The following is a 68,539-nucleotide window of genomic DNA, read 5'->3' on the forward strand; positions in this document are numbered from 1 at the left end:
GGCTAGAAAGCCACATCATATAATATTACAAATATAGTACAAACAATATGATTTCTCTAATATTACCCATATTTTATTGTAAATCGTCTTACTATTAGGTCATACGGTTAGGTGCGACTAGTGCGATTAATTGCAATTAATAAGTAAAAAGGGGTAAAAACAAAGAAACGGATAATGTATGAACAGCTAGACATGCATTGGGATGTCGAGACAGAATTAGGTAAATAATTCATGCTTCAGAAATTAAGTCCAATTCTCTTTTTAAATATTGTTTCATTGTTCAACCCTCTCATAAGCACATTTGACGTCCTACATACATGCACTAGACATTTTGAAAAAAAAAAAAGTAAAGTAAAGAACAAAAATGAAAATAGAAAAGAGAAAATTTCATATTGGATTTTGTTTATCAGAATCGTGTACGTAAATCCAGTAGCCAAGCCTAGTTATAGTTGAATTTGCTACTAGCTAGATACTTTTAATGTATCCAATGTTTGGTCAAGATCTAAAAGGTTTGAATAATAATATATTAGTGTCTTTATTATTGTTCATTTAGTCATAACAAGTATAAAACTTGTTATATCATATGAGATTAATTGGTATGAAAAGAAAGTAGTTGGAATAAGAGTTTGTGGTTCTACAATTACTCATTTATTATTATCTTTTTATTGAAAGAAATTACCCACTTTTTATTGGATAAATGAGTTTCATAATGAACCTAAATATAAAAATTCTGTATTTACAGACAATAAATTAATTAATTAAATATTCATGCCACCTATTTTTTAATAAAATTATTTATGAGTTTCATAACGAACTGTTATTTCTATTATTTGAATTTTTTTTTTGTTGGAATTTCTATTATTTGACTATAGAACAAAATTCCGGGCCGCAGGAAAAAAAAAAAAATAAAGCAAAATTATGTTAACGACAGAGTGGGCTTATATGTGGCTGGAATTGAGTTTGTCCTTCAATGGCTGGAATCGTCGGCTTAATAATTGAGTTTGGGCTGTATCATATTATTTTGCATAATGGGCTGAAATTCAGTTAGCCCATACGTGGCCAAGCCTTCCAAGATTACATTGTATTAATATCAGATTGCCTCACTGGCCTCTCGAACATAAAAATAGTTACGATCTCATTATCTCAATATTATCATATATGCCTATATGTTCATCAAGATGACATAACAATGTGTTCGCTAATCCAGAGTGTGATATATATAGGAGTATTCTAAAGTTAACCAGTTAGCAAGTTAATACGAAGCTAACCATATATGCTTTTGGGCCCACCACATCACTAATCTCATAATCCGAACTATCAATTATTTAGGCCCTACTTCAAAGATCATCATTGCAAAAAATCAACTAAATCAAAAAATGTAGTCATTTAATTAAGATCAAATAAATTGACGATCAGTATTTTCGATAAAAGTATAAAAATAGTTGTTATTATAATTAAATGGTTAGATGACTTTCGATTTTAAAGATTTTTTTACAAGAATGATCTTTGAAGTAGGGCCTAAAAAATAAACGGTTCGGATTTTGAAATTACATTGTGCAGTGGGCCCAACAGGGTGGTTAGTTTTGTATTAACTTACTAACTAGTTAGTTTTAGAGTATTCTTGATATATATATATATATATATACACACACACAAGGATAACGTCCACTCAAATGTACATTTTTTTAACGTATGCATAATGCTTGAGGAGTCGACCTTATTCAGGCACAAGAATGTTAAATATATAACACTTTATAAGTGTGTGTAAGCAGACATTTGAGGGGTCGTTCTTCAATGTATATTCCTTTAAGGGCCCTCAAATGTTCTCTTAATTTTTCGTGTACATTCTTTAAGGGTATGCACGTTTGAGGCCGCATATATGAAGGGTAGTTTTATATATTCAATATTAGTTTATAAAATTTTAAGAATTTCTACTCATTGTTAATTAGTTTTAGATTAAATATTTTAATTTTTTTCGTAGTATTAGAGTAAATAATATATTTTATTAACAAAAAAAAAAAAAGAGTACGTAAATAATATAGTCACATCTCACATGTGGCCATTTGACAAAGCCAAAGGCCAAAAATGATGTCTCATACTCTCATCATAATCCCAAGCAAAAATTGTCCAGCAGAAAATTAGCTATTGTAATGATATTCGAATCGTCTTTTTTTTTTTTTTTTTTGTAGAAAAGATTCTTAAGTGAAGTCCTTAAAAATTTAAATTCACATCATGAGACCATATTATACAGAGCGAACCTAAAGAATGAGTAATTTCATATTAAATGATATATTGCGGTATACGCTTGAAAATTCATGTATTGCATAGTAATTATTTTAATTTTTAAATTACTTATTTAATGTCAGATCGAGGAGTGTAGTTGACAATGACATCATGATTGACAAAGGTTTTCTTTCAATTGTAAATATAGAAAATTACATAATGATTATTTATACATATATATATATATATATGTAATTTATCGCTTTTCATCTTGTATTGTCTACAAATTACATCCAAATGGTCCAGGAAAACTTGTTGATCGACCAGAGAATCTATTCCAATCTATTCAATTGAAAAATGAAAGCGCATGCTGCAGGTCGATGTCATCTTTATGAATTTACATTGCTAAGCTGGAGGATGCTTTTGGGTTGCCCAAGAAGCAGATAAGAACACACAGAAAAAAGATGGACTAATTAAGCATATGACACTATCGATGGATCAGTCATTGCATGATTCAGCATTCATCACAATCATATATATATATATAACTCCCCTACATATTAGCTTCTCCAATCAAGCACATACAGCGGGTCAGAATTGAAAGACCCACTTCATATTGGAGTACGTGTTAGACTTGGACTTGTAGAATAGACCCTAAAATGTTGAAGGGTAGTTGTGCATCGCTTCAGACTCAGAGGCAGTGTGTCTGATTGAGTTTGCATCTACATGTAGCTTTTGATGCCATTGAATTTTTACGTATGTAATTATTTACTCAGCCAATTAAAACCATCCTCACATGCATCATGCATGTGCTACACATTGTTTTCAAGTACTTTTATCGATTAGGGGAAAATGATATTTGCACTTTAATTAAAAGTGTCGTATTCCCACAATTCTCTTCATTAACTAGCAAGCTCACACAATACTAGCTCCTTTTAAACTACAAACAATAATTCCTAGCTATTATTGATAGATTTAAAGAATTAAATGTGTTAGCCTCATATACATTCACGATATACAAGTATAATATAAGAATCAATGTTACATAAAAAAATATAAAAAATCTATGACCTAAATTACAAAGAGACTCATTCACTCTATGGCTTAAGTACGTTACAAGAAATTCCTTAACCAACAAGGAAGATAAAATAACTTTTATTTTCCATCAATTATAATATAAGGGAGAGTACGTAGTCCATCTAATTATTCAATTAGGGAAAATACAAGCTCTGCAAGCAAAATTTTGGGTTGTTGATTGGATTAATTCTCACCATGTTAAACTCACTAATTATGGATTATATTACAGACTTTACAGTTCACAATTTATAATGAAGATGAGATCAACTTATATATATAAGTCGGGCAAAATATGCATGGTGGATAATGTATATATATATATATATATAGTCTCTAAATATGGTCATTCACCATGACTCAATGACAACACATGTTGAATTTGCCAAATTGTATAAACGTTGAATATATATAATAATTAAACAGACCCAACTTATTAAGTGACTCCTGCCCTGCCTTTGATCAACTAAATTCATTGCTTCAACTCTTGCATATGTCACACACTTTTCTGTCAGTATCAATTTGCTCCATTATTTCTCTCTCTCTCTCTCTCTCTCTCTCTCTCTCTCTCTCTATCACACACACACACACACACACACACACACACACACGCATCCATAGCATCGAAAGCGATGGGCATGGAAGAGGAAGCTGAAGAGCAACGTAGAAGAGCCACCATGAAGAGGACCCTTCTTATCCTAAACTGCGTACTCCTATCCATTGGCACCTGTGGTGGCCCATTAATAATGCGCCTCTACTTCATCCACGGCGGCAACCGTGTATGGCTCTCAAGTTGGCTCGAAACCGGCGGCTGGCCCATCATCCTCATCCCCATACTCATCTCCTACTTCCGCCGCCGCCGCCGCCGCGCCACCAACCAAGGCCCATCAACAGGCCCATCAGGTCCACCAACCAATAAACTCTTCTCCATGAGGCTCCCGCTCTTCATAGCCGCGGCTGTCATCGGCGTCATCACCGGTGTCGACGACTACCTCTACGCCTACGGCGTCGCCCGCCTTCCGGTGTCGACCTCTGCTCTCATCATCGCATCGCAGCTGTCCTTCACAGCCTTGTTCGCTTTTCTGCTGGTGAAGCAGAAGTTCACCTCCTACTCCGTAAACGCCGTCGTTTTGTTGACCATTGGGTCGGCCGTTCTGGGTTTGAACACCGGGTCCGATCGTCCGGAGGGTGAGTCGAATAAGGAGTATATTGCTGGGTTTTTGATGACTGTGGCGGCTGCGGCGTTGTATGGGTTTGTGTTGCCGTTGGTTGAGTTGACGTACAACAAGGCCAAGCAAACCATCACGTATGCTTTGGTTTTGGAGATTCAGTTGGTTATGTCTTTCTTTGCTACTCTTTTCTGCACCGTGGGGATGCTTATTAACAATGACTTCAAGGTTTGACCTACCTACCTAATCTCTCTCTCTCTCATCCAAACCTTGTTTCCTTTCCTTAATTCTGGGTACAAAGTGATGGGATTCTTAATTCCAAATTATTCACCAAAATTGTCCCCCATTTAGTCCCCATTATGTGAGTACAAATATGGTCTCTCTCATCAAAAAGAGTCTAATTAATGGATTTAAACCTGTGTAGGTTATTCCAAGAGAAGCAAGAAACTTCGAGCTGGGGGAAGCCAACTACTATGTGGTGCTTGTAATGAGTGCAATAGTTTGGCAGGCTTTCTTCTTGGGAGCCATAGGAATCATCTTCTGTGCCTCATCTTTGCTCTCTGCTATTATAATTGCCGTACTGCTCCCAATAACAGAGATCCTAGCTGTTATTTTCTACCATGAAAAATTTCAAGCAGAAAAAGGGGTTGCCCTTGCACTCTCTCTATGGGGCTTTGTCTCATATTTCTATGGTGAGATAAAACACAGCAAGGACAAAAAGGAAAAAGACAACACCGCAGAAACAACAACAACAGAATTTCCTGATCAACTCCCCAATCCTTGATTAAAGAACAAGCTGTATTGTGGTGTCTTCTTCTCTGTTGGAGTTTGTGTGAAAATGGGAAAGGTTGCATATGCCATTTGATCAGCATAATTTTTATATTTCGGACGACGCACAACACCCATTTTATCATTTTCCACGCTTTATATACATTTTTTTTTTCCCAAGAGTATTCATATATCTTGGTTGGTTGGATAAAAATTATATATTATTAAGTATTAACTAACGTTATGTATATAAAACTTAGAAGCATCATTAACCTATCCATGTAAGTTATGTATTATCAAGCAAAGTTTACAATTATTTAAAATAAATAGTACACCCGAGTTCGGAGGAGTTGGTTAGGATGTGTAGCTGTAAACTCAGGCACCCAAGTTCAAATCTCCAATTTGACATTTTGAGCCAGGTAACAAGGGAAGTAAAATCTCTTATGAATCCCCTAGGCCTAGCGTGCATTGTCTGCCTTTAACTGACCCAAAATACTCTGTTATAAAAAATAAATACTACACATGACAGCCGTAAATAGTTGTACCATACACGTAATAGTAGTCATACTTAAAATTTTCTTTATGCCTTAGTTCTCGGACAATTTAAGAGATAAGTGAGTGTTATGAGAGACAATGCATCTGGCCTTCAAATTTAATACAAGAGTTTAAATTTTGCAGAACGTCTAACAGTTATCCACACTTTGAATTAAGCAATTAACCACACTAGAAAAATCATGTATATATATACCCAAATAGAAATTTCCAAATGCGCAAATAAGAACTACACTAAGTGCTCAGCTCTAGATCCAACATTCCTGTATATATACAGGGCAACTCACCAGAGCTAGTGGAACTCCACAAATTAACTTATACTTTGTGGACTATATTGTTAGGCCTCGTTTGGGATTATGGTGGAAGATACAAAAGCTGCTGTGGATGACAATTTTCAATCACCTACAACAGTTTTGGTGTTTGGTAAAAAAATAAAAAATTATTTTTCCCCACAATTCTCAACTCTCCACAACAAAAACAGAAAACAGGTTTCTAAGTGCTTTTGAAAGCTGCAGTGACTCACAGCAACAATGAATATTTTATTTTACCCATAATACCCTCATTGATTTCTATAATTTTTATTTGTTTATTTTAAATTAAAAAATATGTCCATTGTTAGTTATATTTTATATTGTGATAATTAATTATGATATTTTATTTATAGGATTAAAATTATAATATACCTAAAAAAATAATAGACATACTTATTTAATAATATTGTTCTTAGAAAAATTAATGCTAATAAAAATTTATAGTCAAAACTTAAAAAAACAAGTAAAAAAAAAATTATTTTTACCAAATAAATAAGTGAAATGCACTTTCAACATCATATCCATTTTAGTAATTATACACAGTCACAACATTTTTATATTAACATTTACCAAATACTTTGATACTATTTTTTACACTCACAGCACTTTTGAAAACATAGTTTACTTACCAAGCACTCAACTGCTTTATTTTACAGCTGACTTTATTTCATAGCTGTCTCATCATAATCCCAAGCAAAAATTATCCAGCAGAAAATTAGCTATTGTAATGATATTCGAATCATCTTTTTTTTTTTTTGTAGAAAAGATTCTTAAGTGAAGTCCTTAAAAAATTGAATTCACATCATAAGACCATATTATATAGAGCGAACCTAAAGAATGAGTAATTTCATATTAAATGATATACAGTATTGCGGTATGCGCTTGAAAATTCATGTATTGCATAGTAATTATTTTAATTTTTAAATTACTTATTTAATGTCAGATCGAGGAGTGTAGTTGACAATGACATCATGATTGACAAAGGTTTTCTTTCAATTGTAAATATAGAAAATTACATAATGATTATATATATATTTATATATGTAATTTGTCGCTTTTCATCTTGCATATATTGTCTACAAATTACATCCAAAATGGTCCAGGAAAACTTGTTGACCAGACAATCTATTCCAATCTATTCAATTGAAAAATGAAAGCGCATGCTGCAGGTCGATGTCATCTTTATGAATTTACATTGCTAAGCTGGAGGATGCTTTTGGGTTGCCCAAGAAGCAGATAAGAACACACAGAAAAAAGATGGACTAATTAAGCATATGACACTATCGATCGATCAGTCAGTGCATGATTCAGCATTCATCACAATCATATATATATATATATATATATAAAACGTAATTTTAAACCCTCTAATCATTTAAAAAATTTGCCTAAATCCCCACCCATTTAGAAACTTTTTCAAAACCTCCTATAACTTATAATCCTAAATTACCCTTCTGACATACGCTGATATCACTAACGCATGCTGACATCACTAACACATGCTGACATCACGATGATGTCACTGTAATTGAATTTAACTGTAACTGAATTTTGCTGAAACTGAAATTTTCTGAAACTAAATTTTTTTGTTAAAATTCAATATTTCACTAAAACTAAAATCAAACACTGAAACTGAAAATCAAATATTTGATGAAATTGAAAATAAAATATTCCTTCAAAATGAAATATTCAAATTGTAACTGAATTGAAAAAATAACACCGCAAAAAATAATTTAATTACATCGTCACACTGCTTAAACATTCTATTACACTTAAAACGAAACAATTTCACATAAACACTAAAAAAAAAAATAGGTACATAATTACAGATATTACAACTGAGATTGAACCAAAATCTTCAGAACTTCAAATCTTCACATTCTAACTGAAACTGAACAATAAAACAATTTCAATTGAAATGAAATGAAACAAATCACTATAATTATATACAAAACATAGTTATAAGTGAAACTGAATTTTCACGAAATGAAATTGAATTTTTACAAACTGAATATGAATTTGCACGAACTGAAACTAAATATGAACAATAAAACAATAAAACAGTAAAAAAATTATAACCGAAACTGTTTCACGAATTGAAACTGTTTCACGAACTGAATCTGTTTCACGAACTGAAACTGTTTAATTTCAATACAATTCCTATCATTTCACGTTTTTAATGATTCTACATGACTTAACAATGAACCTATACAATGCAAATTAATTTAGCTGTGTGGTGAAGGCATGCAATGCAAATTAATTAAAGACGTACAAATGAAAAACAATGAAAAGAAAGTGCTAGGCTAGCTTGATCGACCAATTTCAAGCTTTCTTGACTTTGAATATAAATGAAACTGATTAGCAATTAAACGCACCAATTAAACTTCTGAATAAGCAAACTCATCAAATGAAGTCAATTAAACCCAAAAGAAAAGAAAAATGAAGCCAATCTGATCGATTTGGGGTTTTCCGATTCATTAACAATTGCACCAAACCAAATACATAGAACTGAACAGCACAACGAAGAGAAGAAGATGGGTACATGACTCGACGGAAATGGCTGCCGGAAAACAGAGAACACCGGCGAGAATGTCGCCGGCTTCTCTCCTTCGAAACGGCGAGCCTAGGGGTCATCAATATCTTCTGATGGCACCAGTGGACTCGGGACGACGAGAGGAAGCCATCCATGGTGGTCCGACACCTTGTCGTCGTCGGAATCGGTGGATCGCCGGCGAGGGAGCTCGGGTCTGCCTAGATCCGATCCGGTGTTGACGTTTGGTTTCGGGGAGAGTGGAGGGCAGGGAGAGGAAGAGGGAGGAGAGGTGAGCGTGATGGGACTGGTATCGTCGGCAACCGTCGCTAGACGGCGGCGCACGCGCTGGCTACAACCGCGGGAGAGAGAGAGAGAGAGAGAGAGAGAGAGAGAGAGAGAGAGAGAGAGAGAGAGAGAGAGAGAGAGAGAGCACGCAGAGGGAGAGAAATTTCAGAAATATGGGCTTGATATTTTTTTCAAGGGTTATAATTGGAAAAAAAAAAGGGTCAAACTTAGCTGGGTGTAGTTGACTAGGGGATTTTGGGAGAGATTAAATCTTTAATAGGGGGTTTTGAATTAATTTAATTAAAGGTGGAGGTTTTGAAATAACTAAATTCTAATTAGAGGGTTTTAAATAGTTTACATATATATATATATATATATACAGGCTCCTTCTATTGAGGTATACCTCAACTTATTTATGTTGAGGTATGACCTTGTTGGGGCCCACACGAGTCGTTTTGTGACGATCCGAACCGTTCGCAAGGATCATCTTCATTGATAGATCATCCTTGCAAAATATTAGTCAAATCCGAAATCATTTGTCTATCTAACTTTGATAAAACAAATGAACGGTTTCATCGAAAATATTTGGTTTGTCCATTTATATATATATATAAAACTCCCCTACATATTAACTTCTCCAATAGCACATACAGCGGGTCAGAATTAAAAGACCCACTTCATATTGGAGTACGTGTTAGACTCGGACTTGTAGAATAGACCATAAAATGTTGAAGGGTAGTTGTGCATCGCTTCAGACTCAGAGGCAGTGTGTCTGATTGAGTTTGCATCTACATGTAGCTTTTGATGCCATTGAATTTTTACGTATGTAATTATTTACTCAGCCAATTAAAACCATCCTCACATGCATCATGCATGTGCTACACATTGTTTTCAAGTACTTTTATCGATTAGGGGAAAATGATATTTGCACTTTAATTAAAAGTGTCTTATTCCCACAATTCTCTTCATTAACTAGCTAGCTCACACAATACTAGCTCCTTTTAAAGAGTTAATTACACTTACACCCCTGAGGTTTATCGTTTTTTCACATACACCCCCTGGGGTTTCAATAATTACACATACACCCCTTGAGGTTTCAAAACTATTGCATATAACCCCCTATATGAGATGAAAAATTATAAAAAATTATGCAAAAAAGCATGCTAAGGGGTGAAATGGCCTAATAAGATTACTTAAGGTGTAAGGTCTAACTTCAATATAAATATTTTATTTTTTGTTTATTTATTTATTTTTCTTGTAGGGGGTTATATGCAATAGTTTTGAAACCTCAAGAGGTGTATGTGTAATTTTTGAAACCCCAGGGGGTTATGTGAAAAGACGATAAACCTCAAGGGGTGTAAGTGTAATTAACTCCCTTTTAAACTACAAACAATAATTCCTAGCTATTATTGATAGATTTCAAGAATTAAATGTGGAAGCCTCATATACATTCACGATATACAGGTATACTATAAGAATTAATGTTACATAAAAAATAAAAAAAAATCTAAGATCTAAGTTACAAGGACTCATTCACTCTATGGCTTAAGTACATTACAAGAAACTCCTTAACCAACAAGGAAGATGAAATAGACTGATTTGAGTAAGAAAAATCCTCATTAACTTTTATTTTCCATCAATTATAATGTAAGGTAGAGTACGTCGTCCATCTAATTATTCAATTATGGTGCGTTTGGATGAAGTAGTTTGAAATTACTAAGGAATTTACAAATGACGGAATTTAAAACGATGTGATTTAAAATTCTAAAATATGTAAATTCTCTTGTTTGGATAACATGTAAACATAATGAAGTTTAAATACGAAATTTATGGTAGTTTTAATTTTTGATGCATCAATTCAAAAGAGTGATGGTGATGGTGACAACAATAAAAATGATATTTATGATGAGTTGACCACATTGGTAGGGGTGATGGCCCACAAGCGGTGGAAGAAATGGTGGTAGCTAAAATTGGGATGTTGGCGGCGGTGGTGGTGGTGGTGTTGGAAATGGCAGTGATGGTGGTGGTGGCGGTGACGATGATGGTGATGGTGGTGGTGGTGATTGGGAAAATACTAGCTCTGCAAGCAAAATTTTGGGTTGTTGATTGGAGTAATTCTTACCATGTTAAACTTACTAATTATGGATTATATTACAGTTCGCAATTTCTAATGAAGATGAGATCAAGTTATATATATAAGTCGGTCAAAGTATGCATGGCGGATAATATATATATATATATATATACAGGCTCCTTCTGTTGAGGTATACCTCAACTTATTTATGTTGAGGTATACCCTGTTAGGGCCCACACGAGTCGTTTTGTGTCAATCCGAACCATTCATTATTTACATCTTCATTGATAGATCATCCTTGCAAAAAATTAGCCAAATCGGAAATCATTTGCCTATCTAACTTTGATCAAATAAATGGACGAACCAAATATTTTTGATGAAACCGTTCATTTGTTTTATCAAAGTTAGATAGACAAATGATTTCGGATTTGACTAATATTTTGCAAGGATGATCTATCAATGAAGATGATTCTTGCGAACGGTTCGGATCGTCACAAAACGACTCGTGTGGGCCCCAACAAGGTCATACCTCAACATAAATAAGTTGAGGTATACCTCAATAGAAGGAGCCTGTATATATATATATATAGTCTCTAAATATGGTCATTCACCATGACTCAATGACAAGTTGACAACACATGTTGAATTTGCCAAATTGTATAAACGTTGAATATATAATAATTAATCAGACCCAACTTATTAATTGACTCCTGCCCTGACTCGTGCATATGTCACACACTTTTCTGTCAGTATCAATTTGCTCCATTATTTCTCTCTCTCTCTCACACACACACACACACACACCATGTTTGCTAGCTAGCTATAGCCCCATTCACACACACACACACACATCCATAGCATCGAAAGCGATGAGCATGGAAGAGGAAGCTGAAGAGCAACGTAGAAGAGCCACCATGAAGAGGACCCTTCTTATCCTAAACTGCGTACTCCTATCCATAGGCACCTGTGGTGGCCCATTAATAATGCGCCTCTACTTCATCCACGGCGGCAACCGTGTATGGCTCTCAAGTTGGCTCGAAACCGGCGGCTGGCCCATCATCCTCATCCCCATACTCATCTCCTACTTCTGCCGCCGCCGCCGCGCCACCAACCAAGGCCCATCAACAGGCCCATCAGGCCCACCAACCAATAAACTCTTCTCCATGAGGCTCCCGCTCTTCATAGCCGCGGCTGTCATCGGCGTCATCACCGGCGTCGACGACTACCTCTACGCCTACGGCGTCGCCCGCCTTCCGGTGTCGACCTCCGCTCTCATCCTCGCATCGCATCTGTCCTTCACGGCCTTGTTCGCTTTTCTGCTGGTGAAGCAGAAGTTCACCTCCTACTCCGTAAACGCCGTTGTTTTGTTGACCATTGGGTCGGCCGTTCTGGGCTTGAACACCGGGTCCGATCGTCCGGAGGGTGAGTCGAATAAGGAGTATATTGCTGGGTTTTTGATGACTGTGGCGGCTGCGGCGTTGTATGGGTTTGTGTTGCCGTTGGTTGAGTTGACGTACAACAAGGCCAAGCAAACCATCACGTATGCTTTGGTTTTGGAGATTCAGTTGGTTATGTCTTTCTTTGCTACTCTTTTCTGCACCGTGGGGATGCTTATTAACAATGACTTCAAGGTTTGACCTACCTACCTAATCTCTCTCTCTCTCTCTCTCTCTCTCTCTCTCTCTCTCATCCAAACCTTGTTTCCTTTCCTTAATTCTGGGTACAAAGTGATGGGATTCTTAATTCCAAATTATTCACCAAAATTGTCCCCCATTTAGTCCCCATTATGTGAGTACAAATATGGTTTCTTTCATAAAAGGCGTAGGTACAAATTAAGGAGACATCTCATTTTACTTATTCAATATTGAACAGTGCTCTTATTGGATATGTGACAATTGTATTTGATCAATGCAATTCCTACCACTTCTACCATATTGGACTAGAATTGAAGTCTCTGTATGGTACTGGGATGTACGTTTACAGCTCACACATGCACAAAGTGTTATAAATTCAAGAGTTGTAAACATTGAATCTAATATAAAGGCTATATTGCTGTAAATATCCTAGCATCCGTATTAGAGTTACTCTTTTTTTCTTTTTCCAGCTTAATAAAACCCCTCATTGACAAGTAAAGTAAACATTCACGTGATGAATGTATATACTAAATACTTTGGAATTTGCAGAAAATTCACACACAAAAACTTAGTATATATAGTTCATGTGTTTATACAGTGGCGGTGTTTCCAATCCACTCAATTATAACACGTGTTCAATTATTAATATCTAAAACCTTAAATTTTAAATAATATTCTTAAAAATTTTACATTTGTTATAATTTGAATAGATTGGTAACACTACATTAGCATGTCAAATAATATTACAGTCACACACAATATATAATTTATCCAAGAAGCATTTGAATTTGACCTTACAATAACTTTCAAAGTAGATGTTGATCGATCGAGTTGGAATTCAAATTTCAGTAAACCAAAAGCTTTCTTTTATCATATAGCTTATGTGTTTCTCTCTCATCACATACTATGTTATGTGATTAGGGATAGATACAAAGTATATATACAACTGTGGCATAAAAATATTTTTCTAATTACAATTTTTCATTTGTTCATATTTGGTATGTCTTCTTTAAAATGTGATATCATCTGTCACATTATTTGATGCATATGCTAGGTATTATGGACATCTTTCTCTTCAAAAAGAGTCTAATTAATGGATTTAAACCTGTGTAGGTTATTCCAAGAGAAGCAAGAAACTTCGAGCTGGGGGAAGCCAACTACTATGTGGTGCTTGTAATGAGTGCAATAGTTTGGCAGGCTTTCTTCTTGGGAGCCATAGGAATCATCTTCTGTGCCTCATCTTTGCTCTCTGGTATTATAATTGCCGTACTGATCCCAATAACAGAGATCCTAGCTGTTATTTTCTACCATGAAAAATTTCAAGCAGAAAAAGGGGTTGCCCTGGCACTCTCTCTATGGGGCTTTGTCTCATATTTCTATGGTGAGATAAAACACAGCAAGGACAAAAAGGAAAAAGACAACACCGCAGAAACAACAACAACAGAATTTCCTGATCAACTCCCCAATCCTTGATTAAAGAACAAGCTGTATTGTGGTGTCCTCTTCTCTGTTGGAGTTTGTGTGAAAATGGGAAAGGTTGCATATGCCATTTGATCGGCATAATTTTTATATTTCGGACCGCGCGCAACACCCATTTTATCATTGTCCACGCTTTTATATACATTTTTTTTTTCCAAGAGTATTAATTCATATATCTTGGTTGGTTGGATCAAAATTATATATTATTAAGTATTAACTAACGTTATGTATATAAAACTTAGAAGCATCATTAACCTCTAGCTTCAACTTCAATTATGTTATGTACGTATCATGAATATGTATGCAGATCTTAGCCATCTCAATAATTTTTTAAGAGGATTAATTGGGTACCAACTAAATTAATATTTCAACGGAACCAGCGAGGAGAGAGGAGAGAGGAGAGGAGAGAGAGAGAGAGAGAGAGAGAGAGAGAGCTTAATCAAATTATCAAATTCACCTATCCATGTATGTTATGTATTATCAAGCAAAGTTTACAATTATTTAAAATAAATAGTACACCGAGTTCGGAGAAGTTGGTTCGGATGTGTAGCTGTAAACTCAGGCTCCCAAGTTCAAGTCTCCAGTTTGACCCTTTGAGCCAGGCAGCAAGGGAAATAAAATCTCTTGTGAATCCTCTAGGCCCAGCGTGTATTATCTGCCTTTGACTGGCCCAGGATACCCTCGGTTATCAAAAATAAATACTACACATAACGCCGTAGTATAGACAGGGTCGGCCATGACTTTTGAAAGGCCCAGGGGCGAAATCTAAATTGAGCCCCTAATAAAATCTTTTGCAAAACAATTCACAATTGACAAGAAATCAATTAGATAGAAAATTTTCGATCACATCAAGAAATCAATTAGAAAATTTTTGGTTGAACGCAAGGAATAAAATTTCGGGTTTCGAGGAAATTTCGATGGAAATTTCGATGGAAATTTCGACGGAAATTTCAAAGATTTTTAAATTTCGACAAAAATTCGACGGAAACGACGGAAATTTTGAATGAAACTTCACCATATGTTTATTTAACATATTATCTACTACATTGATAAAAAAATATTGAAAAAAACCAAATTATATGGTAGGTTTCATGTGATATGTGATGAATATAATGCGCGCTGGAGGCAAATACTGTTAAAAAAATGCTTCACTAATTAATAATTACTTCAATAACACCTCAATTTTATTTTTACTATAATATTGCCACATGAATTACAAAAGTAATCAATACCACATAGAGTTTCTAGGAGGTTCAAAATTTCCGCTGTCTTCAGTATCATCATGTCCAGAGTAGGTGTAATGTGAAGAATAATCATCCCAAGATACTTCATATCATATCATATCACCACTTTCAACTTCCATATCAATATTTATATATCATACAAATTACACAAATCATACAAATCAAATTCAACCTAAAATTATACAATCAATTCCAAAATTATACGATTAAAGATTCAAAATTAACCCAAAATCATACACTTATACAAATCAAAATCAACCCAAAATTATACAATTAATTCCAAATCTATATAAATCAACCCAAGATCAATATAATTTACATGTAAACCCAAAATATGATATTGATCAATTGATGTTAGATAATATTTAAAAGTGGGTAAATGATATACTCAACCTCATACATACAGATATACTCATATACATCAATACATGATACATTAATTTAGACATTTACACTGTTAGTTAAGTCTATTAGACAGTTTAGAGTTTAGAACTTTAGATTAGTCTATTAGACTATTACTCATAGTCACGGCCTTAAGACATGGAGTCATGGACTGATGGACCTAATTCAAAATAGAACCTAACTATAGAAATTAGAAACTTGATTGAAAATGAAATCTAACTACAGTCTACAGCCACAGCCCACAGGAACCTGTTTTCGACCAAATAAAAAAAAACAAAAACAAAAACTATAAAACTCTAATTAAAAAAACAATTAATACAAGTATACAAGTTATACACTTATACTTATACAAGTACAACACAGTTACACAGTCAACACTATTTCCATCGAGAACCACCCACCAAGTCTAATCACCTCTTCACCACCATTATCACTCCTGCGAATCCTATCCATCGTAGCATCCCCTTTTTGCTCACTTACATCACCATAAAGATCCCTAAGTTTTGCAAGATTGCTAGATGCAGATGTTCTATCCTTGCTCCCATCTCTTTGTGGGCTCAAATGATGTGTGGTGCCAGCTTGCAAGCTCCGACTTCTACTCCTGCTCCTACATGCGGCTCCGACTCCTACTCCTATGGGAATGTCTACCGCCATCACGGCTACTCTCATAATAGTCCCTTCGGCTTTCCCTCTCTGCATATTTTGACCTCCGATCATAATCAGAACTTCGTTCTCTATCCTTCTCTCGCTCCCTAACTCTATAGTCTATCCCTCTCTCGATGACTTCGTGGTACGTCTTCAACCGGTAAAGCTCTTTGAAGGAGGTGTGCGCCAACGGAGGTGTGCACTGCAGATCGGGTTTCAGATCGATGGAGGTGTGCGCCGACGACTATGCAGGTGAGATTGTGAGGCTGGGTATTTGAGGGAGTGAGGGAGTGAGGGAAATTTGGTGCGCTGGGGGCTGGGGTTTGCTGGGTTACTGGGTATCCGAAATTTCGAATATTTCGCCGAAATTTACCGAAATTTCGAATATTTCGCCGAAATTTACCGAAATTCGGTCGAATTGGTGTTAAAATTTCGGACCCCCGAAAAAACGAAATTTCGCCGAAAACTTCGAAATTTAAACCCTTGGTTGAACGTCAAAAAAATAATTTATAGGAATATAAGAGAAAAATTAAAAGGGAAAAACACACACTTAAACATTAATTACCTTTTTGCCTTAATGGGACCTCTCTAATTTCTTTCAGATTGAAAGAGCATGTGGAGAGCACCAAAAAAAAAAAAAAACCAGTTTTCCACAAGACTATATGGAGAGGTAGAGATCCGTCTTTGCCAATTCAAAGCAAACAGACTCTTTAAATCCAACTTTCTAAAAATAAGGCATGTACTTTTGTTGAAAAAAAAAAAAAAAGAGGTGTAAACCCAAGGGCAAAAAGGACTCACTGTCATACAGATGAGGATGTTGGCTTGCTTCTCTTGTAATTCACGTACATGAGAATCCAAAGAAAAAATGAAGCAAGTTCAAATTAAGAAAATAAAAAGAAATAAAAATGTGGCTTTCAACTAATAATCAAGGAAAAATAGTTTGCAGAACCCAAACTTTATATCTTAAAAGGACCTAGTTTTTTTTTTTTAGTACAAAGGGGACCTAAGCCCAAAGAAAGAAACTTGATAACTACAACTCTGACACAATAAGTAGAAGTGCCTAGTTGTAGCGAAGACATTATAAATAGACCCAATAGCTATTTTTTTAATATATATATATAATATAAAAATTTGTAGACCCACCTTCTAGGCGGTCGCACTTAGTGCCTCCTTAGGGCTCGCACTAAGTATAGATAGTTGTACCATACACATAATAGTAGTCATACTTAAAAATTTCTTTATGCCTTAGTTCTCGGACAATTTAAGAGATAAGTGAGTGCTATGAGAGACAATGCATCTGGCCTTCAAATTTAATACAAGAGTTTATCCACACTTTGAAATTTTGAATTAAGCAATTAACCACACTAGAAAAATCATATATATATATATATATAACCAAATAGAAATTTCCAAATGCGCAAGTAAGAACTACACTAAGTGCTCAGCTCTAGATCCAACGTTCCTGTATATATACAGGGCAACTCACCAGAGCTAGTGGAACTCCACAAATTAACTTACACTTTGTGGACTATATTGTTAGAACCACACCACAAAGTTTGCCGATATCATTGTCGTCACACACACTGGCGGATCAATTGACCATATAAACTCAGAAATACTGGGCTTGAGAAATATTTTTGACCTTATGAAGCTTGGCTCTTGGTGGCAGGTGCAGGGGCAAGAATGCAAGCAAGGTGTTTGTGTAAATGTCTAAAAGAGAAAAGAAAACCAGAAGAAGGGAAAGAAAGGGTGAGTCACGTGAGATGTATCGTGAGCTTCTTAATCTTGAAACCATTACGATTGATTTCTGGATCCACCACCGATCACACAGTCATATCACACTACAAACTCTTTAGGTGAAAATTTAAGCATCGTGTATTAGAAAATTTTCTTTTATAAATGCTATAAGAATTAATATGCTCACCAAAGAAAACAAATAAAAAAACTAAGAGTCAGATCAAACAAGAAAAAGAGGGGGGGGGGGTGGGGGAAGACATTTTAATTATCTTTTTTTATCAAGTTGCATATTAATTATCTACAGTACAATAAAAATATAGTAAATTCCATTTAAATTAATAAAATATTTCAAAATTAATTACATAATAATCACTAAGGTTTTTTTTCCATAAAATTCCATGAGTTTTGAAATTTTATCCCACTTTAGTCAATAAGCTAATCCACTTGTTGATGTCGATCATGTATTTTAGTGTGTCGAAAAATATCAATTTGCTCATTATGTTTTTCTTATTATGTATGGGCATAAAATTATGACGTTGCCCTTAATTTGGTTTAGGGTTAAAAATAGTGTTTAGAGTTTAGAAATGAGGTTTAGGATTTAGAAATGAGATTTAGGGTTTAGAATTGAAGTTTTTAAGCTTATGGCTAAGGGTTTAATTAGCTCCCGAGTTTTGGGCGGAATGAGATTTAGAGTTTAGAAATGAGGTTTAAGGTTTAGAATTGGAGTTCTTGAGCTTATAACTTAGGGTTTAGGCCTAGGGATTTGGGCGGGAGGCCAAAACTCAGGAGTTAAACCCTAAGCCGTTTCGCTACGTAGTAGTCAAACACAAATCCGGTACAAATAAAAATGTGTATGATAATAATGTATGTTTATTGATCTATCACATTTTATCTTTCTCATTTTTGGTCAATCGTGACTAAAATAAAATTTTGAAAAAGTGCATTAAGAAATATATAATTTTAAATTTTTTTATTAATTTAATGGTAATGACCTATATAAAAATACAAGAAAACGGAGCAGGGATGTTTCAAAGATTGGGACCATTATTATTACTATAATCAACAACCAGCTGTATTTTCCAAGTTCAAAATCCAACCGATTATAATTGTTGCAGGAGAAGATTTCACTGTTTTTAATAATTAAAATTTTCATGTATGCATGGCAAAAAGCCTCGTACAATCCACCAAGAGCAATACAACATATTTTTTGGTAAATATATATATGTTTTATTATTTGGATTTGGATCTGTTTTTTTGGATTGATTGGATTTGGATCCTTAGTATTAACCCTTATACAAACTACAGAATGAGTATTAATTATACGAAACATAATAAATTATCACTTATATATTATAAACTTTATAATATAAAGTGACCTTTAGAACAAAAGAGGAGATTTGTCTAACACACACTTGTTTGCACCAAATTGGTAGGAAACTGAACGTCCTCAACAATTCTCTAATATGCGAAAATAATGCTGGATGTAAAATGCAAGATGTAAAATAACGTTTAAACTTACTAGAGAAATTGATATACATGGAATGTAAGACAACGTTGTAGACAAAAATCCATGAATTCCCTACACAAAGTGACTATTGATAATGGGTGCCTTGTACAGTGTGCTAAGAGTGAAACGCACAACTTATGATGAGTCATATCTTTATATGTGAAAATTCAAGGGACAAAAGAAAATCTAATAGTTATAGGCTTATAGCCTATAGGCTCAAAAAAAAAAAAAAAATACTCATATCCGACACACCTTTTACAAGACAATATGTGAGTTGGACCGGTGCCATACCTGGCACATGTACAAGTTGACATGGTTCACCCATCTTCATTCAATAGCTTCTTTTGCCCAAGTGCTCATATTCTATTCAAAACTAGTGCCAGAAACGTTTTGTCGACGTGAAATATTCAGAACATGACATTTAATTTGAATTATAACTCAGCATCTTGATACCCAAAATTTTTCTCTCTAATTCTCATAAGCCTTATACAACAGTCTAGATTAAGAGTCCTTGCTCAAATAAATCTCGTCCTTGCCAAACTCAACAAACACAACAAACAGTACCAAGTCCATAGATGCCCATAAATGACCATGTCTAACCCATGCACGAGTCATGCCTAAGCTATGCCAAATTCAAAACAAACCGTGTCATGCCAAGCCCAAAACGGGCCACGCCATGCTCAAGCCAAACAAATCCCCGGTCAAAAGAAAACATGACAAGCCTTAGACAAGCTCATGCCACCGGCCCACCACGCCTAAGACATGCAAGAACCAAATCCACCGAGAGCAAAACCCTAAGCATGATAGCGTGTGTTTATTAATCTATTGTAATTTATCTATTTCTAATTTGATAAATAGTGACTAAAATAAAATTATAGAAAAGTGCATAAATAAATCTGTAATATTGAAAAGTTTTATTAATTTATTTGTAATTGAACCATGAAAAAAATGGAGAAAGTAAATCTATAAAGTCACAAACACTAAACATAGCTTCAATGCTACAATAATATAAAATGTGGCAACCGATGTACAGAGACCCTGCGTAATTTCAAGTCCACCGTTGATAATGTGTACATAGAGACATTCATATGACACAGAAAAAGAGGGGATTTCTGGGCCATATTTCAGGTGCACAGGAAAGCTCCTTGCCTCAGAAACACATTGTCAAGTCGTCTTTGTCAACAATAAAAAAGCAATTTCATGCCACTGCAAAAAATGATGACATGGGGTCCCTGGCCTCTGCTTCGAAATGGTCTCACAGGAAGCTGCTTCACGTATTAATAATAATGAATTACTACCAAATCATGTACATTAATTCTTCACTAAACATGCAAAAATGTGCAATACCAATTACAGTTCCAAGAATTGGACCAAAAAAAATTAACAGTTCAAGAACACAGTCCTACAATTGTCTTTTGACCTACAAAAACAAGAAATTTTGAAGGGCTATTCTTTCCCTAAATATGCACAAACCTGTCAATGACAGTTCAAGAATTGGCCCGAAAAAAATGACAGTTCAAGAATTGGCCCGAAAAAAATGACAGTTCAGGAAAACGTTCTACATACATCTTTTAACCTACAAAACAAGAAGTTTTAAAGGGCCATACGAACACTTGCCTGAAAGAAATTGCTCTAAAAACAACCCTTAAATAATGACACCATAAATCAGGGTCCCATTGACCGGAATAAGAAAGACAATGAAGATACCGCCTAGCCTGATAGCCTAGCCTCGTTGGCATAGAGGAGACTGGTTTCAAAGTTTCAAACCTCACTTTTATGCTATTCATACCACCAAATATTTAAACCAAAATATCTTAAAGCTATTCATACCACCCTAATACCTTAAAGCTTCCACAGGCAAAGTGGACATGCTCAACAGCTCATTATTTAGCTTCATAATTACATCACATGTAACCAGCAAAAAAATTATATCTACAAAGAAATTATCAATTAATGACAATACGCTGTGAAGATTTAAAAAGAATTATACAGTCCGTAATTGGACAACCATTACTTTTACAATTGAAAAATAGGCACTTCTATACAACCAATATAGAACTAAACTAAAAAAGGACTACATTAAAAGCAAAAGATAGCAATACACAGACATTGAATTTCTGCCAATTACTTGAAGGATGGGGGAATATATACTGACAGGTTGTGAGAAAATTGGTACCTTTAATTAACAGGACTCCAGAGAAAGGAGATGCAGCAATCTCTGTATCCTTGATGATCAGCCTATGTATCTCGATCAAAATAGCCTTGAGCCAACATTCAGCTCATGGATTTGTTCAGCATCAAAAGGATCAATATGAATATTGAGAGTTCAAGCATAAACCTAGGACTCGTAACGCGTTCAAGTGTTTGCTGCAACCTGTAAGTTCAACCAGTAGATAGCTGCTGATAAAGCCTGTTGTCCATTTAAAGATACTCATCACTATCAGAAGAGTGACTAAAAGATCTACTGATATTTTTCGATATTTTAGCTGATTGATGTATGCTTATTTGACTTCAATTTCTAATAACAGGGAGGCAGCCTGAAATATTTGACTTAAATTTCTAATAACGCCGACCAATCCACATAGAGAAAATAAAATAAAATAAATTTCAGGACAAGATAATGTTGGTCAGCATGGATAAAATGAATGGAACACCGGAACAAAAATCTATAGGGATTGGTGGTTTTCTAAAGTACTTATTGATCTTAAAATACTACTCCTTGATACCTTCAAACAACTATTTATGATTACTTCAAACATCTGACAGCTAGAGCACCCCCATGATCTAAATATAAAAGGAATGAGAGAGAGAGAGAGAGAGAGAGAGAGAGAGAGAGAGAGAGACCATGGTAGTATCATCATTTAATAGCGAAATTTCAAATTAATCTAGGCACTAGGCCATGTATTAGAATATAGGGTAAGGTACACCTTTCCCCAGTAGTTTACTAAATCTTTCATTTTTTTCCTCATAGGATGCTGTATGTTTCTCTAAAGTGAACAATATAACCTCATAAATTTGACTGTGTCAATCCGAACCCTCCGTTCCATATGCATTAAATGTAATTGGCGGAATTCAACACTAACTCATTCTTTCTTGTCTAGGTTTCTTGCATGCAATGCATTCCTTTGCATCTCTGGCCTCACAACTTTCCTTGGAGGTGGAAGAATGATCAAAGCACCAGGCTGAACAGAAAACCTCAACTGGTGAACTCTTTCCTTTCTCATCTTGCTCACTGCCGCCACTCCTGAGGATGACCACCAACTCAGACTTGCTAAAGATTGTTTTGGGTTCTTCCATGTCAAAGGGAGGAGGTATTTGGGGTCTCCATTGGATCAACATCACTTTGAACATGAAAAAAACACTGCTTCTGGTCATGGTCGTGTGCCGAGCATGTTATCATGCTTTCCACCAATTACATTTAACAGACATGGATGGAGAGTTCAGATAGACACAAATCCAAAACTATGAGGTTAACATTGTTCTAATTAGAAAAGCATGAACATTGAAATATTTAAGAAACTACAGGGGTCAAATGTGTACTTTACACTAAAGTTTAATAAAGTGGCTTGTGCAAAATCACATTACACCGAGCATACAGATATTTACGTTTCTTAAAAAGAAGCATCAGATAACATGCATTTAAAAAGAAAAAAATGCCTACCAATCACTTTCGTTGGAGGTGCTGTTTCCATGATTTATCTCCTCCTTTGCAAATTCATCTAATATAGCACGTTGGCGTTCGTTTATTTCGCTTTAAAAAAATAATAAACAAAACATGAATGAGATAATTGCATTCTCCTAGCTCACAAGTGCAGAAGCAATTGAAAAACCCCACTGGGCCAGAAATGCAGTTCGTTAAAATACAGTAATATAGAACATGACATCAGTTTTAGGAGGCACCCCATCATGCAACAATAGGACTTCCTCGTCATATCTATAAAGATGGTAAATACAATTGAGTAAAAATTAGTCTAGAAACCACACAACATTAGCAAACACCAAGCAAAAGAATTTACAGAAAAGTAAATATATGCTTGAATAGTGTTGTTTTGGATCCTACCCTATGGGCCAATATCAGGTTACAAGTTCAAAATGTGAGTATGCTCATTGGTTGTCTCTGCAGTCGGCCAGGTGAAGCCACAAATCATTCGCAAAGAAAATAGAGGCATTAATCTACATTTTAAATAAAGCCATGTAGCTCATTTGGGTTCAACATAGTTATCCTTGAGCACAGGAGCTAAAAAGAAAGCAGGTCAGTCTTCACTTGATAACTTGGCCAATGCCAACACGCATTTTTCCAAAATCTCAGTTCTGTTTCTTTAAGCAATTTGATAGGAAAATAGAAGATACGTACAATTAAATCAAATGTTTGATCTATCATCTATATGATCTAAAGGACCCAAGTAATAATCATCCAACAAATGTAATCTGTGAGTAAACACCATCGGCAAATTTTTGCAAGCAATACAAGCGTACAGACAACCAAACAAATAGTTATAAACCTATGCAATCAAGAATAATAAAGACAGCTTACGTGGGAAATTTGACTCGGAAGCGCACATATTGATCTCCATGATTAAATAGAAAACCATGCTTTGGCAGTCCTGCAGCAACATACAGGCTAAGCAAATTTCAAGAAAAAACAGTACTAACTTCTAAGCAGTGAAAAAGAACAATTTAGTTACCTTTGCCTCTTAGTACCATCCGTTGTCCAGGCTGAACCCCCTTTGGTATCTGAGAAGTCCAGAATTGCAAGGAAGAGTCAGTGCGATGTAGAAATCAAGAAGAAAGTGGAAGGGAAAGAAAATAAGAGTAGAAGAAGAACATAAAGAGAAGAGTGGAGAAAATTTATCTCTGTAATCTCAGTTTAATAGAAAAAAATATCAAGTTATGTTTTTTTGGGACAAATATATCAAGTTAATTAGATGATAAAGGTTTAGAATAAAGACAAAACTCTTACTTTTACTTCTATCTTCCCAGATAAAGTTGGTACCTCAACCTTACCACCAAGAATAGCCTGAAAAATTCAAACATTCAGCATCAAAAGTAATATTTAAGGCTTGAAGAAATAAATAGTTACACAGGGAGAAAGGACAAGGAAATTCCCCTCAATTCCTACAAGAAAGAATGACTACTTGCATTAGATGCATTATCCGTGTTTAAAAGGAAAAGTAGAAATCATTAAGTATTTTAGATCAGACATGGAAGTTGATAGAGGCAAAGTGGCCCCTGAAAGTAACAAGTGCATTTTTCTTTTTTGGATGCAATTTTAGAGTTCAAGAATATACAACTTTGTTCTGTTGGAGTGGACTTCTTGTCCATTGTTATTTTATCTGACTGCTTGTCACTGTTACCTACTGTTCCTGTGAAAAGCAATAAAATTTCTGTCTTTTCCAAAAAGGAAAACAAATTCACTCTCACACTCTTTCAATTGTGTATGATCGGTCCTAATGTGTGAGTTATCTAATTACCCTTGTACAAGGGGCAAAAAATTTAATATCATAACATATGACAATGACCCCAAATGCATTAGAAAATCATTTTCCAGAAGTGGTTCATAAGGAAAACAAGTTGGGAATAATCTCCTTAAATCTGCAGAAAATTTAGCCGATTGTAGATGATGCAATATGTAAAGTTAAAGAACTTAAAGAGAATTCAATAACCCTATCACTTTTGAAAACTCATGCATAATCATTATTCAATAGTGCAATGCTTATATTGTGCTAGTGTGAACACAATCCAGGAACTCAACTACTGCCTAACATATATTTCAATGCTTTAAAACTCACTTCTAATGTATATACTTAGCATGAAGCTTCCTCTTTTAAATCAACATGCCAAACATATATGACTCAAGCTAGCAAAGTCAAATACTATTAAGCTTTTTTTATTTTTTTATTTTAGAATAATAGATAGTATTAAGCTTTTAGAAAAAAAAAAATAACAATAAGGATGCTAAAAGTAATTTTAAAAAGGAACAAAGACAAACAAGAGTAAAACAAGGTGATGGTATGATATGGTACTAAGGTAGTGTTACTTTCAATTCTAGCACTTGAGAGTGGGTATGGAATTCCTTTCCCATATTTGGTAGGAGCACTTGAGCATGACATGCTTTTTCCATGGATATCCAAAACCCACAGAATGGAGATTTTGCATTCCCAAGGAAGAGGTGAATTTCCCTCTTTTATCTCTAGAATAAATTATAAATTATAATGATGGCAATACCTTGGATTAATGTCACAAAATAAAATTCCGTTGGTGTCCTGATAACACTATTTTCTTTCCCAACGTTTCCAAACACTGGAATGAGAATGTCACATTCCATGAGTTTCTAAGAACCTTGTTCCAAGGAATGGATATGGGATTCCTAGAATCCCACTCTGGGAAACAAACAATACCTAAATGCAAAGCACCAGAAGTTGTGGAAAGTATATCTAATCATATGAAAACAAGGTAATTTTTAGAGATATCCATGCAAGGAATCAGACTCACTTGTGTAAAGCTGATATTAGAGTCCACATAAACGTTTGCACCATCTCTAGCAAAGATAGGATCTTCAGCAACCTACATCACCAACGAGCAAAAGAATTTGAGAAGGCATAGTCCAGATTCCCAACAATACTAGCATCTACAAAAAAATAAAACCAATGCTAGCTTTTTTCTCCATTTTACTTTATGAGTGACATTGATCTTTTATTAATAGACACTAATTGTTTCTCAGTGAAAAAAAATTAGACACTAATTGTGATGGCATCTCACACTATGCAAATGAAGTTAAAGTGATCACTATAAAAATAAGAGAGAGAGAGAGAGCAGAATTGTACCTTTAATTTAATGTATAGCCAGCCTGGTTGACTTCCACGTGCCCCAGTATTCCCAGCCTCTGGTACACGGATTGTATCTCCAGAATCTACACCTAATCCATTTGAGAGAGAGAGAGAGAGAGAGAGAGAGAGAGAGAGAGAGAGAGAGAGATTAGATAAATAATTAAACTTCAAATCAGCAATCAAAAGTAGCATATAATGACTTCTGGGAATTAAAGCCACATCATATACAAAGAGAAGCTTCATGTAATAACATGAATTTACCCTCTTCTAATTATGTGCACTCAGTTTCATGTGGAGCTCAGCTCAATTAGTAATGTCTGTCTAAAAGTTATATCACTTCTAAATTTCTAAATATATTGTTATGCAGATATTGGCTGTATCTGTCGTCGAGGATATTGGATTAAAAGGAAGATTAAGCCAAATATTATGAAACGTAAAGCCACACGGGCACGGGAAATGAAACTTCGGTCATATAAACTCTCAACATGATCCTCATGATTTTCTGAACGCATATTTGCTGAACTTGTTAACACTGTCCCTCAGTTAAAAAAAATAAAATAAGTACATGACAAAATTTGTAGAGCCTATTGATAGTTTTGTAACACACATGTGACAGTATGCAAGATCAGACAACCCATTTTTGAACCTCCTTTCATCAAATAAAGCAATATATTACCAACCTGCTGGTATCGTAACTTTAACCTCTCTAACACCTTCAACTACCCCTAATCCACTGCATGACATACAATGTTCCTGCAACAGAAATTAAACGCCAACAATAAAAACTGCATCAAACAATTAATTCAATGGGTTTATTCATTGGAAATCACATCAAACCTTGATTATTTGGCCCAACCCTTTACAAGTACTGCATGTTGATGTGAATGGAGGAACGGTAACCTGATAGAAGATTTAAACAATATCAGACATGGACTATGAAAATTTAATAAATTTGTCACATTTCTAGAACAACAGAAAAGGAATTATCCTCACAAACTGACTCTTTTCAGAAGAAATATTCCCAAATCATGATCAGAGTAGATCTTCAAAACTTACTCTCCCAACACCTCTGCAAGTAGGACAAACTTTTGTCTTGGCCTTTGGTGGATAGCCACGCCCATCTGCATCATGAGATATCAAAGATAAGAGAAATTATTTATTACAGGAAATTGATTGTCAAATGGAAATCATGAAAAGAAACAATGACAACTTATGGATCCAATATTTGACAAAAATGTGTATGATCTTTTCAATAAAACCTTGTATCAAATATTGTTTCTCATTATGATTAAAGAAAGGAGTTATTCATTACCTGAACCCAATTTTTCTGTCATAATGATTCTATTCTACAGTCATTTCTTCCTTGCATGTATGTTCTATAAGTGATACAGTGAAGACAAGAAATTCCCAACATTTATACAGCTCGTATTTATCCAAGTCATGCCACGATATCGACCTCCAAATATATGGAATAAGATAATCTTTTAGAGACTAATGGGAAATATCAAAGTCACACAAAAGGTGCAAACATTTCCAAAAAGTGACTCCTTTCGCAATAGCGCTTGCCAGCAACAGAGTATATTTAAAACACTAATATTGATTCTTAATCTCTATACAACCAAATATTATTTTACAAAGAAAAAAGAAAAGGAAAAAAAAATCCCTGCACAAATCTTATAAAGATTTAATAATTTAATAATAAATAGACTTATCAGTTATGATGAAAGGTTCTCAAAAGACAATGATGTTAAGATTTGAGATCTTTGTTATGATGAGAGGTTCTCTAATGACAATAGTCACAATATGATCTAAAAATATTTAATCAACTCACCGCAAGAATCGCAGGGAACATATGCATTGACAGACAGATGTTTTGTGCATCCCTTAGCAGCTTCAGAAAAAGATAGTGACAGCTCCACCTACAAAACACATAAAAAAACATTAAGCATTTGAGCTTGGAAATACAGAAAGAAAACCACATGACAAGTGCAACCATGGGCGAATCAAGTTTACCTGAATATCAGATGCAACTTGATCAAAATCATGTTCAAAGATCTGCAGTATCAAATGAGTGTCAGAATAATGAAGATTAGAGATTTCAACAAGGCAAAGTAACAGGTTGCATTAAGATCAAAATAGAACAGGCCACTGAGATACCTCTGAGAATATTTTATGGAATGAATTGGAGAAATGAGTTCCAGTTTGAAAACCATATCTAAACCCCTCTGGATCAGCAGCACCATGAGTTTGATATCTAAACCCCTCTGCATCACCAGCAGTATATCCTGGGTTTCCTGACCCACTTGAGCCCTTCTTCATTGGACATAAAAATATAAAGAACTGAGTAAGATCTAAAAACATTAAATAGGGTTCAGGATTTTGATTGTAGTAACAATTAAACAATTAAACTTTCAATGACAAAGGCTCAGTACCAAATGCTCAGCATGATACCAAATTTTTTTTCTTTCTTCCAAGTACAAGCATAATAAAAGTGCCAAAAAGGGAGCACAATCACAAATGAATATTTGATGCCCACCAAAGAAAAAGTATAACTGCTAAACAACAATATGAGGTGTGTGTGGATGTGTGTGTGTGTGTGTGAGAGAGAGAGAGAGATAGAGACAGAGACAGAGAGTTATTACCCTGTCATATTGTGCCTTCTTTTCAGGATCTTGCAAAGTCTAGAATGAACAATGAAAATCATAACATTAAATTAGGAAAGCCGAAAAACTATTCCAAATTTTGGTAGTTATGCGATAAGAACATAACGAGAAACAACTCTAAAAAATTCATATAGAAGTTTGGTAAGTTGCCACCCTCCAAGAAGTCAAACCTCATAGGCATCTCTTATCTCTTGAAATTTTCTCTTATACGAAGGATTGTCCTTATTGGCATCTGGATGATACTTCTTGGCAAGCTGCATAAAATATTGAACGTCATCAACTTGAACAGAGAATTTTTTGCTAAAAGTGACGGCACAAAACAAGTGTGTTGACTCGAACAAATAGTTTGGCACAGCTTCAAAAGTGTATAATAGTGAAACAAGTTTATGGTCAGACGATAATTGATAATCCTAAACTGAAACTCAACCGTACTCAGCCCTTATCCCAGATTTCAAACCAAATGGGGTAAAGGCATTCATACTGGCATCAAAAGTTAAGATATTGTTTATTGTGGAAAATGCTCCAACAAGTTATCTATCCAGAAAATCAAAACACATTGAGCAAGATTTTCACTATATATGCCATCTACCTCCCTTCCCACTAATTATAATCCGATACACCAAGATTGCCACTGGCCTAATTAAAACAGAGAGGGAAAAAAAAAAAAAAAAAAAAAAAAACTGTAGAGTGGGAAGGAAAGACATCAACAAAAAAAACATCAACAGCACTTTTCAATCAAAAAAGTTCATCCACCAATCCACATTCAACCAGAACACCTCAAAGACCTTCCAGAAACTACATGCAACTCAAAATTTGTATACTGACCGTGCGAAAAGCCTTTTTAATCTCATCTCGGCTTGCATTCCGAGAAACGCCGAGAGTTTCGTAGTAGTCTCGCTCAGGTGCGCAGCAAATCCCTGCAAAAATCATCAACTTCAAGCCATGAACCCAAAAAAGTAGTTTGTCACCGTTAGAGGGAGAGTTTAAAACCTGAGGCATGGAAATAGCGATTTCCCAATGAGGAAGCGAAACCAGCTACGGAACCATAACAGCGCAAACCTAAGTTTGAAAAAGCATAGGATTAAGAACGCCTCCGAATTAGCTTAACCACAAACCAATTAGGCATGAGAAGTAAAGACTCGAAGAGTTTACCTTGTGTGAGAAACAAGGCATTGCGCAATGAAGAAAGCCTCCGAGGCCAATCAGCTTGATCAATGGCCGATTCTACCGCCAAAGACGACACCAAATGCCTCCGGCACTGCGTGTAAATACATATAAGTGCTAAGAATAAAGCAAAAATGGCGGAGAAAAAAGAACGAATTTGTGAGCTTCGTTTTGCTCACCAGGCCTAGCAACCTCAACCTCCGCATTTTGGATTTAGCTCTGTCAGTGATGCTGATGCTCCAGATTTTCAATTTGGGATTTTGCTTACAACTGTGAGCGAAAGCTCTGGACTGTGGTCTGCGAATGCGAGAGAAGGAAGAAATGAATAATCGGACCCGACAGGGTGTTTTGTTTTGAAGGCCCAACTCTGAAACGTTGCGTGCCTGGGGGTTAAGAAACTCTAACGGCGTCGTTCTGAACAACATAAATAATTAAAAATTTAAAAACAAAAATGATATAGTTACCATATTTTTTTGTTCGGTTCTGTGAAGGTTGATATAAATTTCTTTTAAAAATGTCTGTAAGTCTGTAAATAGAACAAATTTTGGCTAATTTTTTCAAATTTCCCGAGCCATCTGCAGACTCTGCACCGGCGCCTAAGCTTCTCCCATGGCCAGCCGTTTGGTCACTGCCGGTCTGAGACGGTGGGTCTCACATTCCACAACCTTCTTCCTCACTCTCAGTTCCTCTTCCTCTGTGTTCTGTTTGCTCTGATTGAAGTATAAAGTTTTCAATTTGATGCAGGTGGAGGCACATGTCGTCAAGCTGCTCTTCGTCTTGGCCGGTTGATAAGCTCAGGGAAGAGCTCAAGAGCAAGATTTTGGGGATCAAAAAACAGGGTCGGAGCGCAACCACCGTGATTGAAGATTGGGTCAGCCAAGGCCACAAGGTCTCCGTTCCTGGACTCCGCCACATTGCCATCCAACTCTTGAAATCTAAGCGCTACAACCACGCTCTACAGGTTCCAAACAACTTCCAACCTTGATTTTTGTTCATCATTATGCTATTGTTCTACTTATTCTTACTTGTAGATTGGTCAAGTTGCAAACTTTGTTGTTGCCAATTATGCATTGTTTTCTAATTTATTGTGGTTGATTGTTGATTTTTTTTGTGGGCAGTGTTTGTTTTCAATTTATATTAGGCTAATTACAGTTAGGCCCAAAAACCTCCATTATGGTTTAATGTAGAGTATATATAATACAACCCATTTGATGGTAAAGGGAAAATAGGATATTTAGAGCTTTTTTTCAGTGAAATTTCTCCCTTTTTTACTTACATGAGGAAGGGCTCTGTGTACCTTTGTGGCATAATGAATGGGTTTTGTTTGAATTTAGATTCTTTTCTTGTTGATATCAGATACTAACATGGATGGAAACTCAAAGCAATTTGTGGATATCGCCGGCTGATCGTGCCATGCGGTTGGAATCAATCCTCAAAGTGAATGGTATTCTGGAAGCTGAAGAGTATTTTGAGCGTCTAACTGACGCTGCTTCACGAAAAGCTGCTTGTCTCCCGCTTCTTCGTGGTTATGTTGTGGGAAGGGACATGGAGAAAGCTGAGGCTCTCATGCTGAAGCTTGGTGGGTTGGGGCTGATTGTGAGCCCTCATCTCTATAACGAGATGATGAAGTTGTATATGGCCACATCTCAATTTGGGAAAGTACCCCTTGTTATACTGCAAATGAGGAATAACAAGATACCGTTAACTGTTCTGTCCTACAACCTTTGGATGGATGCAAATGCCAAGCTATCTGGGATTGCTTCAGTGGAGATGGTCTACAAAGAAATGGTGAATGATGAGAATGTCCAGGTTGGATGGAGCACTTTGTCTACTTTAGCCAATATCTATATGAAAGCAGGCCTTGTCAACAAATCCAATTTGGCCCTACAAAGTGCTGAAAGGAAGCTGTCTAATTGCAATCGCCTTGGTTATTTCTTCCTCATTACACAATATACGTCTTTAAAGAGTAAAGAGGATGTTCTACGACTTTGGGTAGCTAGTAAAGCAGTAGGTGGGAGAATTACGTGTACCAATTACATGCATATACTGTTGTGCTTGGTGAAGCTAGGTGCTCTTGTAGAAGCTGAGAGGATTTTTATGGAGTGGGAGTCCAACTGCTTTAGGTATGATGTTCGAGTCTCCAATGTCCTTCTAGGTGCATACATGCGGAATGGAATGGTGGACAAAGCTGAGTCATTACATCTGCACACATTGGAGAGAGGCGGTTACCCTAATTATAAGACATGGGAGATCCTTATGGAAGGAAGGCTAAAAAGCCAAAACATGGACCTAGCCATTGAAGCAATGAAAAAGGGGTTCCCTATGTTGCAAGATTGTCATTGGAGGCCATCGGATGATACTGTAATGGCCTTTTCTGACTATTTCGAAAAGCATGGGAATATTGAGGATGCAAATTGGTATATCGGAGTTATCCATAGTTTGGGTTGTGCAAGTTTGCCATTATACAAATCATTGCTTAAAATGCACCTTTCTTCTCAGAGATCAGCCTCTGACATCCTTAAGATGATGGAGAAGGACAAAATTGAGATGGATGAAGAAACTTCTGCCCTTGTTCAAGCCTTCAATGTGTGACTGTAATTATATTTGGTGCTGGATGGTAAGTTATATCAGCTTCCTGTGAAGGTTCGCGGGAAACAGTTTATACTCTGATTGTTTTTCCGTGGATCAAAGACTTAAATGAAGGAGTAATTGATTGTCGAAAAAAAAAAAAACACAATATTTGGATTTTGAAAGCATAGCTTATGTGCTACATTTATAGGTCCCTTGATTCAGGGAAGTTGCTTCTTCGTTACTTTAAGGTGGAGAGACTGATTGATCCAAAGGTCTCTCTAGTTTTCTTATTTAAACAGAAACAAAGAGATGAGCCTTTGTATAGATTATTATGGAAAATTGCTGCTTCTTGGGTCCTTTTCCATTGCTGAGAGTCAGAGACTGACAGCCAACAAATAAATATTTGGTCATGATTTATGAAGGTACGAATGACCTGTGCAATTTGATTAAAATGCTACTACTGCAAAAATGTTTTCACTTGCATTTTGCCAATTTATTTATATATGAAATCATGAATTGAGCTGAAGCCCATGTTATTCCTCGTACATAAATGGTTCACATTTTAACCACTTTTGAAAATAGAATGATGATATGATATGCAGGAACCAGTCAGGGATGGTGGCAAAGACTTCAACTTGATTGTGCTGTCAAAATTTTGTGAAAGCCTCTGTTGTGCTCCAGCAATCTATCTTGAGGTGGCAGGCATTCTTTAAGAATGGGAACCTCAAGAACTCTTCCAAACCAAGCGTTGAGCAGAGGCATTGTCTCGGTATCAATCAGGTTTACGCCTGCAATCTCCTCAACTAATCTAGCCCAGCATCCAACCCACCCAACAGCTATGTCCACAAAGCCTATGCTTTCACCTCCAAAGAATTGCTTTCCCCCAAGTCCACTTTCCAGGATCTTAAGATTCTCTCGAGCTTCTTTTGCAGCCTTCTCTTTCTCCTCCCCTTTCTTGGCAAATGCACTCATAATTGCTGGCACACACTGAAATGGGGAACAATAAATGGGATATGGTTTATAAAGAGGATAACCAAATTTTGTATATATTGTTATTGTGGAAATAGCATAGTAACCCTGTAACCTGTAGCACTATCAAACCAGAAAGATTTTGCAGTATCTTCTGCATTTGTGAGCTTTTTCCTCATGCTGGTAATTACAGAAGTAATGTTGCATTGGAATGCTGAATTAACCCAATTGGTTTTTGTGAATTGTATGAATAGAACTTTAGGACTTGTTGATCCAAGATCATATATACAAAGCAGAGTGTTGATAGTATTACAATATAGTTATTCTATTACCTTTTCGTCGCTGAATTTGGCCCAGAAGCGTGCCTGTGCCCTTTCATAGGGGTCTTCTGGCAGGATTAGATTTCGCTTCCATGTCTCATCAATGTATTCAAGTATAACAAGTGACTCAGCCAAGGGCTTTTCATCATGCACAAGAACTGGTACCTTTTTGTGCACAGGGTTGTACTGCAAGAGCAGGGGACTTTTGTTTGGGAGGTCCTCTTCAACATACTGGTACTGAATCTCTTTCAGTTTCAGAGCCCATTCAACTCTGAGAGCAAAAGGACTTGCCCAGTACCCGAGCAACTTCACAGTTTCTCCAGACATGGTTAATTTTTGCCACTCATCTGATTCATATTCCCTTCCGAACATGGCAATTTATACACACATCTTAACCAAGTCAGTTGCGTCATCGCTGATGTGAAGACCAAAGACTATACTTCAAAGGTGAGACTGCTTTCCTATCACAAGCGTATATAGGCAGCTGTTATGAAACACCAAGTCTATCTTAACTGTTTGATACTAACTGATATAATATAATATAGGAGTTTCTTATTATAAATATATGAATTTCATTGGTGGATGCCCCAACTAAATCCGACTTTTTCCTATCTAAACAAATAAAATATCGTCACATCAATTAAAGTTTAAATATGGAACCTTTTTTTTGTTTTTGTTTTTTTTTAACAACTAAGCCACCAGCAATGTAGAAGACTAGAAGTTTCCGCTAAATGGAGATAAGAAGGGTCAGAGATTGAGACCAGTACATTAGTGGCAGCTTGACTTTCAATTTTGGATGACAAATATTCTTACAGCCACATAGCCAATGTTTGACTAGAGGGATGAACGTAATAGGAGAAATTTTTGTATAACAAAATTAAAAAGTATCTAATACCTCCATATGGGTACAAAAAGAAACTCTATAGTTAAGATGCATCCCCTATATGCTGGGACATTAAACAATTACTCTCTAGGATACTAACTACTTAACTTTTTTTTTTTTTTTTTGGCCATGAACTACTTAACTTTTTTTATTACATATTAATACAAGATAAGTATAGCAGAAAATCCATCTTCCTCCAATTTTATTTTCAACCAATGCATTGGTTATATGAAACATCTTTAACACAAAGTTTATTGCTTTTACCAAGTTAGCATCTTCCTCTACTCAAAATTGTAGGAAATTTCAATCACAATGCAAGCAAAGTGGTTCGCTAGCCAACTAAATGGATAACACTACGATTAGAATATCTTACCCACAAACTCAACGGGAAAAACACAACATTTCTTTGCAATTGTTACATTTTCATCTGGAACTGATACAACTGCATTTGAAGTTATGTGTTGAGTTTTGTCAAACCACCATAAACTTGTCTCATTGAGGACCTGAAAATTATAGAACCAAATAAATTCAGATACCATTCCTAATTATCTATCAGCCATGTAGTGAGTAATTTAGTTAACAAGCTTTCTGACCATTCTTTTTTTTCTTTTTCCATAAAAAATTCAACTCAACCCAATACAGAAAACTCCCACGTAAGAAATTTCTTTTCTTTGGGATGGGAACTGGGAACAGACCTGGCCTTTGAAGGGAATGGAAGCAAGAATTCTGTCAAATGCACTCAACCGATCCGTTGTCACAATAACTAGATAATCCCCACTGTCATAAACATCTCTAACCTGTAAAACAGAGAATTACCGAACTTTTTCCCACTAAATTAAAAACCCACAAGTTGGTTGCTTTTAGCTAAAGCCCAAGTTGTTTATTAAGCTCAATTGACTAGAGATATTGACAAAGCATGACAACCAAAAATTGCAGAGGGCAACCAGAAACAAAATAAAGCAAAAAAGATAATGCTTTGCTTTCCTTTGGGTTTTACCTTGCCTTTGGTTATGGATTTGAGGCCAGGAACTCTGAGGTGCAGGTTGGTTTCGGAGAGACAGTTGTACAACGAGCTCCCAATGGCACCAAGTGTTGGAATTATGATATTTTAAGTAATGAATATTTAAATTAATTATGAAAATATTTATTTTCTTAAATATCATAATTATATCTGAATGGAAAATATAAGTGGAAATGAATTAAATATTGGGCTTTATATAGTAATAGGCCCAACATTGATTTGTTTTATAGAGTCATCCTCCAGTAAGTCACTGGTATACGTTCAATTAAAACTGACAGACATAAGATTTCAAAAAGAAACACCGATTGAATTAAAACAGTCATGGTCATAAACAGATGTGCATGTTGCCCATTCAATGGAATGTGTCTCTTGGCAATTTAATTCAATCAAAACCTTTCCAAAAGGCACTTTGCATCTATAAATATAGTAGTCTTGAAATCTTTTAAAGAAATAAGAAAAATTACTAAGAAAAACTTGCATTCATTCAAGCATAGTCTTCCGTTACCAAAGAAAAAGTTATTTGCATATTTGGGTTCACAGAACCTTGTAAAATGAAGTGCTACTACTGCAAGGAGGAAGTCGTTGTATCTTGGGAGACGAGCGCCGATTGACCATAGCACGGTAGGGCGGGCGTAAATCGTCTTAAGGTCATAATGTTGAGCACTAAACTCAACTTCAAAGGTTTTTCTAAACTTCCTTTACTGTCTAATTCTCTATATTTTTTTAAATCTCTTTGTTTGAATATAGCAATTTATACCTATAGTTTCCAACACCAAGTACCTCTTCTTTGCGAGCACCATTGAACACAGCATCCAAGGACGGTGTTTGCTGGTGTTTCTGTTGATTTGGGCCTACCATCGCAGAGACAAAGATGGTTGGAAAGTTTATGGATTTGGGTTTTGAGGTTTCAAGGGAAGAGATGGGAGAGAATGAGGGGTTGGGGATTGGCTTGGGGATGAGGGTTTTGGGAGGGTTTAAGCTTGGCATAGACTTAGCCAGTTCATCTCTTGGAGTCTCGCGGTGGCTGATTGTGCCGTTGGCACCATCTTATATACTGTCGTTGTTTTTAAAGTTTTGATTGCATGGAACATTTCTGTAACTAAGGAAAGAGATTATATATGGAACCCTTATTTGCTCCTTTTTTTTTTTTTTTTTTTTTTTTTAGCATTACATTGGAGCAAATGGAAGGCAGACCTAGTTTAATTTGAAATTAGAATGAGCGTAAATCAGAATAAGTAGAAATCAAAACTAGAAGCAATTAGAATGAGCATAATCGACATAAGAAGGAATCAGAATGAGAATGAATTGAAATGAGTAGGAATCAGAATCAAAATCAGACATTCTTATTTATGTGTTTGTCATGAATTGGAATGAAAATAAAGTTTATTCCCAAAAAAAGTGTTTACTAACTAGCAATAATCGGAAATCAAAACCAGTTTAATTCTAAAATGCCCTTGTGCAAAGCAAATTATGTTTTCTATCAACTACTTGACTAATCACAATTTTTCAAAAGAAAATTATATCTATAGTCTACTAAATACTTACTAAACCCTACACTTAATTTTTGTTTACCAATTAATTAATTTTTTATTTAGATTTTTAAGATTTATTTAGTTTTTTATTTATGTTTATATAGATTGATTAGTTTTTTCAAGTTTTTAATTTTATTATCCCTTCAATTAAAATTAATTTTGTTTATATGTAGTGGACATTTTTGGATTTTCAGAAAAATTAGAAGGGTAATTTTGACATGAAATTTTTGTTTTGATTCCCCCTTCCAACCTGGACCCTCCTAAGGAATCTCATTCCTAATTTCATGTGGGCCCTACATCAATGTGATTCTCAATATGTTAGTAAAAACGGGAATAAGGAATGAAAATAATTCTCATACATTAGTAAACACAAAAATGGAGATGAGAATGATTCTCATATATTAGTAAACACAAGAATGTGAATGCACATTCCTCCCATTCCCATTATTGGTTAGCAAGCATGCCCTTACTTCACTCACCGTCACAATTTGAATTAAATCTAAGAGCCTTATTTGCTCACTTTAGGGTATCTCCAAGAGTGTTAGTTAAATTCTAGCTATATTTGAGCCAAAATAACTAGAGATTATTTTAACTAACTACTTTTAAAAGTTTACTCTAACAAATGTTTTCTATTAAAAGCTAAAAACAAAGCAAAATCTATTAGTTATTTTCTCTCTCATCCTAACCACATTTAGGTAACTAAAATATAAATCCTATATTAGCTAAGGTGATAGCTAATTTGTTAGAGTAAGGTTTTAATACAAAATGAGTCAAAATAGTTAAGAAAATGGTTTAGGCAATCTCTTGGAAGTGCTCTTACTCCTAAATCTCAACATCATTTTTCTACAAGACTTCTAACTTTACCTTTAAAAATATTAAGGAAAAAAAACAAAATAATACCAAAAAAAAGAAAAGAAAAGACTTTTCAAAAAATTTAAATAGCCAAGAACTCGCCCTTAAAATGGGCTTTGAACTGAAATTCTAAATCCTAACTCTAGACTATGAATCTGGAACATGGAACCTTAAGCCCTATACCATAGACATAAAATGCCAAACTCACCTCGAACCCTAGACTAAACCTTGAGCCTCAATTCCATAATATCGTACATGCATTAGACATGGACAGAGACCTATGACCTTAGACCACCGGCACCAGCCTTGGACGAGTCCAAACACCATTCTTGACTTAAGACCCCAAATGCAAACCAAAGCTTGGCTTTGGAGTTTGGACCCAAACCCAACCTTGAGCTTCAATTCTGTGATATCGTACATCGGAAATGGACATGGGTCCTATAACCCTAGACCACTGACACCAGGCCTGTCTATAGACCCTAGTTGATGGCATGCCTGTCTACAAACCTCAACCTCAACCTTGGACCAAGCCTCAGACGAGTCCAAACACCATTCTTGACTTAATAACCCAAATGCAAACCCAAACAACGAACTCCAAAGCTTGGCTTTGGAGTTTGGACCATGAACCTCGAACTTCAAGTCATAAATCACAAACCATAGACTACATGATATGAACCTAGGCCCTAAATTGCAAACCAAAAATTCTGGCACCAAAATTGAACCCAAAACAGACTTGTACATAGACTACATTTTAATTTGGTTCGAAACTTATACAATTAACGGTATATGAATTTGTGATTCAAATCTAATAATCTTGTTATGATTTTGAATCCATAATCCGATAATAATTTAATGTCTCAATATGAATAATGCTATACTTACCACATTCTTATACCCCATTTGTATATCATATGACGTGTCATTACTTTATTGGACAAAGTTTTTCTTTTCTTTTTTGGGTTTTTATTTTTATTTTTTAGTATTCAATGTATGAATGCCATGTAAGTTGCCACATAAGGTGGTATGAAATTATGGTATAAAAATGTGGTATATGTAGCACTACTCGTCTCAATATAGTATTTAATTTTCTTTTTAATATATTTAATGTGTATGAGAGTAATATTTGAAATTCTATATATGTATATTTAAAATACACTTACAGTGTGTTTGGATGAAGTAATTCTGATTTTCATAGAAATTCATAAATGATGGAATTTGAAACTCCATTAATTAAATTTCCATCAATTACATTTTCTATTGTTTGGATAATAGATGTTACTATTTAGAAAATGACAGAAATTACTAATTTCATTGTTTGGATAATAGATGTTATTTAAAAATTTAAATTGTGCAGTGGTAAAAAAAAAAAATTTAAATAGTTGCAAGAGCTGGATGCTTCACGGCTAAGATTATGGAAATTAAGGCTCTTATTTCCTCCAGGAGGATGTACTCAACTTTCAAAATTCTAATGCTTAATCATGGCTGCTAGCCTTTTATAAAAAAAAATAAAAAATGAAAAGTGCAAAGCATAAGCAATACTCATCAGCTTTAACACCAGTATAAGCAATGATAGCCTAAAATCACCATTAAAAACCTCAAAGCATCTCCAGATCATCCACAAGGAAGAGAAAATTAGATAACAAGTGACACAAGTCAATTAGACTTAAAATTACTACATAATCAATCTTCAAATTTACCAAAACATATAAATTAACACTAGTATAAGCAATGACAGCCTCCCAAATAAAATCATGCATAGTACTCAAATAAAAAACATACTAGTAAACTAAAATTGGGAAAATGTTAGCAAAAGGACTATAAATATACCCCTATTTTCAGTTGAGGATCCCGATTTCACTTTGATTCAATTAAGGACTATAATTTTTCAAATGGCTCAATCAAGTACATTTCGTCATGTCTGTCACATTTACCGTTAAAAACTGGTCACGTGACCAATTTATAGGGGCAAAAAAGTCTTTTCTCATAAAAAAATGAAACTAAATAAATTTAAACAAATTTAAAAACAAAAAAAAAATTCCCTCTATCTCCCCCATCTCCCACCTTCGCCACCCCCTGCACCATACCCAGCCCAGCCCCTCCCCTCCCCTCCCCTCCCCTCCCCTCCCCTCTCTTTTCTCTCATATCTTTCTCGTTCTTTCTGCCCCCCAGCCCAGATGAGGTCGCCACTTCTCCTTCTCCCTCTCCTTGGTGTCGGTTCAACCCAAAAACACCACGAACTCGAGACCCAGTTCGGCCGGTTGGAGCTCTTGTGTTGACTCGTTGTTTTCGGTAGTTTCGTGACCCAACTCTGGCCCAGACGTCTTCTTCTCGTCGCAGTGAGTCTAACCATGGTTCCCGATCGTTCATCGGACCACCGCTGGGAGCCAATCAGAGCTATGAAGGTCGGAGGCTTCCGCCGCCGATTTTTGCCATTTCCGGTGAGTTTTGGCCGTTGATTTAGTTGTGAAAATTGATCCTCTTGGTATGGCCTTTATTTTCCCCTTGATCTAGCTTGTCAATTTTGAGAAAGTTGAAGTTGAAATTTTAGGGTCTATGCCCATTTCGGAATTTGTTTAAATTGGATCAATTTGAATAGTTTTGCATCAAATTGGAGTGTCTAAAATGAAATTGAAGTTGATTGAGACTTGATTTGTTGATTTTCAAGTTACCCACAGCCTCCGTCGCCGCTGCCACTGTCTGAATCGCCGTTTTTGGCGGTGTGTTAGTGGATGGCGATGGTATAGGGGGAGGAGGGGGCGGGGATGGGTGACGGGGAGGGGGAGCTGGCTGGGGGGCAGAGTGAGAGAAAGATATGAGAGAAAAGAGAGGGGAAGGGAAGGGAAGGGAAGGGAAGGGAAGGGAAGGGAGGGGAGGGGCTGGGCTGGGTATGGTGCAGGGGGTGGCGAAGGTGGGAGATGGGGGAGATGGGGGAGATGGAGGGAATTTTGTTTTTGTTTTTAAATTTGTTTAAATTTATTTAGTTTCATTTTTTTATGAGAAAAGACTTTTTTGCCCCTATAAATTGGTCACGTGAGGGTCACGTGACCAGTTTTTAACGGTAAATGTAACAGACATGACGGAATGTACTTGATTGAGCCATTTGAAAAATTATAGTCCTTAATTGAATCAAAGTGAAATCGGGATCCTCAACTGAAAATAGGGGTATATTTATAGTCCTTTTGCTAACATTTTCCCACTAAAATTCACCTAATCCAATCATTCCAACTAAAGTTCTGTTAAAAAAAAAAAAAAGGGCCATCATAATGAAAACCATAGTTTATACGTCTCCTTAAATAAACATTAGCACCATGCTCTTTTTCTTATCGATTGGGAGTGTCTTCAACATAAGAAATTGTTTGTCATTCTCTATCAGCCAAGAACATGCTTTGATTTGTTGCTCATTACTCAAATCTGGTATTGCACTTACTTCATCATATACTTCCTTTGGATCGAGCGTCTTGGTGGTAGAATGGATAAACTCTTCAAAAAAGGAAGCCACTTTAGCCACTGAATCAGTAAGAACATCTTTACTTACACATCTTTTTTTGGTTAGAGGAATTTCAGAAGATGATGCTCGATTTCTTTTCTTTTGACAACCCAAACTAGGTGAAATATTATCAATAATGTGCAAATCTTCTAAATCTTGAGTAGCACCATTCAAATCAAAAATATGATTGGTTTCATCAGTAGGGGTCATAGCTTCTACACCAGTTTCAGCACCTTCTCCAGTGGCTCTATCTTTGCCACACAAATCTACTATATCATCCCAATTTTCAATTACCTTCCATCGAAAATTTTTAGCATCTTCATGAGACTATCAAATAAAAAATCAAAGTTAAATAACCTTGCCATATGTATGAAAAAAAACAAAAAAACAAAACTATTCCTATAAAAAATATAATTGCATGTGTTATATATAATTACCTTCAGATATTCTTTCCAGACATTCTCATTGTCCACAGTAATCATATTTGTTGATGCATCCCAATTAAACCCACTCTGACTTAGTATGTCGCTCACTATACCATAAAACTTTTTCCATGTCTTAACACGGTTTCTTATATTATCGGCACTTATTTCAAGATTGAATTGTGCAGACAATATAGCTGAAGCCGTGTTATAAGCAATTGCCTTCCAACCACCATCTCCTTTGTGGCCTAATTGGCGTTCTTCTCTAAGTATGTCAGCTAAAGAACGCTCTATTTGTGTATTCCAACGAAAATAGCTTTTATCTTCCCCTTCATTTTCATTTCCTTGTTTGTCTTTCTTTTTTCTGGACCTTCCTTTGTTAGCTTCAGTTACTGCATAAGACAGAAACAAAAACAACAATAAGAAACTAAACCAATCAAAAATAACAAACAGTTAATAAAAAGTGATACTTTTATAAATGAAACCATACAAAAAAAGGTGGACAAATTTATTAAAAGACATGAATAAATATAATTTACACAAATCTAATATATAAAATAACCACTTATTAAGTGTCCCCTCCACATGTGATTGAATCTAACTGTATAAAAACTTGAATTAATCTCAGAAATGAAGAAAAACACCAAATGGATTAACTAGACAAAAGTAAATTAAGAATGGTCAAAGGTGTTGTTTGACAGAAATAACCACTTATTTCTAACGTACTTGTTTGATAGAATCATGGTATAGCATTGAAGACAGCTTTGAGTTTGTAGCTTGTCATAAATCTGCTAAACTTTGAGTTTGACAAAAATGTACAGCAAAACTATAATGGTCTTTGTATGAAACCACAAAAAAATTTCCAGCTCAATCAATATAAATCAGAAATAGGTATTAAAAATTTATGTTCATAAATGAAACCACAAAAGAAAAGTGCTAATTTATTAAAAGAGATAAATAAACATAGTCTAAATGACAATCCAATACATAAAATAAGGCACTTATTCAAATTATTCATGACAAAAGTTCCAACTCAATCAATATATGATGAAAAAGTTATGAATTGACGGCAGCGGATCTTGCTTGGTAATCATGAAACATCTGCATGGCCAATGTGTCACGAAAAGTAGTCCATTCATCAGTAACTTGTACACATGTAATCCTATCACCAGAATTATTTGCATTATTTTGTAATGGTGAATGATTTGATAACTCCTCATCCACAAAAGCTAAAAACTCCAAATCTTGATCTTCTAAAACAGGGTCATTATGTCGCTCGACTCGAATAAAATTGTGCAACACACAACATGCATTTATAATCCTGATCTGCGTTTTGATATTGAAAAAGGAAGGCGTACGCAATATATTCCATCGTTTTTTTAACAATCCAAATGACCTTTCAATTACATTCCTTGCAATTGAATGACGTAAATTAAACAACTCTTTGTAATTTTCAGGTCGATTATTTCCAGTCCACTCATTTAAGTGATATCGAGTTCCTCGGTAGGGTGCTAAAAAACCCGGTCCATTAGCATATCCCGCATCAACAAGATAGTACTTATCTACAATAAGACAATTTTAAAAAATATTAAATATTTATTCATACCTAAGTTTGTAGATATGTGAACTACACTAGTATTATAAATTACCACTTGGCACTTGAAACGGATTCTCCCTACGTAAAGCATCTCGCAAAACACGAGCATCAGAAACAGAACCCTCCCATCCAGGTAGTACATAAATAAATTTTAAATCTGGAGCACAAACCCCTAGAACATTGGTGGAAATATCGCCTTTTCTATTTCTATATCTTGGTCTATCCTCAGCAGACACTGTTACTGGCACATGAGTTCCATCAAGTGCCCCAAGACAATTCTAATGAAACACAAAATATAGATAAAAAAAAGACATATACAAGTCAGATTAAGAGAATTTGAAAAATATAGAAAGATAATTTTATTACTCTAGTTCTAGAATTACCTCAAACCACTTCCATTTATCTCTTTCTGAACCACCAATAACACAAGACTGAAATTTCAAATATTCTTGGCTTATTCTCATCGTTGCTTGCAGCACCCTATTAAATTGTCGACTAATTGTTTCCTTGGAACGGTAATAGTCAAAACCGATAACTCTATATTTCAAGTTGTGAGCAAGTATATTTAAAAATATGGCCACAGATTCTTCAATGGAAACATTTCTTGTCTGAGTCAATCCACCCTTTTCATGCAAAATGCCACATAATCTCGTAAATGCACTCTTGCTGACTCGTAATTGTTCAATACAATCAACCTCCTTTCCATTGTACAAACGGTTCAAGTAACAACGTCTTTCTTCATCCCAATCACGTGAAGGCTCTTTCACCAAATAATTATCATTATACCATGCTACCACCATAGTTAGGACATATGTAATAGTACCAATAATAACTTTTATTTTCTTCCTATTTTCTTCTTCATCTATAGCACGCTTTCGTTTTAAACGGGTAAAGAAATTATCTACATTATCACTAGCAGCACCTGTTAATATGTATGAATTATGTTATTATATAATCTACTTAAAATTTAATTATTACAAACAATTAAGAACATAACTTATTTTTTGGTCAGGCAGGAGCACAACTTACTCTTCAAAGCATCAATGTAATTGTGTGCGTGTGTGTGTACTCTGACATAATACTATCTAGTACCCAATCATAATATCAAAGTTTATGTAATAATTGTGTCCTTATTTTTTATCAAAAAATAAAGTGTTTCACCATGTAAGTTTACAAGTGCCAAATTGCATATTCGACATCCACAGAAAGTATATTTTCTAAACATAAAACCTGCATGAGTAATACCAATCCAATCAATTTAATTAGTGTCACAATAGTCAAACAAAAAGAGCATGACTAAGGTAGGGATAATCTTCCCATTCATTTAGCTTAATTGCTTATCATCCAATTATACAGAATAAAGGAAAAGACAAGTTCATGACACACACACAAACGAAATGCACAAATTAATATTTTGTTCAGTAGGCAAACCAAGAGAAATTCTAAAAAATCAATGGGGGAATAAAGAACTTACCAGCTTGAGAAGAAGCCATCTTAATTGAAATCAGGAAATCTCTTCAGCAGAGCACCATGGTGACTGATCTGATTGGGTTTTTGTCGTTCTGCTTCTACTTTTATAGGGACTGGGCTGCTTTGGGATGTAGAGAAGCACCTATGTACCTAGGTTTATTTTTTGGCGGGATGGAAAAGGAATTCCCGCTTGTTTTTATGAGTTATTTTGTTTTTTTAGAATTCCCAAATTTATTCCCACTTGGAAAAGAGAATTCCTGCTTGCAAGGGAATTATCAAATGACACCTATTTTGGTGGAATTTAAACTCAGGATTTCAGCTCTGTAAATTCCACAAATATTTCCCTCGTAATTTGTGAATTTCCCTCTTAATTTGGCCAAACAAGGAACTTTCAATTTTCCACATGTGAAATACCGACTTTTTTTTAAATCCCAAGTTTTTTTCCTGCATCCAAACACACTGTTAAGCTATTGTATATTAAGTATATGCGTTCAAAGTTCATAATAAAAAGAAAAGATTGGCTATGAATCCAATACTAATTATAAAATTGTAATCATGTTTAGTTTTCTAAATGGAACAAATTAAAAAACTATCTGTTTGTATGATTAATTATCTGGGCATAACGACAAGTCACATAAGGCTTAACGTCATGTTGCTTGGGCCTAAGCCCAAAAGCTAAGCCCTTTCTAGGCTTATGGGCTTTTAGGCATCAACTTACAAGGCCCAAAAACTAAGCCCTTCCTGAGTTCCTAGCCCCTAACCTCCTGGGCTCCTGCCCCCTAGGCTCCGGCCTCCTAGGCCATGACCTCCTAGGCTCCGGCCTCATAGGCTCCGGCCCCCTAGGTCCTGGCCTCCTAGGCTCCGGCCTCCCAAGCTCAAGCCTCCTGGGCCCCTGACCCATGTCAACTCACTTGGATCCTCGAGACAGGTGACACGTGGCGCTCCTACAGTGCAAGTCATTACAAGAGACACGTGTCATCACCGGATTAGTTGACACTCTTCCAAAAGTACTATAAAAGAGGTACTTTCTTGTCATAAAAAGACGATTCAATCATTATTATACTATTCACTCACTCTGCTCACAGATTCTCTGAACACTGACTTGAGCGTCGGAGGAGCTTCGGCCGGTACCACACCGGTGCCCTTCCTGCTCACTTTTGTGTACTTGCGCAGGGTGCATTGGATATCATTCTCTCTCCATTACTCACCAGTCGGACCTAGCTACCCGTTCCTACCCCACTTCGACGTGTCATCCACTCAGTGGTGGGTCAACGGGCCCACGTGGTTCGACTCGACGTTAACTGCTTTACCATTTTTTAGCATCAACACCATCCTAATCCAAATTTGATGCTAATGGTATATACATATGACTAGAATTTGATAATTGGCTCTGCCACTACACGTATCTTAAACCCATACAAGAATCGATTTCATAATATACTATAGATATGTTGACCATATGAAAGAAATTTTTTTTTTTTTTTTAAATTTAGGGGGAGAAGGAATCCGACTTATGTGTTGGGATAAAATTTTACAGCCCTTCAAATTAGACTATAAAATAACTGCGATAATAGAAAATAATTTATATAGAGGGTGGATTCATGGCATATCATTTTTTACATAAGTTCTAACACAAATTTTTAATGGGACTTACTTCATATAGGATTTCAACGATTTGAACCGTTTATTTTTAGGTGTCTATTAAATGATCATTCTTGCAAACAATTAGGTAATCGAAAATCATTTACCTACAAAGATTCAATGGTCAACAAAATAAATACTTAAAATGTTGATTATTTAATTTTATGGTAAATGATTTTCGATTTACCTAATTTGTTGCAAGGATGATTCTTTAATATAAACCTAAAAAATAAACTGTCCAGATTATTGAAATCTTATATGAAATGGGCTCTATTAAAAATTTATGTTAAAATTTATGTAAAAAATAGAATGTCATAGATTCTTCTCCATTTATACATGTATATAATTTATGTAAATTAATAATAAAAGAAATTACATATTTGATCCACCTATTTTATACATAGTTCAATTTTGGTTTACGATTTTTTTTAAGTTTTGTTTTGGTTCACTAATTGTTTAACTTGTTTAATAAAAGTTCAGATTTGTTTTCTCAAATTTGTCCAGCCTTTTACCCTATCAAATCTCAACCAAATTCAGCAAACATGCATATACTTGTTTTAAAGCTATGCATCTCCTTTTTACAACCATATAAAGATAATTCAAATCGGAGTTCTAAAACTCAAAATAATTGTCTCCAAAGTAGAGTACCCGAAACTACCAATTTTTCGTAGAAAATTTTCAAAATTTTCAAACTTCACTAAACTTCAATTCTCTTTAATTCTAATACTTCAAATTGGTTCATATGACTAAGTAATGATAAAATATAACTTATACTTCAATTATAATTGAAAAAAACACAACCAAAATGATTTTAAATCATAAATTAAAAAGGATCATGGACCAAAATTAAACTAAGTATAAAATAAGTGGACCAAAATTAAACTTAAAAAAGATTATAAATCAAAATTAAACTAAATATAAAATAAGTAGACTAAATTTATAATTTTCTCTTAATAATATGTTATCAACATATTATATAGTGGTACGAAACACACTATAATATTTCCTAGAGTGAGGCTATGCAGACCATTTTTAGCAGCTGAGTTGACCACCCTAACATATTTTTTCCAACTTTTTTCTTATTTTACCCTTTATTGCAAAAGCATGATGAAATCACCCAGATCCATTCGGTAGTCATCTAGCAAAATATTCACCAATGTTCGGTAGATAATTGTTGAATAAATACAAATATTTCGACAGATAACTGTCGAATGCATTTTTCATTTTCATTCGGTGGTTATCCACCAAATAATCCACTAATGTTCAGTAAATAACTGTCGAATAATTAAAAATATTTCGATAAATAACTATCGAATAACCCAACGAATAAAATTAAAATTTTTTATTTTAAAGATAAAATTAAAATTTTAAAATAAAATGATCAACTTAAATTGAAAATTGAAGGTAGTAGGAATATCACCGGCGTATTTCCTAACCGAAGATTGAGAGTATGGCATATATGATATATCTAGTCCATTGACAGTTATTAGCCCCACGATTCGCACGTGCTAACTGCCACCCCATGTGTAAACGACATATCACATCACATGCGTCAAAAGCTTTTACTGTCAGTCTTTTCCAAAGTCACAAGCAGCGGCGCAAATCTCCATGTCGTCAAAAGGTCACACCAAATTCACCGCTCGATTCCTCAGTCCACATCGCCCACACCGTACTCCCGCACACACCGGATCACCCCACTCGCAAGGCCATTCGGGTCAGACTCGGATTCGGAAACTGGGCGCGTGTAAAGTTAACACGTCGTTCAGGTAAAAAGGCGCAAAAGACTAAAACCCCGAACCAAACCTTTGACGCCAATCAATCTCAATTTTTTTTGTTACCGTAATAAAAATTATCCCTCAAATCGGTAATCGGAGATTTCTAGGGTTTCTGGTTCGATCAATTCTCTCTCTATCTCAGTCCGGGATTCGCTACGCCGCTGGCTGGTCTCGGATGTATAGCCTTAGTTCCGATCTCTCTCTCTTCTTGTTGAACTCTGAAATGTGAGGGATATTTTTGGTGAGTTAACAGGTTCCTTCTTTTTTCCCAAATTTTAAAAAAGCTTTTCGCTTTATTTCTTGGTCATATTCACTGATTTCATAATGATGGATTTGGGTTTTGATTTATTTATTTTTCTGAGAATTGGAAAACCAAAGAAACTTTTTTTGTGCTTTGAGATTAAATTTGTTTCTCTAATGTATTGGGTATAATGTAGCTGTGTATTTTAGTGAGTCAAAATTTTTCGTTTATTTATTATACGAATTTGAATGTAAGATAGCGAAATTCTATTGTTATTGAACTTTAATTTTAATTTCTTGGTTAACCAAACAAAGTGTATTTAGTTGGTTAGACTGAATTTTGTTATTTTGTTTTGAAAAAAAAAAAAAAACTTTTTGTTATATAGGACCAAAACCCAGAATTGGCAATTGCAATATCAATGTACTGATAGTGTGCTTGTGTGGATAAAAGTAGTGGTTAGTCTGAATTGATGAGGAAGAAGAGGAAAGGAGGTGAGGTTGACCCATGCCAAAATCTACCTGAAGTTTTGACATCGACGACATGCAATTCCCGTTCATCGATCCTTACGTCCCATTATTCACTTGAGGATTATACAAGGTTGAAGAAGCGGTGCAAAGAAGATGATGAGGGTACTGAACCTGTGGTGTCAAATAAAAGTAGGCTCGCGGGCATTGCCACTGCTCCGCCATGTGGGACATCATCTTTGGTCACACCTGGAAGAGGTATCAAGAGGAAGATAGGGTGTATTGATGTTGCTACCCAAATGGGTAGAAAGAATAAAATTGAGGAAGATTATGTTTCAGGTGCCACAATTGGGCAAGGCAAGTTTGGGTCGGTTTGGTTGTGTCAGTCCCGGGTTAGTGGGGCAGAGTATGCTTGTAAGACTCTGAAGAAAGGGGAGGAGACAGTTCATAGGGAGGTGGAGATCATGCAGCACTTGTCTGGTCACCCGGGGGTTGTGACACTGCAGGCTGTGTATGAAGAGTCAGATTGTTTTCATCTTGTGATGGAGCTGTGCTGCGGAGGACGCTTGATTGATCAGATCGTTCAGGAGGGTCAGTATTCAGAGCACCGGGCTGCGAATATATTCAAAGAAGTGATGCTAGTAATTAAGTATTGTCATGATATGGGGGTTGTGCACAGAGACATAAAGCCTGAGAATATTCTTCTCACAACGGCAGGAAAGATAAAGCTTGCAGATTTTGGGCTGGCCATGAGAATATCCAACGGTGAATACTTAAGCCTTGCTTTCAAGAACATTATCTATATTTTTACTATATGTATCTTTGCATTTCCAACTGTACAGAATCTTTAGTTTGAAGAGTAAAAAAAAATCTAGCATTCTTGGTAGGATAGCTTTTAGTTACATTTAGTATAACTCATATTATCATATGACATGTATCCTTGTGAGGAGAAACTCAGCTGAAACCTCGATATAAGAATTATTACAGGCAGATTTTCTCTTCGAGTATAGTTGAGCTTCCCATATTAGTCCTGAGCATCTATCTGAATGATCCTTGACTGTACTTGAACAGGCCATATATCATGCCATACTAGAAATTGTTTCATACTATGGAAGTTCTGATGCTCGGAAGACTGTTTCATATCTGCTTATGAGGTTGGAGTGCAAGGGATTCTTTGATTGTAATCATAGATATGTTTGTATGTCACTTCTATGCAGGGAAACACATATATAATCAAAATATACTCTGGCATTATTACCTTTTGGCTGGGTGTCTTGGTCCTTTATTGTGAAATTGATACGGTGTTCAGAGCCCTGTGTTAGGTTGAGTGACTGAAGTTCATTTATATTAAAGATTTAAGCTTATGTACCTTGGGTAAAATCTTGACGTGTTACCATGTTTGCTTCTTCTACCCATACGACATTATATCTATCATCTGTCATACACTTTATTTGGATTCTATTTTCTTTATTGCTTTTATTAAATTTATTTTGGATGTATAATTTTATGGTTCCTGGTTTCATTCCATGATTTCTATTGATGCTGCATTCTGTGCTATGGACCTTTTAGTGTTTTCTGTCTTTTTTTTTTTTTTTTGGGTTTTCATTTAGAGGTTCTGGAAATATGGTAGACCTAACAGCAGCACGCTAGTAACCTTTTTCCCCTAAGTTTTCATGTGATAGAATATAGACTGTGGAAAGTAATCAGTGGAGAGCCTATGTTGCTATTGTGATTTTTTTGCAAATATTATATTTAAGTAGTTGTAGACATGATCGTGATATTAAGCTGTTGGAATATTTCTTTGGAAGTTTTCATTGTAATTTTTATCAGCTCTTTTGTATATGGATTAGTTATGTAGTGAAGGCTCTTCTCATGCTTACTGCAGGTCAGAGTCTGACTGGTTTGGTTGGAAGTCCAGCTTATGTTGCACCAGAAGTTTTGCTGGGAAAGTATTCTGAGAAGGTGGATATCTGGAGTGCTGGTGTCCTCTTACATGCACTCTTGGTTGGTGTTCTTCCATTTCAAGGAGACTCCTTAGAAGCAGTTTTTGAGGCAGTCAAGAGCGTGAAGCTTGATTTCCATACAGGGATATGGGAGTCAGTATCTAAACCTGCACGAGATCTTATTGGGAGAATGCTGACAAGGGATGTTTCAGCACGGATAACAGCAGATGAAGTATTAAGTAAGTTTATTTTTCTGTATAATATGAGAAGTGTTAACTAGATGCAGCCTTTTTTATTAGGTATATGCAACCTTCTCTCTCTCTTTTTATTGGTAAAAAAATTTAACATTCTTGTTGTTCAACAAGGTTTATTTGAGATCTGTTTTGTGTTAAGGGAATGGTACATCCAATTAGCACTCTGATTTGATGTTTATTTCAATAATTTATGAAATATTTTCTTCTATTACGATGCTTGTGCACAGACATGTGCACCTTTATGGTCTTAAAATGTCTAAATATGGCTTTCTCCCCCACCCCCATTTGTTTACAATCAGAAGTATTGTTGGTCGATCAATTACAGTACAACTTTTGAAATTTCGAAGGAATGACCCCCTAGTTAAAACTGTTAATCCATCCATGATTACTGAATATTTTACGCTCTTTCCTTTTTCACTTATATTCCTTGACATTGTCACCAAGTGTGCGCATGCACTTACCAACTAATTTCTTCTTCAGTATCATTTCTTCTGATGATAATCAATTTATGGATTTCTTTTACAAGTTTTGTAGTTCCAAAAAAATAATGTCTATTTGGCGTTTTTACAGGGCATCCATGGATATTGTTTTATACCGAGCGAACATTAAAGACACTACCAATTAAATTAAGATTGAAGAACCAAGTAGGAGCACATTGCCACCAACTTGCCATTGCACCCAGACTAAAGGCAGATCTAAACAAAACAGAAGATGGCTCTCTCAGTGAACCTCTAAGTCCCCTTTCGTCCACTGATAGTTGCAAGTCAGAAGATCAGGATGATTGTGGTTTAGTAGATGCACTTGCCACTGCAGTTTCACATGTGAGAATTTCTGAGCCAAAAAGAAGCAGACTGTGTAGTCCCACAGGTCCAATTGAGCAGCAGTGTTCATCTAACATGAAAACTAACAACCTCTGTAAAGCATTTTGATCCTGCTGACAAACTGACACCATCATATCATTATCTCCATTGTTTTTAAGCTGGGGAATTCAAATAACCTGCCCTGGCGGTTTTCAGTGGGCAAAGATAAGAAGTTGACATGTACCGGATCAAGATGGTAGGGGTGTCATTTCAGTAATGCCTGTGAAATCTCACCGCAAGTTATCCTTCTCTTACATATTTGCTCTTTAATCTAATAATGATTCTAACCTGATGCACTGAGAGAATCCATGTACAGAATGTGTAAATAGAATGCTGCTTTGTATTATGATATGCTTTCTCTTCACTTATATCATAGGTAAATATAATTAGTCTTTGGGTTATTAATCTGAAGGAATGGTCTTCCACCTGTGAGTTGTTGACAGATTGTGAACTTAGGGTAGCAGTGAAATTCAAATTATTCATTTTGGTTCCAGCATCATTGGTGATATATTATTATCATTATTATGAGGCCCTTCTAGACCCTTTCCATCTTGCAACTCTACTTTGTTCTGTAGTTACTTTTCAATGGCCCTTTTGGGTTGTAATCTGATGATTAACTTGTTTTTACCATTTTCTAATTTGCATTATCATTATGTGTTTTGGGTAGCAAACTTATATCATTTAAGTAAGAATTAAGACAATGAGTCTCAAAAAGTGCCCATTAATGTTAAACATCTGCAAATCACATGGTTTTTCTGAATTGAACCGCAAGGAGTAGATCTTATTATAAGCTAAGTAAATAAAGTACAAATTAATGGGTGCGATGCAAGTCAATGACCAAGACTAAAAGTTCACATCAGCAACATATGCCTGACGTAAACCATTACACCCTTAAGCTGATATTAAACAAGAGTGGAAATGAATTGCAAAATCTTCTTAAAAAAAAGGTAATTAGTTAATAAAATTTGGACCTGTCGTTATCTCAAACAACTAACACAATTACACAAACCATTAAGCAGCATACATGCAATGTGTTAGGGGTTGCCTTTGTATATGTGTTAGGGGTTGCTTTTATATGCCCCATTGCTTGCTTGCCCAAGGTCATTATTCAAGTCTTGGCCGCTTGCTTGTGTATAAGGATATTTTAGTAATTAGCAAATTATGTATTTTTTAGGAGTCATAATACATAATTCTCCAAAAATACATAATTTGCTAATTACTAAAATACCTTTGCACACAAGAAGGGGTCAAGGCTTAACTAATGACCTTGGCCAAACAAGCAATGCGGCGTAAAAAGCAACCCCTAACACAATGGCAAGAAGCCGAGTGCATATCAATTCTACATGATTGTATGAATTGTAACTACATGATTGTATGATCAGCATTTGACCCAAATAATATAATCACAATTATTTATTGATTTTCTTAATATCTAAGTCTTCTCAAATCTCAATATCGAGGCCAAATCATTATATATTTAATATAAGGCCTCCCAGTGCCTCTTACTTGCCATTCACCTTGAACAAACTATGGAAATGCAGAGGAGCAGCAGCAGGGCATTTACCAAAGAAAAGAGCTCAAATCACTCAACCATATTCATCATTTGCCTATGCCTCTTTTCTCTGTTTCTGATTCTTATCCTATTTCATGCACAAGCCTCTCCTCTTGGTTCTTCTTCCTTTTTCACCTCTTCTGCTTCATGGGATTTCTTCAAGAAATGGAGAGTACAACTTGGTGACACTGATCTTAACTCGAGGCTCCGAGACTCGGTTACTTTCCTTCCTCTCAAAGACCTGAGGTTGGCCAATGCTGCAGTGGATGGGAACACTTGGTTTATGAGCTCATTGAATGACACATATGAAGACAATGAATCCCAGTACCTCTATTTCCCTTCACAAGCATCCAAGGGAAGGCTGCTGTGCATCAAAGGGCATGACACAAAAGATGGCAGGAAAAATTCATATGCCTTGGCATGGCCTGAGAGTTTACCAAACTCAACCACATTCTTGAAGGGCCTGACCTTTGTGTCTGACACATACTATGATTATGCAAACTTGTGGCATGGACTATCTGCCATGGTCCCTTTTGTGGGTTGGTCCTTGAAATACAGGTGCTTAAAGCCAACAAGATGGGTACTTTTCCATTGGGGAGAAGTCAGAGACAGAATGGGGTTGTGGGTTCAGAACCTTATGGAAGCAAACTTTGGGAAAGTGCCTGTTGAAGAATTGGGAAAAGGAGATGGCCCTTATTGTTTTAAGAAGGCTGTTGTGATGAGGCATAATGTTGGGAACATGGGGAAGGAGAAGAAGCTTGAGGTGTCTGACTTGTTGAGGTGTAAAGCAAGAGTGTTTTGTGGCATAAACCCAGCAGGTAGAGGGAAAGAGGTCAATGGAGAGGAGCCGATTATAAGGCTAACATTGCTAATGAGAAGAGGTTCAAGATCATTCAAGGATCCAACGGCTGTGATTATTATATTCGCAAGGGAGTGTGCATTGGTGGATGGGTGCATGTTAGAGGTAGCTCAGTCTGAAGATTTAAGCTTCTGTGATCAGGTTTGTTGCTCTTCTCCCTTGGCTATTACATCAATTCGTTTTCATTTTTTCTTTTTTCTCAACTGCCAAAGTTCTAGTTTTAGACATATTGTATGCCTTGACAACTATTAGCCATAAGTATTTTTGGGATACCTCAATCATCGAGGCACAAACTGTTGCCTTGGTAAACTTAGGAATATAAAAGCTTGCAAGTGAATTCACGTTGGCTAGATGCGAAAATTCTTGTATACAACAAATGTATATAAGGCTTTTCACAATCATGTGTTGGTCACATAATCAATTATTGTGAGAAGTGTATTGTATACACCTGTGGTATGGAAAAGTTTTCAACTAGATCAGAGCTATTTTGAGCAGTTTTAACATTAAATTAATGTGTTTAAGTATTCCATTTATGTCAAGCTTAGGTTTAGCTTAGAGTGCATCCATCATAAGGATGAATGACAAATTATGAAAAGCTACAAACAAATGATGTAGCAAACTAGCAAATACTAGATGGTTTAAAAGATAACTTTTTATTTTTCTCTCTTATTTTCCTGAATTGGTTAGGCTACCATGCATTACAACCGTGCCTTTAGTAATTTCTGTTTTGAACTTGGTGTTCTTAAACAGGTTAAACTAATGGCCAACACAGATATCCTTGCATCCCCACATGGAGCCCAGCTAACAAACATGCTCTTCATGGATAGACACAGCAGCATAATGGAATTCTTCCCCAAAGGATGGTTGGAGCTTGCAGGGATCGGCCAGTATGCTTATCACTGGATGGCAGACCAATCTGGTATGAAGCACATGGGTGCGTGGCAGGATCCCGATGGTGACAAAGAATGTCCAGACCCTAAACAGGCACTAGAATGCTTTAAATTTTACAAAGATCGCCAGGTTGGTCACAATGAAACCTTCTTTGCAGAGTGGGCAAGAACTGTCCTCAGCCAAGCAAAGAAAAACAAGCTAGAACAAGACATCGACAGTTCACAGAGATATTCAAATGTTTGCTCATGCTAACTAGCTAAATCACATTCATGCACCAATTGACAAACTAAAAGTGCACTACATTGTAAGCATATATATATATCTATTACACAAAATTGATGAAAATAATCGCATCTTTCTCCAAGCAAAAATTGGAATTAGTATAGGGAAAAACAAGATTCTAAATATGGCTGACAATATTAGTGGGGAAGATTCACAATGATAGATAAATAGCTTCTTTCTTGCATAGATCATTTCTCTAACCACAATATTCACAATCAAAGTGACATAACATTCAGTAAGCAAAAGGGTAGACTCGTAACATCCCGTACTTGTGTAGTCCAGGAAACCTCTCTTAGCCTTTAACAAAAGGGTGTTCGGAAAGCATGAAGTAGCTCGCAACCTTCATCTTCTGGACATTTTGGCCCAAAGGTATACCAGAAAGAAGCAGATCAATGCGAAAACGACCACATGGACTACATGGTTTGAACCACTTTGGATGATGCTCTTGTTCAATCTCCTGACATTGTTCTTTACCCCTGCTTGACCTTTCATCAGATATATTTGCTGTAATGAACCAGATAAAGATATTGGTTAGGTTTCAGAAAGCTGTACCATCTCCACCAAATCACACAAAATTTGAAGGCAAACTGAAGAATTAATCCCAGAAAGACATGTGCCCGAAACTACAGTATTGCCTCCAAGAAGACATCAATAATTAAGTGGCCCTTTAAAAACATATCTATTACTTTCTTGTTTTGGCTATATTACATTTTTAGTTCCTAAAGTTTGATCCGATTTCCACTCAAGTCCCTATAGTTTAAAAAGTTGCAAGCAAACCCTTGTAGTACGGTTTTGTTTGCAATCATAAACAAAAGCTCAACTCCATCAAATTTTTTTATGGAGTGCTGACATGGCAAACACGTGAGAGGGACCTAAGTGGAAATCGGGCCAAACTACAGGGACCAAAAGGCCCATGCCCATGCCTCTCGGGTGCTGCCACCTCAGCACTCTGTAGAAAAATTAGATCGATTTGAGCTTTTGTCCTTGATTGCAAACTATGCCAAACGGCCCAAACTACAGAGGTGCAATTGAAATTTTTTAAAGTACAGGGTATTAAGTGGAAATCAAGCTTCTTCTCAAAAAAAAGTGGAAATCAAGCCAAAATACTTCAACCAAAATGCAATTTGGCCTTTTGTTTTTAGTCAAACAAAGAGGGGAAAGAGGAATGAGAGAGAGAGAGAGAGAGAGAGAGAGAGAGAGAGAGAGAGAGAGAGGTCCAAGAGATTAGGAAATAGAGAGAATATGTTCAAAGATATAAAACAAAAACTAAAAACACATTCTATCTATTATTCATCATCTTTTCCTCTTCTTCAATTTTTTTTTTTTTTTTTTTTAAAAAGAGAAAACAAGATATAAAGACATTATCAAACGTGCCCTAAGTTACCAAAATTTTTTCACAACATCCATAGATGGTTTAATTCCTGTTTCCTACCTCCCCAGCAACATGAATATTTATGCAATAGGGTCCCCTAATATCTGTTTCCTACCTCTCCTTACATTTCATTCTAGTTTGCATGAGATAGCAAGATATATGTTTTATTCATCTACCATTTCAAATGGATTACAAGCAGGTAAACAATAATTCATTTCACTACAGAAAGTACACATGTGAGTATGCATTCCTCTGAATGCCTGCCTGTAAAAGAATTAATCCATCATACTGCTGTTAGATTTCATTATTACTGAGAAGTTTTTCACTTTCTTTCATTCCTCTAACTCAAAATTTCAAAAGTATAGGTAGGGTCTTATATGATGGTAATAAGAATTTTCTCATAAGTCTCCACATCTGTGGAAGTCTTTACATGATAAGTCACTGACCTTGGGTTTTCCTCCCCCATCTCTTTTTACTTTACAGGAACATGTTTAAAGCTTAAGCAGTATACCCATCACTCTCAACTCAAATTGTTGAATATAGAATGTAATATTAATTCAACTCATATAGTTCAAAATAAAGTGAATTATGCAACCAACAATGTTTAGAGTTGATGGTATACCAGCTGATCAATAATGTTATTCTGAGATTTTGCTTCCGACTCTATCTCTTGAGCTACCTGAACCAAAATACATCAAGTAATAAGAGAACAAGATTAAAAGCTATCTACAACTTGTTGTAATCAAATCTCTGAAATCAATCTTACAAGGCATGATGCAACATTTAAAGTTATAGGATGAAATAAATTATTTTACGGAGGCAAAACATAAAATTCCAAAAGCATTCTGATATAGCACAAGAAAACTCATACTTATTAGACGCAAAATACTAAAGGTTGAGTCTGCAGACATATGATATTAGAACAAGTTTCAGCAACTAACACCATTATACATATATAACCAAGCAAAGAAATATGCAAGCTCACCCACCCACTCCAACAGATCTTTCTCAAGTAAACCAGTAAAAGATGAAACAATATCTGTCACATGGCATAGATACTTCAACAAGGGTGCCATATCAATACATTATGGTTACTTCTTGGACACTTCTGAGATAATGAAGACTAAAAATTTCATATCAGAAACATATGGCTTGCATAAACCAGTATATCCCTAATAGGAACCAAGAGTGAAAGCACCAAATCTTATAAAAGGTTAAGTATAATTAATTTAACTTGGACCTGTTCTAAACCATTTAGTAAGCAACATACATGCACTGACCGAGAGATCCAAGAGCATATCAACTCAATGAAAAAGCAATCCCCATATTTAAAAATGATGAGACCAATCTATTTAAATAAACAAATAACATTTTCAAAGTGCACAAACATAAATTCAATTAACCAAATAAAATACAAAAAATAAAAGAAAAAGATCAGAGTGCATACGTTTCTCAATCTTCTCACTTTGGATCGGAGACCAGTGATCTCCTCATCCAAGTCGGCATGCACTGGATCAATCCTCACTTGGATTTCATCTGAATTAGCCGCTGGTCTTGTGCTAAGACCCTCCCTGCACAACCAATCATTCATTAATTAACAAAATTAAACAAAATTTAACAAATAAAAACCCTATTGTGTGTGATTAAGACCTTGATCTGTATGGAGCAGCATTGCCATAGGCTGCCATTGGAAACCCTAGAGTTTGTGTTTGGTGGGCTGGCCTGGCCTAGCTTCTATACGAAACTGGCTTTTATTTCAAAATCAATTGGTGCTGATGTTTTCTTGATGATTGTCCACCGTTTGAGTCTCCAATATCTGGCCATGCAAGGACTTCTCTTATAAACCATGATTTGATGGAAATGGACTACATCAAAATGTAGTAGATTTATAATAAGCCGAACAATATTTAAAAGAATTTATCTGATGATATCATGTACAATGAAACTTCAACCAAAAAAGTAGTGCATAAGTTTGATAAAAGAAAAAGAAAAAAAAAAAAGATAACTACTCAATGGTTAATGAAAAATCTACTAGTGCACAGTCCTTTACAGGAAATTCATATTACAGATCAGTAGACCAGAAGCTCTGAGTCTGCACAATCCAACCCTGCAGTAGCAGATCAGACACCTTCTAAATGCCTTCTTTAGAATTTAAGCACTAATGACCACCAATTTTAAATTGCTTCTCTTTCTGTTGAACCCAATGAAACAATCATAAGGAGAAAAGGAAAGTCCCATCCTAATCAAATAAATATAAATCAGTCTCTGAACAGAAAACCCAATTTGGATGCCAAGAAATTACTAGGATCTTAACAATTTCATAAATTTGCCAAGAAAGTATGGAACTTCATTCAATTATACGCTTAATTAGAGTATCAATCTTCCAGCACCAAACCACCGATAAAATTGAAAAAAAAAAAAAAAAAAAAAAAAAAAAAAAAAAAAAAAAAAAAAAAGACCACCAAAACTTAAATATATACATGCATACACACCTGATCTCCCATCCAAAACGCTAATTGAAACTTATTAGTCAAAAAAAGAAGGCTACTTAAACCCCAAGAAAACTTGGGGCTCTTTTCAATCACCCCCCACCCGCCAATTTCATAATGCAAACCGAACAAATAGCTTGTAATAAATTCCAAAATATCAAATTCCTCTAAAAAATTAATCGCAAAGAAAATTCGAATATGGGAATAGGCAAATCAAATCTTATCACGAGAGAAAATCATATAATTTAAAAAATAAACAAGAAAAAAAAAAAAAAAGGCCAATGGTAGTACCTACGTCGGCGATGAAAAGACGGAGGCTCCGAATGGTGAAAATGGCGAGCTCCGTGAGACAACGCCGACGATCGTGGCGTTAAGAGTTAGAGAGAAGAGGAAAGCAACGGAAATTTGGGACCTCCTGTTTGGAGACGAAGGATAGATGTTATTTTGAGAGAGGGGTAAGGAAATTATCGGTATTTCATATATTTTATCGAGTCCATTTCTGGTCAACGGTTTACGGTGGTGTAACATCACCGCCCCAATCCAAGACTGACATGTGTTATGTTAATGAACATTTTTTGTTTTTGAGAGAATTATGTTAATTAACTTTTTTTTTTTTTTTTAATTTGGAGAGGGATATTGATAAATTCATCATTCACACATATTATAATTGGTTACACCACATGATGGTATATTAGTTATATATAATAATTTCTCAGTAAAAAGGCCAATTCTACAACTATTCCAACTGGACTACCACATCAACTGCAATGTTAATTAACCTTAATTAACTATTTCAAATCGATAGTTTTTTATGCTACATTAAGAGAAAAATAATTTAATAATATAAAACTATTTAATAAATTACAAATTTAGTTCTTATGCTTAATTATAGCAATAATCCACGAACTTTATTCTGAATCTCACAAGTTCTTAGGCTTAATTATAGCAATAATCCACAAACTTTACTCTGAATCTCACAAATTTACTTTTAAATTTTTGAGTCCTCAAATTTTTTCACATTATTCATTTCAATTTGCTCCTCCAATTTTTTTTGTATTTTCGTCATATATTTGCAAGTGACAAGTACATGAACATCAAAATTTAATGCTTTTGCTCTTAAAAAGTTAGTCATGTGCTTGTCGCGTGCAATATTTGGTGAAATTTTTTTAAAAAAAATTGACAAAATAGACTGAAGTGAGTAATATAAAAAAATTTGTAGACTCAAGAATTTAAAAATAAAATTCAAGCACTCAAGTGAGATTCGAGGTAAATTTCATAAAGTTCGCGGACTGCTGCTATAATTAACTCTTAGTTCTTATAATGGAGCTCACTTTTTATTCTGGTGATCTTGCTAATGATATCCTTTAAGAACTGGTCCTCTTATAATATAGGTTACTTTTTTTTTTTTTTTTTTTTATGGTCCTCTTAGTTAGTTAAGAATTGCAATTAAGACTAAATCGGGATATCTGTCAATTTTTATTTTTTTTTGGGGTAAAAGAATTTTGTTAAGGCAAGCAACAAAGGAAAAACAAACAGGGAGATGCCCACCTAACCAAACTTGCTCCGTCCAGGGACAAAGAAGCAAGACATGCTCCATAGATTCCTCAGAGTCTCCGCACTGCAAGTAGGAATATTCTTAATTTTCGCTTCAAGAGGTTCCAAAAAGAGGGAAGAGAGTTGGTGATGGCTCAAATGTTCACGTGAAGAGCATATAAGACTATTTGAATCTCTTTAATCTTTATAGTACTAGCGGTGGGGACAATTCAAATTGGTTAGGCTCTTGCCTAAAATTGTAAATCGAACTAATCTAATTGGTTTGTATCTTTTTCCAAACAAAAATCACTAATCACTAAACCCTATACTGAACCAAACCAAACTAATCTATTCATCGTCAGCTTGGTTTGGTCCATATGAGCAATTTGGAGAGATGGGACAGAGAAATAAAGAACAAGGTAATAAAAAGATGGGCTAATTTCAAATAAGTCAATAAAATTTTTCATAATTATATTTTAATCAATGCACTTTTTTATAATTTTATTTTAGTCAACTAAAATGAAAAAAATATGAATTACAATAAATTAATATTTAAATTTGTATTACGTTTATATTTGACTGCTACGCAGTAAAACGACTTAGGATTTAACTCTCGAATTTGGGCAGAACCCTAATTCTAAATCCTGAACCTCATTTCTAAATCCTAAACATCATTTATATATTATGCACTCCATTTTTATACTCTAAATTAAATTAAGAAAAACGTCATATTTTTACGCTCATAAGTAATGAAAAAAAGGGATGGGCAAATCGATATTTCAATATACCAAAATACATAACATCATCAAGTGGATTGGATTTAGAGTGATTAAAATGGGCTGCGTCATTGACTAAAATGTAATTTTTCAAAATATATCATTAACTAATATGAGATAGAAAATTTTATATTAACTTATTTGTAATATTGAAATTTTTATTGATTTTTTTGTAATTTGTTATGAAAAAGATAAAAGTAAATGAGAGAAATATACGAACAAATTAAAGACGAAGATGGAGATGAATTGTGAAAAGATAAAGGAGATGGAGACACTTACAAGAGATAGGTTGGAATTGAGAGGAAATAAGGGATGTGATGAGTGAGAAAAAATAAATACGCAACAGATATGATAATATTAAAAAATAATTCAATTCAGTTTAGTTTAGTACAGGGCCCTTTCAATAAGGGATCCCTCATTTAGTGTTAAATGAGGGATCACCTTGTAGAGCCCACACGGGTCGTTTTGTGTTAATTTGAACCGTTCATTTTTTTACATCTCCATTGATAGATCATTTCTGCAAAAAATCAGGCAAATCGAAAATCGTTTACCTGTTTGTTTAAGCGGTCAAAGTTTAAAACAAATGTACGAACAACAAATTCCTCTATAAACACCTAAACTTTGACCGCTTAATCGAACGGGTAAACGATTTCCGATTTGGCTGATTTTTTGCAGGGATGATCTATTAATGGAAATGTAAAAAATGGACGATTCAGATTTACACAAAACGACTCGTGTGGGCCCCACAAGGTGATCCCTCATTTAACACTAAATGAAGAATTCCTTGTTGAAAGGCCCTCTAGTTTAGTATATTCGGTTTACAGTTAACCTTAGATTGTGATTTGATTTGACCAAAACAATTCTGATTTAACTTAAACTTTTTTATTATTATTTTAATTTTAAAGAAATTTATTTTTAAAGTAGAACTATTTGAAGAAAAATATTAAGAGCCCCTTTCTTGGTACAGACAGACACACGCACACACATAAAATACGTGTTCTCGGAGCACCTGATTGGCCACGCGGACGCGGGTCAAAACATGCGTTCTCACATTGTTGTTTCTGTTGGACGCCTGTGATGATGTCATCAACCCATCAAACACCGTCGGTTTAAAACGAAGGAGTCTTCTATGGGGCATGCCCCAAACACACGCCCAATTTCTGACCTTCCAATCAGGTGCTCCGACTGCGTTCGCATTGGAAGAGCCAGATTCCCTCGCAACGACGTCGTTGAATTCAAGGCTGAAAAGAAGGGTGCTTTTAAATTGCAAACAAAGACCACCCAACATTCCCACAATACCGGAGCTGACAAGAAGAGCCTCCTCCTCCTAAGCCACTTGGGATTCACCGAAACACCAGAGAGAACGAGAAACATGGGGAGCGAAGGTGATGGGTCTCTGAGAAAACCCAGATTTCTCTGCCTTCATGGGTTTAGAACCAGCGGCGAAATCATGAAAACACAAGTGGGTAAGTGGCCCGAATCGGTGCTCCAGAGGCTCGACCTTGTCTACCTCGATGGGCCTTTTCCGGCCCAAGGCAAATCTGACGTTGATGGCATTTTTGACCCTCCTTATTACGAGTGGTTCCAATTCAACAAGGTAAAACAAAAAAACAAAAAAAATCACAGATTCACGTTCACCCACCTTTCTCATTCTTAGTTCCTAAATTTTCTTGGGTAAAATTTTGTTTTTCTTCTTTTGTCTACAGGATTTTACGGAGTACACAAACTTTGATAAGTGTCTTGAATACATAGAAGACTACATGATCAAGCATGGACCCTTTGATGGGCTAGTTGGTTTTTCCCAGGTATTTATGCTGCCACTTTAATCCTCCATTGGGTTCCTCTAAGAACCTGCAAATGATACAAAATGAAGTAGCATCTGTTTCATGGATTTTGCATTTCAAAATGGGTATGGCATATAATATTTTGCACATGTATCGAAAATTCACAAAATAGAGCTATGTATTCTGAAATGGGGATTGAAAGTCTTATAAATTCATGCAAATTTGATATTTAAGTTTCATTTCTTTTGTTATACATTGCACTTTTTATTGACCAGGTGTTAATGAATGATACAGGGGGCAATATTGTCAGGTGGGCTGCCAGGGCTACAAGCGAAGGTACATTGAAGTTGAATGTGACAAGTTTTAATAATATTCTGATATGGAAGTTGAGTTTGGTATATTGATATGTCATGGGCTGTTGTTTTGTTTTGTTTTGTTTTGCTTTGCTTTGCTTTGCTTGCAGGGGGTGGCATTGACTAAGGTTCCTAAAATTAAATTACTCATAGTAATTGGAGGGGCAAAATTCAAGTCACCAACAGTGGCTGACGATGCTTATGCTTCTCCCATTCAATGCCCGTCCCTTCACTTTTTAGGTAATTTTTGTTTCCTTTGGTTGGTGTACATGTGAGAACCAGGTTTAGCAACCCTAATTAGTATTTTCTAGCTACATTAGCTTATCACATAATGTGGTAGGTAGACGTATAAATTAACAATTTCTCATAAGATTTGAGGTGATATCGTGTGATTAGCTATTGTAAAAAAAAAAAATGCGGTCCTTTTAGCATTATTCTAATTATGCACGTGGTAAATGTCGTGCAATTTAATTTGACGATCCAAGTATAAAAGGTTTCTTCAAAAAATAACCGGTTTGCATAAAACTATTAGAAAGAGAGCATGAACAAACTATTATGTGCATCTTAATTCCTTTTGTTACCAAATGGGTTTGATCATTTGTTTTGTGGGTTATTGAAGAAACTGTGTTATTTCAGGAGAAATGGACTTCTTGAAGCCATATGGACTTGAACTCTTGGAACACTGTGTAGATCCGACAGTGATTCATCATCCCAAGGGCCACACAGTACCAAGACTTGATGAACAAGGTTTGCAGACCATGATGAGCTTCATTGACAAGATTCAAAAGACCATCGGTGATAATGCAGCATAAGAAGATATATTTGCAATTTTAACAACATTCTGGCCATTGCCCCTTTTATATGTCTTCATTGTTAGGTCTTAGATCTGCTGGGGCAATTTTTAGCCATATTACTTTCAATGTTGTCAAATGTAATGTAATAAGAAAAGAAAACATTAGTTTCGATCTCAGAAAAAAGAAAAAGAAAAAAATGTATTCTTTTCAAGGACCATCATCCATTCTTTTGCTAGGATTGTATATTTATTTATTGTTGTTATTATTTTTAGGGTCATTAATTTGTAGCCCCTTATTTATTATTTCATCCCCTTTGCATTTGTGGTCATCTTCCATTTTTTATTTCATCCCCTTTGCATTTTTTTTTAATCTCCTACCTGTTTTTTCTGTTTTTTTTTTTTTTTCCACTCTTTTGTGCCATTGTTACATAAGCAAAATGTGATACAATTTCACTTCTACTTATAATTTAGGATTTAGCTCTCAAATTTGGGTTTTGCCCTAAACTTGAGAGCCGAAGCCTAAAACATAAGCTCTAGGGGGGTCAATTCTGTAAAAGATAAAATCAGTAAATATAAATCAACTGAAATAGTGAAATCTAATCCGGTGTCTTGTGAGCATACCGAATCAGTATAGCTATCAATCACACACATTAAAATAATCAACCTTATATTCTAAGCACCAAACCCCCCAAACTATTCTAAATCCTAATGTAGACTCCCAATTCCAATCGATGAAGAGAGTAACTAATGGTGTGTTTGGATGGAGGAAAAAAAATTCGGAATTTAAACAAAACTTAGCATTTAAGAAATTACATGTTCTAATTTCATTGTTTGAGTTAATAAATACAGAATTTTGTAAATTCAAGATGAAAAAAAATTTGGGATTTGAAGGCTGTAAATTCCAACTTTAAATTCCACTTAATTTGGTGTCATTTTCAAAATTCCAATTTTTACAAAAGAAAAATAAGTCGTGTCGACCATGTCGACACTACCACCACTGTCGCCAACGTCACCACCACTAACACCACCACCCTCGCCACCCCGCCACCACCCCCGCTGCCGCTGTCGCCACCAACACCAAGACCGCCACCACCGCCGCCGCCACCACCACCATCACCATCACTATCACCGTCACCACCACCACCACCACCACCACCATCACCATCACCATCATCGTCATCGCCGCCACCACCATCACCGCCGCCAACATCCCAATTTTAACCACCACCATTTCTTTCACCGCTTGTGGGCCATCACCCCTACCAATATGGTCAACTCACCATAAACATCATTTTTATTGTTGCCACCATCACCATCACTCTTTTGAATTGATGCATCAAAAATTAAAACTACCATAAATTCCGTATTTAAACTCCATTATATTTACATGTTATCCAAACAAGAGAATTTACATATTCTAGAATTTTAAATCACATCGTTTTAAATTCCGTCATTTGTGAATTCCTTAGTAATTTCAAACTACTTCATCCAAACGCACCATTATAGAGTCAAGTTTGCTGATATTTATACTCTCATTAAAATAGAGTTTTTGTCAATCGTCATGTGAGGAAATATCAATTCTACCCCTCATACAATAAATGATTTGAATAAATAAATTTAGTAACTATGGTTACTATAGTGTTTAATCCTAACTCCCCGCATACCCTCTTTCTCTCGACAAATTATTGTGACTTGTGAGTAGGAGTGCAGTTCGGCCGAGTTGGGTGGGTTGAAAGGTCAACTCAAGCTTAACCCATGTTTTATTTTTCGAGTTTAGGCGGGTTGGAAATAAGTGAACCTATCACAATCCAATCTCAATTTGGGTTGGGCTCGGGTTGGATTCAGGTTGCCCAATTTCTTTGAGTTGGACTCAACCTACAAAATTAAATAATGGGTTGGTTATCAACTTGTGAAAAAAAAAATCTTATTAAAAGTATAACACAATTACCTTAATTAATCAATCACCATAGTTCAAAACTTCAAATATCAACTAGGTTCAAATAAAAAATACCTTCAAGGCTTCTATATACATGAAGATAAAATAATAATATCAACATCACAACTATATGTCTACCAAACATTATAGTTTAGATTTTATTTCACACAAAAATATATAAAATTAAATATATATTTTGATCTCCTTTTAAATCTCTAGTTCATTTTCCATAACAATATAGAAACTAAATATTATATTACTAATGTAAACTAAAATGTAATATAATATATAGATTATAGCATAATATGTACTATTACAAATCGGGTTCAGAATTTGGGTTGGAAATTTGGGCTCGAGTTTGGTTTGGGCTTGGGCATGCATGATCTCTACCCAAGCCCAACCCAAAAAATTCGAGTTGAGGTCGGGTTCGGGCGGGCTCGAGTTAACCCAACCCAAGTTGCACCCCTACTTGTGAGTGATGTGAATGTGATGTGGTACAATGAATTTACCCAAATTATAACAAATGTATACAATTATTAATATCTAAACCATAAATTCTTATCCTAAAAAACATACATATGTTATAATATAAATTTAAGTAAATTTGAAATATCATACCTTATATAAATATAACTCTTACTCTTTATGCTATAGACCTTAAATTTTACATGTATCTATGTAATTCATCCAGAGTAATTTAAGTTGATTTAACTGAAGAATGTTGTTATTCAGCCAAAAAAAAAAAAATTTGAAAAAATGTTGTTCTTGGAAGGAACCCAAGTCCATTTGTATCCACCAAATGTGAGAAAAATCAGTGTTTGTTATGTGAGAATTACTAATTACTAACTACATATCACCAATCAAAAAAATCATATAGATTTATTACCTAACTGATTTGATACCAGTGAAGTAACAAAGAAAACAAAATACAGACTGCTTAAGCCTTACATACAATGATACAATCATACAAGTTAGTGGTTGTTGCCTTGTTGGCAGCTTAATGGCCAAAAGGCAAAAGCTAATATGGCCACCATCACTGCACCAAAGCCCAAACTTGGAAGGATACCCAGAAACCAGAAACGATGCAAAACAAGCAGACTCTCCTGTTAGTCTTGGTTAGCAACAAAGACCAATGTGGCCATTGCTTCGCAGAAGCAGAAATATGACATGTCTATTCTTCTTCAACCAATCAGTCTCTTCCAACCCCAACCCAATTTTTAACATTTTCCGCAATACCTCTGGACCCTCTCGCTCTTTCCACAACCCACTTTCGAACCTCTCTTCGGTAAGCTACTAAGCCTCTCTTCCTCTTATAAAAACTAGTCT

The 68,539-nt window shown here is 35.4% G+C and overlaps 12 protein-coding genes across 20 annotated transcripts in view; 7 read left to right on the forward strand and 5 right to left on the reverse strand.

The window, feature by feature from the left end:
* Positions 1–3,805: 3,805 nt before the first annotated feature.
* LOC147279564 (purine permease 3-like) lies at positions 3,806–5,425 on the forward strand. Its single transcript, XM_086251246.1, has 2 exons — positions 3,806–4,694; positions 4,891–5,425. The coding sequence occupies exons 1-2, from the start codon at positions 3,930–3,932 to the stop codon at positions 5,248–5,250; spliced, it is 1,125 nt and encodes a 374-aa protein (XP_086107372.1). The 5' UTR covers positions 3,806–3,929; the 3' UTR covers positions 5,251–5,425.
* A 6,374-nt stretch (positions 5,426–11,799) lies between these two features.
* On the forward strand, positions 11,800–14,283 carry LOC147279565 (purine permease 3-like). Its single transcript, XM_086250773.1, has 2 exons — positions 11,800–12,620; positions 13,737–14,283. Exons 1-2 carry the CDS (start codon positions 11,859–11,861, stop codon positions 14,094–14,096), a joined length of 1,122 nt encoding a protein of 373 aa, XP_086106899.1. The 5' UTR covers positions 11,800–11,858; the 3' UTR covers positions 14,097–14,283.
* Positions 14,284–20,536: 6,253 nt separating this feature from the next.
* On the reverse strand, positions 20,537–30,830 carry ATJ1 (DNAJ heat shock family protein). Of its 3 annotated transcripts, XR_015123330.1 has the most exons (21): positions 30,756–30,828; positions 30,471–30,658; positions 30,280–30,385; positions 30,118–30,186; positions 29,953–30,044; positions 29,298–29,381; positions 29,107–29,145; positions 28,622–28,777; positions 28,478–28,519; positions 28,296–28,383; positions 27,521–27,585; positions 27,302–27,364; positions 27,145–27,217; positions 26,462–26,553; positions 26,130–26,201; positions 24,598–24,654; positions 24,323–24,371; positions 24,172–24,241; positions 23,299–23,388; positions 21,814–22,011; positions 20,537–20,905 (listed from the first exon to the last, which is right to left on the reverse strand). XR_015123330.1 is itself a non-coding variant. In XM_086250450.1 (20 exons), exons 2-20 carry the CDS (start codon positions 30,495–30,497, stop codon positions 22,020–22,022), a joined length of 1,362 nt encoding a protein of 453 aa, XP_086106576.1. In that variant the 5' UTR covers positions 30,498–30,658; positions 30,756–30,830; the 3' UTR covers positions 21,868–22,019. The 3 variants fall into 3 exon arrangements, 1 of the variants encoding a protein (XP_086106576.1); XR_015123329.1 differs by lacking the exon at positions 30,756–30,828 and having other exon boundaries at positions 20,537–20,902; positions 30,471–30,629; XM_086250450.1 differs by lacking the exon at positions 20,537–20,905 and having other exon boundaries at positions 21,868–22,047; positions 30,756–30,830.
* A 36-nt stretch (positions 30,831–30,866) lies between these two features.
* LOC147279567 (Tetratricopeptide repeat (TPR)-like superfamily protein) lies at positions 30,867–33,186 on the forward strand. The gene is made up of 3 exons (XM_086250451.1): positions 30,867–30,935; positions 31,036–31,252; positions 31,648–33,186. The coding sequence occupies exons 1-3, from the start codon at positions 30,901–30,903 to the stop codon at positions 32,881–32,883; spliced, it is 1,488 nt and encodes a 495-aa protein (XP_086106577.1). The 5' UTR covers positions 30,867–30,900; the 3' UTR covers positions 32,884–33,186.
* A 137-nt stretch (positions 33,187–33,323) lies between these two features.
* On the reverse strand, positions 33,324–34,578 carry LOC147279568 (glutathione transferase GST 23-like). Its single transcript, XM_086250453.1, has 2 exons — positions 34,164–34,578; positions 33,324–33,849 (listed from the first exon to the last, which is right to left on the reverse strand). Exons 1-2 carry the CDS (start codon positions 34,521–34,523, stop codon positions 33,493–33,495), a joined length of 717 nt encoding a protein of 238 aa, XP_086106579.1. The 5' UTR covers positions 34,524–34,578; the 3' UTR covers positions 33,324–33,492.
* LOC147279569 (phosphoribosylaminoimidazole-succinocarboxamide synthase, chloroplastic-like) lies at positions 34,471–36,913 on the reverse strand. The gene is made up of 5 exons (XM_086252045.1): positions 36,836–36,913; positions 36,032–36,133; positions 35,730–35,831; positions 35,408–35,537; positions 34,471–34,607 (listed from the first exon to the last, which is right to left on the reverse strand). The coding sequence occupies exons 1-5, from the start codon at positions 36,911–36,913 to the stop codon at positions 34,561–34,563; spliced, it is 459 nt and encodes a 152-aa protein (XP_086108171.1). The 3' UTR covers positions 34,471–34,560.
* A 4,815-nt stretch (positions 36,914–41,728) lies between these two features.
* Positions 41,729–43,091, reverse strand: LOC147279570 (uncharacterized). Its single transcript, XM_086252046.1, has 3 exons — positions 43,075–43,091; positions 42,364–42,775; positions 41,729–42,253 (listed from the first exon to the last, which is right to left on the reverse strand). The coding sequence occupies exons 1-3, from the start codon at positions 43,089–43,091 to the stop codon at positions 41,729–41,731; spliced, it is 954 nt and encodes a 317-aa protein (XP_086108172.1).
* Positions 43,092–48,855: 5,764 nt separating this feature from the next.
* On the forward strand, positions 48,856–53,084 carry PEPKR2 (phosphoenolpyruvate carboxylase-related kinase 2). Of its 3 annotated transcripts, none has more exons than XM_086250736.1 (4): positions 48,856–49,072; positions 49,458–50,301; positions 51,422–51,718; positions 52,304–53,084. In XM_086250736.1, the coding sequence occupies exons 2-4, from the start codon at positions 49,542–49,544 to the stop codon at positions 52,660–52,662; spliced, it is 1,416 nt and encodes a 471-aa protein (XP_086106862.1). In that variant the 5' UTR covers positions 48,856–49,072; positions 49,458–49,541; the 3' UTR covers positions 52,663–53,084. The 3 variants fall into 3 exon arrangements, with proteins under 3 accessions (XP_086106862.1, XP_086106861.1, XP_086106863.1); XM_086250735.1 differs by having other exon boundaries at positions 49,523–50,301; XM_086250737.1 differs by having other exon boundaries at positions 49,526–50,301.
* Positions 53,085–54,119: 1,035 nt separating this feature from the next.
* On the forward strand, positions 54,120–56,196 carry LOC147279572 (uncharacterized). Its single transcript, XM_086252367.1, has 2 exons — positions 54,120–55,145; positions 55,755–56,196. Exons 1-2 carry the CDS (start codon positions 54,123–54,125, stop codon positions 56,145–56,147), a joined length of 1,416 nt encoding a protein of 471 aa, XP_086108493.1. The 5' UTR covers positions 54,120–54,122; the 3' UTR covers positions 56,148–56,196.
* Positions 56,197–56,334: 138 nt separating this feature from the next.
* Positions 56,335–60,479, reverse strand: LOC147279573 (bet1-like protein At4g14600). Of its 4 annotated transcripts, none has more exons than XM_086252371.1 (5): positions 60,334–60,479; positions 59,200–59,365; positions 58,997–59,120; positions 58,172–58,228; positions 56,335–56,681 (listed from the first exon to the last, which is right to left on the reverse strand). In XM_086252371.1, exons 2-5 carry the CDS (start codon positions 59,235–59,237, stop codon positions 56,520–56,522), a joined length of 381 nt encoding a protein of 126 aa, XP_086108497.1. In that variant the 5' UTR covers positions 59,238–59,365; positions 60,334–60,479; the 3' UTR covers positions 56,335–56,519. The 4 variants fall into 4 exon arrangements, with proteins under 4 accessions (XP_086108497.1, XP_086108496.1, XP_086108494.1 ...); XM_086252370.1 differs by having other exon boundaries at positions 59,200–59,414; XM_086252368.1 differs by having other exon boundaries at positions 60,330–60,479.
* Positions 60,480–63,486: 3,007 nt separating this feature from the next.
* Positions 63,487–65,495, forward strand: LOC147279574 (dihydrofolate reductase). The gene is made up of 5 exons (XM_086250273.1): positions 63,487–63,944; positions 64,054–64,152; positions 64,426–64,467; positions 64,595–64,724; positions 65,121–65,495. The coding sequence occupies exons 1-5, from the start codon at positions 63,720–63,722 to the stop codon at positions 65,294–65,296; spliced, it is 672 nt and encodes a 223-aa protein (XP_086106399.1). The 5' UTR covers positions 63,487–63,719; the 3' UTR covers positions 65,297–65,495.
* A 2,737-nt stretch (positions 65,496–68,232) lies between these two features.
* LOC147279575 (pyridoxin (pyrodoxamine) 5'-phosphate oxidase) overlaps positions 68,233–68,539 on the forward strand; it is a 6,298-nt gene continuing 5,991 nt past the window's right edge. Inside the window, exon 1 of one of the 2 annotated variants that reach the window (XM_086250271.1) lies at positions 68,233–68,498. In XM_086250271.1, the coding sequence (XP_086106397.1) occupies positions 68,346–68,498 (153 nt within the window). In that variant the 5' untranslated portion in view covers positions 68,233–68,345. The remainder of the gene's footprint in view (positions 68,499–68,539) is intronic. The other variant, XM_086250272.1, reaches the window with a different exon arrangement.

Source organism: Dryas octopetala, chromosome 7 (genome assembly GCF_963921425.1).
Source record: "Dryas octopetala chromosome 7, drDryOcto1.1, whole genome shotgun sequence".
Classification (NCBI taxonomy): domain Eukaryota; kingdom Viridiplantae; phylum Streptophyta; class Magnoliopsida; order Rosales; family Rosaceae; genus Dryas; species Dryas octopetala.

Excerpts from the sequence above, each read along its gene's own strand:
- LOC147279564 (XM_086251246.1), top strand. The coding sequence starts at position 3,930 with ATGGGCATGGAAGAGGAAGCTGAAGAGCAACGTAGAAGAGCCACCATG. Across the intron at positions 4,695-4,890 it reads TTATTAACAATGACTTCAAG|GTTATTCCAAGAGAAGCAAG; the intron begins GTTTGACCTACC and ends AAACCTGTGTAG.
- LOC147279565 (XM_086250773.1), top strand. The coding sequence starts at position 11,859 with ATGAGCATGGAAGAGGAAGCTGAAGAGCAACGTAGAAGAGCCACCATG. Across the intron at positions 12,621-13,736 it reads TTATTAACAATGACTTCAAG|GTTATTCCAAGAGAAGCAAG; the intron begins GTTTGACCTACC and ends AAACCTGTGTAG.
- ATJ1 (XM_086250450.1), bottom strand. The coding sequence starts at position 30,497 with ATGCGGAGGTTGAGGTTGCTAGGCCTG. Across the intron at positions 30,187-30,279 it reads TGCCTTGTTTCTCACACAAG|GTTTGCGCTGTTATGGTTCC; the intron begins GTAAACTCTTCG and ends TTTCAAACTTAG. Across the intron at positions 30,045-30,117 it reads TCGCTATTTCCATGCCTCAG|GGATTTGCTGCGCACCTGAG; the intron begins GTTTTAAACTCT and ends TGATTTTTGCAG.
- LOC147279567 (XM_086250451.1), top strand. The coding sequence starts at position 30,901 with ATGGCCAGCCGTTTGGTCACTGCCGGTCTGAGACG. Across the intron at positions 30,936-31,035 it reads GTCACTGCCGGTCTGAGACG|GTGGAGGCACATGTCGTCAA; the intron begins GTGGGTCTCACA and ends AATTTGATGCAG. Across the intron at positions 31,253-31,647 it reads GCTACAACCACGCTCTACAG|ATACTAACATGGATGGAAAC; the intron begins GTTCCAAACAAC and ends TGTTGATATCAG.
- LOC147279568 (XM_086250453.1), bottom strand. The coding sequence starts at position 34,523 with ATGTTCGGAAGGGAATATGAATCAGATGAGTGGCAAAAATTAACCATG. Across the intron at positions 33,850-34,163 it reads CCAAATTCAGCGACGAAAAG|TGTGTGCCAGCAATTATGAG; the intron begins GTAATAGAATAA and ends TCCCCATTTCAG.
- LOC147279569 (XM_086252045.1), bottom strand. The coding sequence starts at position 36,913 with ATGGTAGGCCCAAATCAACAGAAACACCAGCAAACACCGTCCTTGGAT. Across the intron at positions 36,134-36,835 it reads ATGGTGCTCGCAAAGAAGAG|ATTCCAACACTTGGTGCCAT; the intron begins GTACTTGGTGTT and ends TAAAATATCATA. Across the intron at positions 35,832-36,031 it reads AATCCATAACCAAAGGCAAG|GTTAGAGATGTTTATGACAG; the intron begins GTAAAACCCAAA and ends TCTGTTTTACAG.
- LOC147279570 (XM_086252046.1), bottom strand. Across the intron at positions 42,254-42,363 it reads TCTGGAAAGAATATCTGAAG|TCTCATGAAGATGCTAAAAA; the intron begins GTAATTATATAT and ends TTTATTTGATAG.
- PEPKR2 (XM_086250736.1), top strand. The coding sequence starts at position 49,542 with ATGAGGAAGAAGAGGAAAGGAGGTGAGGTTGACCCATGCCAAAATCTA. Across the intron at positions 50,302-51,421 it reads GGCCATGAGAATATCCAACG|GTCAGAGTCTGACTGGTTTG; the intron begins GTGAATACTTAA and ends TGCTTACTGCAG. Across the intron at positions 51,719-52,303 it reads AACAGCAGATGAAGTATTAA|GGCATCCATGGATATTGTTT; the intron begins GTAAGTTTATTT and ends GCGTTTTTACAG.
- LOC147279572 (XM_086252367.1), top strand. The coding sequence starts at position 54,123 with ATGGAAATGCAGAGGAGCAGCAGCAGGGCATTTACCAAAGAAAAGAGC. Across the intron at positions 55,146-55,754 it reads ATTTAAGCTTCTGTGATCAG|GTTAAACTAATGGCCAACAC; the intron begins GTTTGTTGCTCT and ends GTTCTTAAACAG.
- LOC147279573 (XM_086252371.1), bottom strand. The coding sequence starts at position 59,237 with ATGGCAGCCTATGGCAATGCTGCTCCATACAGATCAAG. Across the intron at positions 59,121-59,199 it reads GCTGCTCCATACAGATCAAG|GGAGGGTCTTAGCACAAGAC; the intron begins GTCTTAATCACA and ends TTGGTTGTGCAG. Across the intron at positions 56,682-58,171 it reads ATAACATTATTGATCAGCTG|CAAATATATCTGATGAAAGG; the intron begins GTATACCATCAA and ends GGTTCATTACAG.
- LOC147279574 (XM_086250273.1), top strand. The coding sequence starts at position 63,720 with ATGGGGAGCGAAGGTGATGGGTCTCTGAGAAAACCCAGATTTCTCTGC. Across the intron at positions 64,153-64,425 it reads GGCTAGTTGGTTTTTCCCAG|GGGGCAATATTGTCAGGTGG; the intron begins GTATTTATGCTG and ends TGAATGATACAG. Across the intron at positions 64,725-65,120 it reads CCCGTCCCTTCACTTTTTAG|GAGAAATGGACTTCTTGAAG; the intron begins GTAATTTTTGTT and ends GTGTTATTTCAG.